This window comes from Chiloscyllium plagiosum, unplaced genomic scaffold (assembly GCF_037043375.1).
Source record: "Chiloscyllium plagiosum isolate Xiang-an unplaced genomic scaffold, Cpla_swu_hap1 HiC_scaffold_27, whole genome shotgun sequence".
Taxonomy (NCBI): Eukaryota; Metazoa; Chordata; class Chondrichthyes; order Orectolobiformes; family Hemiscylliidae; genus Chiloscyllium; species Chiloscyllium plagiosum.
The window spans coordinates 24,055,143-24,127,231 of NW_028270165.1; the positions used below are offsets into that span (position 1 = coordinate 24,055,143).

The 72,089-nt window shown below is 43.9% G+C and overlaps 1 protein-coding gene across 1 annotated transcript; it reads right to left on the reverse strand.

The window, feature by feature from the left end:
- Positions 1–17,261: 17,261 nt before the first annotated feature.
- LOC148143455 (putative G protein-coupled receptor 139) lies at positions 17,262–26,628 on the reverse strand. The gene is made up of 2 exons (XM_087975193.1): positions 26,493–26,628; positions 17,262–18,169 (listed from the first exon to the last, which is right to left on the reverse strand). Exons 1-2 carry the CDS (start codon positions 26,626–26,628, stop codon positions 17,262–17,264), a joined length of 1,044 nt encoding a protein of 347 aa, XP_087831319.1.
- Positions 26,629–72,089: the final 45,461 nt, after the last annotated feature.

Genomic DNA, 72,089 nt, shown 5'->3' on the forward strand with positions numbered 1-72,089 from the left:
CCTCGATGTTGCGCCGCCTTGTCATACTAATCTGAAGCCCATCTAACCTACACTATTCCATGTACGTCCATATGCTTGTCCAATGACGACTTAAATGTATTTAAAATTGACGAATCTACTACCGTTGCAGGCAAAGCATTCCATACCCTTACTATTCTCTGAGTGAAGAAACTACCTCTGGCATCTGTCCTATATCCATCATCCCTCAATTTAAAGGTATGTCCCCTCGTGCTCGCCGTCACCATACTTGGAAAAAGGCTCTCCCTGTCCACCCTATCTAACCCTCTGATTATCGTTTATGTTTCCATTATGTCACCGTTCAACCTTTTTCGCTCTAACGAAAACAGCCTCAGGTCCCTCAGCCTTTCCTCTTAAAACCTTCCCTCCATACCAGGCATAATCCCAGTAAATCTCCTCTGCACTCTTTCCAAAGCTTCCACAGCCTTCTTAAAATATGGTGACCAGAACTGTACACAATAATCCAACTGCGGCTGCACCAGAGTTTTGTACAGCTGTACCATAACCTCATGGTTCTGGAACTCAATCCCTCGATCAATTAAAAGCTAAAACACTGTATGCCTTCTAAACAACACTGTCAACCTGGGTGGCAACTTTCAAGGATCTGTGTACTTGGACATTGAGATCTGTCTGCTCATCTACACTACCAAGAATCTTACCATTAGCCCAGTAATTTGCATTCCTGTTACTCCGACCAAAGTGAATCACCTCACACTTGTCCGCATTAAACACCATTTGCCACTTCTCAGTCCAGCTTTGCAGCTTATCTATGTCTCTCTGTAACCTATAAGATCCTTCGTCACTATCCACAACTCCACCGACCTAAGTGTCGTCTGCAAATTTACTAACCCGCCCTTTTACGCCCTCATCCAGGTCGTTTAAAAAATGATGAACAGCAGTGGACCCAACACCGACCCCTGCGGTATACGACGAGTAACTGGACTCCAGGATAAAAGGTTCCCATCAACAATCACGCTCTGTCTTCTTTCAGCAAGCCAATTACTGATCCAAACTGCTATATCTCCCACAATTGCATTCCTCCGCATTTTGTACAATAGCCTACTGTGGTGAACCTTATCGAACGCCTTGCTGAAATCCATATACACAACATCAACCGGTTTACTCTCATCTACCTGTTTGGTCACCTTCGCAAAGAACTCAATAAGGTTTGTGAGGCACGAAATACCCTTCACAAAACCGTGCTGACTATTCCTAATCAAATTATTCTTTTCTAGACGATTATAAATCCGATCCATTGTAAACTTTTCAAAACGTTACCAACAACTGAAATGAGGCTCACTGGTCTATAATTACCAGGGTTGTCTCTACTCCCCTTCTTGAACGGGGGAACCACATTTGCTATCCTCCAGTCTTCTGGTACTATTCCTGTAGACAATGACGATTTAAAGATCAATGCCAAAGGCTCAGCAATCTCCTCCCTGGCTTTCAAGTGGATCCTAGGATAAATACCATCTGGCCCAGCGGACTTATCTATTTTCATACCCTGCAGGATTTCTAATACCTATTTCTTGTGAACCTAAATCACACCCAGTCTAGTAGCCTGTATCTCAGTTATCTCCTCGACAACATTGTCGTTTTCTAGTGTGAATACTGTTGAAAAATATTCATTTAGTGCTTCCACTATCTACCCTGACTCCACACACGACGTCCCGCTACTAATCTTGATTGGCTCTAATCTTACTCTTGTCATTCTTTTATTCCTTAAATACATTTAGAAAGTGTTAGAGTTTACCCTGACACTATGCGCCAACAACTTCGCATGTCTCCACCTGGCTCTTCTGAGCTCTCTCTTTAGATCTTTCCAGGCTACCTTTTAAACCTCAAGCGCCCTAACTGAGCCTTCACATCTCATCCTAACGTAAGACTCCTTCCTCCTCTTGACCAGAGATTCCACGTCCTTCGTAAACCATTGCTCCAGTGCTCTACAGCTTCCTCCCTGCCTGACAAGTATATACTTATCTAGGACTCACAGTAGCTTTTCCTTGAATAAGCTCCACGTTTCTAATGTGCCTATCTCTTGCAGTTTCCTTCCTCATTCTATACTTCCTATTTCTTGCCTCATCGCATCGTAATTGCCTTTCCCTCAGCTATGACTCTTGCCCAGTCGTATACACCTATCCCTTTCTATCACTAAAGTAAACATAACAGAATTGTGATCGCTATCGCCAAAGTGCTCACCCTACTTCCAAGTCTAACACCTGGCCAGGCTCATTACCCAGTACCAAATCTAATGTGGCTTCGCCCCTGTTTGGCCTGTCTACACACTGTGTAGATGATCAGAGGAATAGATAGAGTTATAAGATGATCAGAGGAATAGATAGAGTTATAAGATGATCAGAGGAATAGATAGAGTAGACAGTCAGAAACTTTTTCCCCGGGTACAACAGAGTGTTACAAAGGGACATAAATTTAAGGTGAAGGGTGGAAGGTATAGGGGAGATGTCAGGGGTGGGTTCTTTACCCAGAGAGTGGTGGGGGCATGGAATGCGCTGCCCGTGGGAGTGGTAGAGTCAGAATCATTGGCGACCTTTAAGCGGCATTTGGATAGGTACATGGATGGGTACTTAATCTAGGTTAGACGTTCGGCACAACATCGTGGGCTGAAGGGCCTGTTCTGTGCTGTATTGTTCTATGTTCTATGTTCTATGTGTCAGGAAGCCCTCTTTCACACGCTGCACAAAAACTGATCCATCTATAGTGTTCGTACTATAGAGTTCGCAGTCAATATTTGGAAAGTTGAATTCCCCCATGGAAACTACCCTGTCTCTCTCACTCCTATCGATAATCATCTTTGCTATCCTTTCCTCTACATCTCTGGAACTATTCGAAGGCCTATAAAAAATCTCCCAACAGGGTGACCTCTCCTTTCCTGTTTATAACCTCAGCCCATACGACCTCAGTTGATGAGTCCCCAAACATCCTTTCTGCAACTGTAATACTGTCCTCGACCAACAACGCCACAACTCCCCCTCTTTTACCATATTCTCTGTCTTACTGAAACATCTAAATCCTGCATTCTGCAACAACTATTCCTATCACTGCTCTAATCATGTCTCCGAAATGAGCACAACATCAAAGTCCCAGGTACCAACCCATGCTGCAAGTTCACCCACCTCATTGCGGATGCTCCTGGCGTTGAAGTAGACACACGTCAAACCGACTTCTTGCTTGCCGGTGCCATCTTGCGTCCCTGAAACTTAATTTTGGAACTACCTACTCTCAACCTTTTCTATACTCGAACTACAATTTTGGTTCCCATTCCCCCTGCTGGATTAGTTTAAACCCACCCCAATAGCCTTAGCGATATCGCCCCCCCCACCCCCTGCATCAGGATATCGGTACCCCTCCGGTTCAGGTGAAGATGATCCTGCTTGTAGCGGTCGCACCTACCCCAGAAAGAGCCCCAATTATCCAAGAATCCAAAACCCTCCCTCCTGCACCATCCCTGTAGGCACGTGTTTCAACTCCTCTCTCTCTCCCTCTTCCTTGCCTCACTAGCATGTGGCACGGGCAACAAACCAGAGACAACAACTCTGTTCGTCCTAGCTCTAAGATTCCATCCTAGCTCCCCGAATTTCTACCTTAAATCCCCATCTGTCTTCCTAACTATGTCTTTGGTGCCGATGTGGACCACGATTTGGGGCTGCTCTCCCTCCCCTTAAGGATCCCAAAAACGCGATCAGAGACATCATGAACCCTGGCACCTGGGAGGCAACACACCGACCGTGAGTCTCTCTCGTCCCCTCAGAACTTCCTATCCGTCCCCCCAACTGTGGAGTCCCCAATGACTACTGCTCTGCTCCTCTTCCACTTTCCCTTTTGAGCAGCAGGGACAAACTCTGTGCCAGAGCCCTGTACCCCACTGCTTCCCCCTGGTAAGTCGACCCTCTCCAACAGTATCCAAAACGGTATACTTATTGTTGAGGGGAATGCCAAAAGGGGATCCCTGCACTGCCTGCCAGATGCCTTTCCGTCCCTTGACTGTAACCCATTTGCCATTTTCTTGAGCCTTAGGAGTGACTATCTCCCCGTAACTCCTCTCAATAACACCCTCTGCCTCCCGAATGATCCAAACTTCATCCAGATCAGCTCCAGTTCCCTAACGCGGTTTTCGAGGAGCTAGAGTTGGATGCACTTCCCGGAGATGTAGTCAGCAGTACGCCATTGGTGACCCTGACCTCCCACATTCTGCAGGAGGGACGTTCAACTGCCCTAACCGCCATTTCCACTATTCTACATTGCCAGACAGACTGTGCAAAAATTAAGTAATAAAAGAAAAATTCGTTACCTTACCATTCTGCGCACAGGTCCTTTTTTTTGGTTAGAGGAGGAGGATGGGTGGGAGACACTACCCGAGCAGTGTTTCAGGTAACGCAACCACACAAACATATGATTTCCCAGAAGTCCTTCGTTCCCCCCTCGCAACTCTCGGCAAATGGAGGCCTGACTCCCGAGGTAGATCCCTTTTAAAGCGGGAAAACTCACACATCCCGACAGCCCACGTGACACCTCCCCTTCTCTCCTCGCCACTCTGGCGAAATGGTCCCATGATTAAACATGACACCCATAGACTTGAAGCCACACCCACAGCACATCAAATCCCCCAACAGAAAAACCCTGAGTTTATCCAGCTTTTCTTCGTAGCTGAAATATGCCACGCAACCAAAATGATGGATAATCCATTTTGCACACATCCAGTCCAATCCCATTCGTCCCCTTGTGTGATCACCAGACAAGAGGAAGCATTCCACCTTTGATTGAAAGAAAGCTGTGTTCAGTTCTGATATTACCTCTGTAGTGTTCGACTCAAAAAAAGTTCCTGAAATCCAAAAAATAAGGATTAGTCGTCAAGGGTTATTTAAACATGATACAGAACAACTGACATTAAGTGAAAAAATACATATAAATAGCATGAGGGGTTGTCTGATTTGCCAGGGATGTAACTGCCTAACTTTGATCGTCTGTGGAAATCACTTTTATGTGATTAATACCGAGTCACTTGGATAACGTTTTAATATTGATTATTTAGACAAGTGCTGAATGTGCTCAGGAATGTTGAAACAGCAAATAAGGAACTCAGCATTCATACTTGCGATCCTATGGCACTCATTGGAGTTTCCCTATCATTCTGCTTTTCGAGAAACTGGGGTTCCAATACAATAGAAACTGTGACAGATCTGCAAGAGACATCCACCACCCAGAAATCCTCAACACCGTAAATCATTGACAGCCGCTTGGTGAATATAACTAACGTAGTTTAGACTATTGACTCACATATTAGTTTGCAGATATGTATGTAGGTACCAAAGACATAGTTAGAAAGAGAGATAGAGATGTAAGGCGGGATATCAGGGAGCTAGGATGGAAGCTGAGAGCTAGAACACACAGAGTTGTTATCTCTGGTTTGTTGCCCGTGCCATGTGTGAGCGAGACAAGGAATATGGAGAGAGAGCAGCTGAACACGTGTCTGCAAGGATGGTATAGGAGGGAGGGTTTCAGCTTCTTGGATAATTGGGGCTCAATCTGGGGAAGGTGGGACTTTTACAAACAGAGCGGTCTTCACTTAAACCAGAGGGGCAATAATATCCTGGGTGGGAAATTTGCTGGTGCTATTCGGATTGGCTTAAAATAGCTCAGCAGGGGGATGGGAACTGGAGGTGCAGTTGCAGTGCACGCGAGGATGAGAGTAGGAAGGACGGGGACAGGATTTCAGGGTCACAAGAATGTGCTGGCAGACAGTAATGTGGTTTGAAGTGCATCTCTTTCAACGCATAAGTATCCAAAATAAGGTAGGTGAGCTTGCAGCATGGAGAGGTACCTGGGACTTCGACTTTGTGGCCATTTCGGAGACATATATAGAGCAGAGTGAGGAATGGATGTTGCAGGTTCCAGGATTTAGAACTTTCATTAAGAACAGATAAGGCGACAAAAGAGGAGGAGGCGTGGCCTTATTAGTCAAGGATAGTATAACGGTGGCTGGGAGAACTTTAGATGAGGACTCGTGTACTGAGGTAGTGTGTGCTGAGGTTAGAAACATGAGAGGAGAGGTCACACCGCTTGGAGTTTTTTATAGGCCCCCGCAGAGTTCCAGGGAGGTGGAAGAGAGGAGTAGCAAAATTATTCTCGGTCGGAGTGAAAGGAACAGGACGGTCATTATGGGGGACTTTAACTTCCCCAACATTGTCTGGAAATGCTATAACTCTAGTACGTCGGATGGATCAGTTTTCGTCCAATGTGTACAGGAGGGTTTCCTGACACAGTATGTCGAAGGTCTGACAAGAGGGGAGGCCACATTGGATCTGGTGCTTGGTAATGAACCAGGCCAGGTGTTTGACTTAGTTGTATGTAAGCACTTTGATAAGATTGATCATAATTCAGTTACGTTTAGTTTAGTGATGGAAAGGGATATTTACATGCCACAGTTCAAGACTTGCCGATGGGGCAAGGGCAATTATATTGCGATTAGGCAGGAATTACATGCATAGAATGGGGTAGCAAAATGCAGGGGATTCCGACGATGTAAATGACGAGCTTTTTAAAGGTACAGATATTGCCTGCCCTTGATAGGTATGTCCCTGTCAGGCAGGGCAGAAACCATAAGGTAAGGGAACCGTGGTTTCCAACAGAAATTGCATCTCTTGTCACGAAGAAGAAGGAGGCTTATGTGTTGATGAGGCAATATGGTTCAGTTGAGGCGATGGAGAGTTACAGATCAGCGAGTAAGGATTTGAAGAGAGAGTTAAGAAGAGCAACGAGAGGACACGAGCAGTCATAAGCAAATTGAATAAAGCTGAACCCTAAAGCTTTCTATATGTATGTGAGGAATAAAATGATGATTAGGGTAGGAATAGGGCCAAACAAAGACAGAAGTGGGAAGTTGCGTGTGGACCCTGCGTGGATCGGAGAGGTGCTAACCCAACATTTCTCATAGGCTTTCACTCAGGAAAAGAAGAATAATGTAGAGGAGAAGAATGAGGTTCGAAATATTAGACTAGAAAGGATTCAGGTTAGTTATGCACAAGTGTTATTAATTCTAGAAGCCGTGAACGTAGACAAGTCCCCTGGGCCGGATGGGATATATCCGAGTATTCTCTGGGAAGATAGGGAGGAGATAGCAGAGCCTTTGGCTTTGATATTTGAGTCGTCATTGCCTACAGGTTTGGGACTAGAGGACTGGAGGATTGCAACTGTTGTACCTTTGTACAAGACGAGAAATAGAGATGACGCAGGTAATTATAGACCAGCGAGCCTTACTTGTGTTGTAGGAATGGTTTTGGAACGGATTATAAGAGATAAGATTTATAATCATCGAGCAAGCAACAATTTGATTTCAGATATTCAGCATGGTTTCATCAAGGGCAGGTCGTGTCTCACAAACCTCATTGAGTTTTTTGATAACGTAACCAAGCATGTAGATGAAGTTAGGTCAGTTGACGTGATATATGTGGACTTCAGTAAAACCATTGATAAGGTTCCACATAGTAAGCTGTTGGAGAAAATGCAGAGACATGGGATTGAGGGTGATTTAGCAGTTTGGATTAGAAACTGGCATTCTAAAAGAAGGCAGTGATTGGTGGTTGATGGAAAATATTCAGCCTAGAGTCCGGTTATTCGTGGTATGCCATAAGGATCTGATTTGGGACCACTGCTGATGGTCATTTTTATAAATGACTGAGACGCAGGCATAGGTGGATGGATTAGTAAATTTGCAGATGACACTAATGTCGGTGGAGTAGTGGACAGTGTGGAAAAATGTTACAGGTTGCGGGGGGCCTTGGATAAACTGCAGAAATAGGCTGAAAGATGGCAAATGGAGTGAAATGCAGCTAAATGTGAGGTGATGCACTTTTGGAGAATAACAGGAAGGCAGAGTACTGGGTCAATTGAAATATTCTCGGTCGTGTGGATGTGCAGAGGGATCTTGGAGTCAATATACATAGATCCCTGAAAGTTGCCACCCAATAAGAAGAAGGCATATGGTGAGTTAGATTTCATTCGTGGAGGGATTGATTTCCGGAGTTGCAATATCATACTGCAACTATAAAAAAATCTGGTGCGGCCACACTTGGAATATTGTGTACAGTTCTGGCCCCCATATTTCGCAACGAATATGGAAGCATTGGAAAAGGTGCAGAGGAGATTTACCCGGATGTTGCCTGGTCTGGAGGGAAGGTCTTATGAGGTAAGACTGAGATACTTGAACCTGTTCTCATTGGCAAGCGGAAAGTTAAGATGGGATTTGATATTGACATACAAGATGATCAAACGAATGGATAGGGTAGACAATGTAAGTATTTTTCCTAGGATGTTGACGTCAACTTGTACGGGGGGGGGGGGGGGGTCGGTGGGTGAGCAGAACTACAAATTAAGGGGTGGTAGATTTAAAGCAGATGTCATAGGCAGGTTCTTTACGCAGAGAGTAGTCAGCGCGTGGAAAGCAGTACCTGCTAATGTAGTCAACTCAGCCACATTAAGGAGTTATAAACGATCTTGATATAAAAACGTGGATGCTTTTGGGATAGTGTAGGGGGGCGAGCTGAGAATAGTTCACAGGTCGGCGCAGCATCGAGGGCCGAATGGCGTGCTCTGTGCTGTATTGTTCTATGTTCTATGTTCTAAAGTAGATTAAGAGAACAATTTTCCTTGCATCAATGCTCCCGTGTCATTTTTGTAAACATACCTTTAATATCCTGCTCGGTGTTTTCAGCAGATCAATATACTTGGTGAAGCAAGCTAGATTTGAGCAAAAAGTAAAAGATGGAAAAAAAAGAAAAAACACTATTGTTTCCATGCTGGGCATGAAGCAAAGCTCATGGGCTAAAACAAAAGTTACCAAATATTAAATAGACATGGCAATGACTCATTAAGGTGCATTTCCATAATTCATAGTTTTTAATCCTGGAGATATCTGATCTTCTGATTTTTTAAAAAATAATGAAACTGAATTGCATAATCCCGACGAGGGGACAAATGAAAAACGTTTCTGTAAGATCATTGAAACTGAAGAAAAAGCTGTAGAATATTTTAAGACCATGCATAACCTGTCACCACTTAGTCAATAGCCAATCTTAAACTTCATCAGATGTATATTCAACTTGTGATCTTTGGACAATATGTGCGTATATAGTTAAAGTCTTGGTCACCTGTTCTGATGGTGTCAAGGGCTTGGGTGCAGTGTTATGCTCAGAATTGCTCCAGAGATGTAACCAGTTTAGCCTGTGCAAATTGGATTTCATTCTGAGCACCGGATCTGCCAACACTGATAGTAATCATGATGACATATTCTTCATAGCTCTGAGGGTAAATGTCTGGACCCAAAGTCAATCTGTCCAGTCAAAATATTACCGAACTTAAATGTATTTGAACGTAATATATTTAACAATTCTGAGGACAACAAGCCCCTGAAATTTTAAAACGATGTTTGCATCAACTTGTAGCATTTTGACTGGCGATATGCTAATGCAGCATTGTGCACACAGTCGAATTATTTGATAAAATAGACCAATTCTCGCGAATTTACAAATAGTGAATAGGACCTGTGTACACTGAAAGTTATCCTTATGAATTACACGTGTAGTGTTTGGACTTTTGATTTGTTTCTCTGTTTTTTTTTTCCCAACTGTTTGAAGACTCTTCAGCTGTTTTACTTTGTTATGGACTCCATGTCTGAACATAATCCTAAAGTGCGCATTTTCCTCTTTCTTCATGTATCATGCACACTTCCTCATGCCAGGTAAACGTTTCTTTTCCCTGGAAACTGTGTGATTATATCCAACCGTTTGTACCTCCCTCAGTTCCAGGAATATGCATAGCCTTTTTTGTCACTTAGGAGAAATACTTCAATTGAAACAGGCATCAGCCAAAATTTATTCTTTCAAACTTTTATAAATGCTTCCTTTCGTTTCGTTTTATGAAATTTGTGATTTCTTTGAGGAATTTGTTTTTGTTTTTAAAATTGAAGGTGTTCTGCTTTCATGGCTAATTGGAGCAACGACGCGTTCATCTCACACAAGCTGAGTAAGTAATATGACTCCTGCAATTCACTGAATATGTTTCTATTCCAAATGAATACTTTCACAGCACCAATTTACAACAATACCTTGTATCTTTGTGATCAGTAATTAAACTGACAACCCACAATTTCTGGAAACGGTGGGGGGTGGGGGGTGGGGTGTGTGTGTGTGGGGGAAAGTCAAACAACTGAAGAACTAAAACAACTGTTTTCACATTCCGTATTCACTCTTAATAGTAGTGCCAAATCCCATTGTATTTGGTAGCATGCAGATTCCGAATTTTCCTGTTGCCTTGCAAATTATTTCCATGAAACCATTGAAACTCAAAGTTGATTATTCTTTTCTGCGAAGTCAACACAATGTTTTACCAAAACTACTGGAAAATAACGTGGTGCAATATTATGTAAGTATTGCTTTCCCAACCACTTATGAAAGAAGAATGCCGTTATTCATTTGGTCCTTTTGGAATGAATGTTAAAGATTGATACAGGTTAGAACACAGAACATAGAAAAGTCCATCAGAAAACAGACCCTTCGGCCACGACATTGTGCCGAGGATTATTCGTAATTTAAAATATAATAAAATAAAATGGTGGGCGGCACGGTGGCACAGTGGTTAGCACTGCTGCTTCACTGCGCCAGAGACCTGGGTTCAATTCCCGCCTCAGGCGACTGACTGTTTGGAGTTTGCACGTTCTCCCCGTGTCTGCGTGGGTTTCCTTCGGGTACTCCGGTTTCCTCCCACAGTCCAAAGATGTGCAGGTTAGGTGAATTGGCCATGCTAAATTACTCCTAGTGTTAGGTAAGGGGTACATGTAGGGGTATGGGTGGGTTGCGCTTCGGAGGGGCGGTGCGGACTTGTTGGGCCGAAGGGCCTGTTTCCACACTGTAAGGAATCTAATCTAATCTAAAACCTTACCTACGCACCCCTCAATTCGCTGCTGTCCATGTACATGTCCAGCAGCCGCTTAAGTGTCCCGAGGGACTCTGCTTCCACCACCGCCACTGGCAGCGCATTCCATGTACTCACAACTCTCTGTGTAAAGAACCTACCTCTGAAGTATTCTCTAAATCTTCCTCCTAACACCTTAAATCTATCACGCCTCGTGCTATTCAATCCTGCCCTGGGGAGAATTCTCTGGCCATCGACTCCATCCCTGTCTCTCGTTACTTTGAATACCTCGATCACCTCGCTTCCTCCTTCTCTCCATGAGGAAAGGTCCGAGCTTAGTCAAACTTCCTTCGTAAGACACATCTTCCAGCCCAGGCAGCATCCTGGCAAACCTTCTTTGTACCCTCGTCAAAGCCTCCGTATATTTCCAATAATGGGGCGACCAGACCTTAACACAATATTCCAATTGTGGTCTCACCAGAGACTTGTAGAGCTGCAGCAAAAACCTCGTGGCTCTGAAACATGACCCCAGCCCCCCGTAAATGCAAGCCACAACATCATATGCTTTCTTAACAACTTTATCCACTTTTGTGGCAAATTTGAGGGATCTATGCACTTGAACACCAAGAAACTTCTGTTCCTCCACATTGCCAGGAATCCTGTCTTTTCTCCTAGATGCAGCATTCAAGTTCGACCTTCCAAAATGTATCACTTCACATTTAGGCAAAAATGAGGACTGCAGATGCTGGAAACCAGAGTTTAGATCAGAGTGGTTCTGGAAAAGCACAGCAGGCCAGGCAGCTTCTGAGGTACACGAAAATCGATGTTTCGGGCAAATTCACTTCATCAGGAATATTCCTGATAAATGGCTTTTGCCCGAAATATCGATTTTCCTGCACCTCAGACGCACTCACTTCACATTTACCCAGGTTGAACTCCATCTGCCAATTCTCAGCCCAATTCTGAATCCTGTCTATATCGTGCTGCAGCCTGCAGTAGCCCTTAATACTTTGAATGTTACCTCCAACCTTTGTGTCATCGGCAAATTTCCTAACCCACACCTCAACCTCTCATCCAACTCATTTATAAAACCTCCAAAGCGCAGAGGCCCAAGAACACTGCCCTGCGGGCCAACTCACCCACCACTGACCTCCAGGCAGAATACTTCACATGTAAAACCACTCTCTCAATTCTGAATCTGGACAGGCAAATTTCCCTGCATCCCATCCCTCCCGACTTCACGATTGAGCATACTGTGTGGAACCTTGTCAAATGCCTTACTGAAGACCATATACATCGAATCCACCTGCACATCTTTGGACGGTGGGAAGAAACCAGAGCACATCAGCGAAACTCCCACAGGCAAGACGAGAATGTGCAAACTCCACACAGACATTAAATCAAGGGTGGAATGGAACTTGGATGCTATGGGTAGGGAGATGTCATTTTTAACCATTGTCCCAGCATGCCGCCATAACAGCACAGATCATTTCGTTTTAAACAAACTCGAAAGTGTAGTATCATTTTTGCTTTTCAGTTTTAGTAGACTTTGGCCCAGAATGAACGATATTTGCACTAAGTTAATGTGAATTTCATTAAGCCACACCGCAATGAAAAGGCAGAATCACTTGTTACTGTGAACACATAATTTGTTTTTGACAATCTGAACAGCAGGGAAGCAAAGCGCTGGCTCCGATCCCAGAATAACCATCGAGTCTTGACAATCTTGACGACCAATTTTCAAAAGAAGCTGATGACCCTTTCGCCTTTCTCTTAGAATACTTTTTCTCCAGTTTTGAACTTTTCTTTGCAGCCATTTTTGAATAAGGGAACAATATTCACGACCGTCCAGTCTCGTGGGACCTCGACTATGGCGAGCAATGACACAAAAATATCATCTGAGATCCCGTAATTTGATCCCTAGCCTCTCCGAGTGTTCTTGGATATTTCAGGTCAGGAACTGGAGATTTATCCAACTTCATACATTCTCATACACCCAACACCTCCTCTACTCTTATATCAACTCTCTGCAAGATATTACTTCTATATTCCCGATGGTTTCAAGTCTTCATTTCATTCTTTACGGTAAACACCGAGGAAAAACATTCATTGAGTACCTTGCTCTCTCCTAAGCCTCCACGCAGACACCTCCAATTTGGTCCTTGAGAGGTCCTATTCACTCTATAAGTTTTCTGTTTCCTTTAACACACTGAAATAACCTATTTGGATACACCCAAATCTTCTGAGACAACGCTATCCCATGCCCCCTTTTTGCCCTCAAGAACATCAAGAAAAACGACTAGTTCCATTCACTTGTAGCAGTAAGCAGAGACAACTCCGTTTTCCCGGAGGGCGAGGTAGCACAGCGATTTAAAACCTTTTATAAACTGGGACATTTTGATTTTTTGATAAAGATGGCAACCAATGCACAAAAGAGGTATGACGCCTGAAGTTAACCCATCGTTCTTCCTACATCTTTCAAAACTGTTGCTGCTATTGCTTCATATCTTTATTTGTTCAATAGATCGACATTATCCTCAGTTATTGGCAGTATTTTATATTTACACGTGCTAACGTCCAAATCCAACAAGTTGGATCGAATGGTGATTTGCGCTATTGTAATCTTCTTTCAATACCATTTGAGCAGCATTAACAGGCTATGTAGTCGAGTGGTTAAGTTAATTGAGTTGAAATCTACTGGTGTCTTCAGCGTATACTGAACCCATCTACCAACTACGTTTACTATCTTTTGACTCTTCACTTTCCGTTGTGCAAGAGTTCCCAAACAAGTGCTTCTGTTTAACAACCGGACTTGTTGACATCAGTGTCAGGAGAAATTGTTTCTCACTGGACATGTGACTTTGCTTTTTTTAAATCCCTGCAGTTTGAAAAAAAAAATCGTTCTACAAAACAAGAAGGGCTAACACATACTGGCACACGAAAGCGGGGAGGTGCTTAATAATTGCATTTTCATTCAGCAGCCAGATTAACAATTCATTCACTCATGCACAAAACTTAGTGAACAGATAACACATGACGATTACAAGGTGCGAAACAGAGCACCACCAGGAAAACGTATCAGTGGGGATAGAGTGCCACCATTGCAGGTAAGAGATAAAGCTGCAGCGGTGGAGCATAACGTAGTGCTGAGGGATCGAGTTCATGAGAAACATGGGAAAGCATAAGAATGGTACTCAGTGAGTTACTCATTCAAAAAGATGGTTCAGGCGTGATGGGTTGAATGGTTAGTGATGCACCTATTTGGCATTTCAGCGAATTTACTCAATACTTTAAACATCAATGTCATTTAACGCTATTAGAGGAGGAGGAGGTATTCTGGAAAAAGGTCATGGAAACTGAACCTTCCCCCCCCCCCCCCCCCCCACACTCCACAATCCTCTGACGCTGCGGTGTCAGGTAAAACAGAAACAGCTCTTTGAGGTGAGAGTTTGAAGGTTTTCAGAATCAAACCATGCAAATGGAAAGGAGTATATAATGTACTTATGAATGTGCCTGGATCGACCTCACGTTCTGGAATTCATTGCATATCTCCCTCCAGAATCTATTTTTAGACCATTCTTAGAACTGAAAGCTCTGGACTGTCAGTTGACCGCCATTTCCACAACTTCATTCAAATTTAAAACATCATTCTCAATTATTTCCCTACATTTTGAGGAAGATGCATAGGCCCTGGATAGCAAAGTGTCTGACGCCAGAGATGTTTGTTGTGTATTTCAGTCACTTGTTGTGTCTCAGCAAACTTTACCTCCGATCACATACTTTTCATCATGAGATGGCTATCAATCTTACAATCTTGGTCGATGTTAATTCTCATTACTGTTACGTTGCTTTTGTAGGCAAAGTTTTAATAACACTTTTAAATCAACATCGCGTTTCAAATAAGCAGCCTGGTCGCCTCATTCATGAAGAAGGGCTTATGCCCGAAATGTGGATTCTCCTGTTCCTTGGATGCTGCCTGACCTGCTGCGCTTTTCCAGCAACACATTTTCAGCGCTGATTATCAATTTGCACTCTGACCAGTGAGAGCAATCGTCATTAAAACAAGTGTGGTCTTCTGCTATATAGTTTCGAAAGTGTAAGCTTGGTCTTAACATTACATCCAAATTTTAATGCTTCAATTAAAATCGCTGTAATGCATGTGGAGACTCTATCTTGCGATACTATAGCATAATGAGCATGAGCACGATATCAGTGTGTTAATGCTTCGAGCAGTAACTGTCTTCAATGAGTTTTATACTTCAAATGCAAATGCCCTGACATGTCCTTGTGGAGACATGGAGACTGTCTGCATGAAAAGCAATATTTTCCAAGCGGCCATGATTTCTGAAGAAGGGTCATTAAAGTGAAACATAAACTCTGATTTTTCCCAAAAGTACAAACAGACCGGTTGAAGTATTCCCCATAATTTTTTGTCCTTGATTCCCAGCATCCTCAGTTCTTTCGGGTTTTCTCTTTAGATTTCTAGTAAGTACATGGCGAGTCCGTTTGTTTGATAGTTACTTTAAGAATGATCAAAGATCCATTTCTGAGCGGCATTGAACCACAAACCCTATGCAAAATCAAACTGTGGTCATCCATAAACCCTTAAACCACGCTGTCAGTGGACCACTCATTGTTTTCAACACATATCGCCAATTCTAATTCTTCTCTAACAGAGAGTGTCAGAGCGCTAAAGAGCGTCGTAAACTCATAAGAATTTAAATGTTCTACGGAAAGCATTTTCTGAATTCTGGGACTTTATACCTTTTCACACTTCAGAATGAACAAAAAAGATAAAATGTGATCTTCATTTTTTAAAAGTCTGGTCTTTGAAATTGTTCTGTCTCTGGAGGAATCCAGGTTTCGATACATTTGCAGCATTGTTCTTCGATGTTCTGTGAAAGGAAGAGTTCAAGTCTTCGATTCGTCTACAGTATTGTCACTTGGTGGTTTGCTGTATGACATTATTCATGATTCCACAGAATTGTTCACCCGCAACACTGACCAGTCTCTTGCATACCTCAGTTTTGTAACTTGCCTTCAAAGTTAACTAATAAAATGACCACTGACAGAAAGAGTCCACCTGCCAAATTTGAGAAGAAAAAAAGAGAAACTGTGCTCGGGTTGGTCTTTTACACATTGGCTCTGGGACATGGATACTGAAAATTAATGAAATGTTGGAAAGCTTGAATTTTTTTTATTTTCAAACAAAAAGAACGTATTTAACATCACATACATAATTGATCATTAGAATGTGTAAGCGGTAATTCACTTCAAACAGTGCCAAAAATCATGGAAAAAACAAAATAAAACCGCGCCTTGTGGAAGTGGAGGCCCTCAGGTTTCCGGGATCAAAAGCCGACACTTTATGCTCTCAAATGAAATGGCACCTCTGATCGTCAGTCCATTGATTATAATCTCCAAGATTCCTCGACTTCGGAAGAGTTTCAGCGGATTTAAACATAACAAATGTGCTAGCATAATGACAAGGAGAAAGTGGGCAGAAAGGAGGAAAATATGCCAATGAAAGTAACATTGGTCAAAGGGATAATCACCATCACAACTTTTAAGAACTTTGTGGCAGAATAGATGTGAAGAAAGGTACTAATGTGACTTTGTTAAAAGTGAAATCTACTTGACTTACTTTTGCTTATGCAACATTCATGGAAATTAAATATTGCCAGTTGATATGATACACTTCCATTTTCAAAATGCCACAACGCTGGTTTGTATTGCTATTGACTGTCTGCACCAATGCGATGTGAGTGTTTGCAGAGATTACTGTACGCCATGGCTTGTATTCACAGACCCTTAGAGCTTCAGATACAGTCGACAAGTGTGATGGAAGGTGGTACTGATAATAAATAATCATGAGGTAAAGATGATAGAAAGGTCAATGGCAATCTCAAATTCTGAGATGCAGGATTGAGATCATATTCTGTCGAATCGGAGTGAGGGCGAAGTTTGATGGACAGGCTTCGGTTCCTTTTATATACGAGTGTCTCTGTGAGATTATGGTCAGTATTGGAGTTGATTTCGAAGCAGATGGTAATTGAGCCAGGCCATTGGAATCAACACAAATAAGGGAAACAACCATATAGCTATCTATTGGGGGAAAAAAAAAACAAGACAACATCAGGATTGATCCGACTTCTGTTCCTTGGCGACAAATCACGCCACAAATATCGCCAAACAACAGTATCAAGCACATTGCAATTTCATCACAAAAGGCATCTTCCTCGGTCTGTTAATGTAGCAAGGAGGACCCTGAACTGCTGAAATTATAAAATGAAATTTTTAAACTTCTGACCAGTTGATCAATGAATGAATTTTATCGTTTTGTTAATTTGAGCGAAGGGATATTTCAGCACGTTCTTTAGCTGATGTCTGAACTTAGTCTGTGTCACAGCATAAATTGCGGTGTTTGTGCAGCAACTGATGAGCTGCAGCATGAAGCCTAATTCCTGAACAAACCAATGTAGATATATAGATTCATATCCAAAATTATACATCCGATTCCAGATGGAATAAATCATTAACATTGACCATAAGACAATGAAATTTGACGAGATAACGAACAGTAAAATTATAGATTTCTTTCGATTGTCCATCTCTGGGTCTCTGGATCGCACACTGTTGTCATGATGGCGGAGTCTTCCGCGAACTCTACTGGTCACAAAAATATGTCTGACTGTGAAAATATTAAGCAACAGAATGAGGAGAAAAGGGAGGCCGGGGGTTGCAATGTGGTGGATGAACTCGACAGTGATCCAGACCCGAGAGCCAAAAACACCACTTGATACATTACAAAACCAGGGGTTGTTCACCAGCGAATACCAAGGTGTGAGCATAAAGTACCAGAAAACGTTCTTTAAGCAGCTCAGCACAGTCACTGTTCCCAAAATCACAGCCGCCATTTTCTCAGTGCAATAATTACTCTTCAATTTCTGGCAACAAATGGCCACAAATCGATCAAAGGTGAAAGTGACGGTGAACCAGACAGAACAGTCAGTGACTGCATAAAGCAGGACGGCGTGGATATTACATATGGGGATGAATATCAAGAAATAAAACTGTTCCTGATAAACAATCGGAATGTGTCTCATGATCAGATCGAGGATAATGACCAGTAGATCTGCCACTGCCATGGCCACCAGATAACAACTAACACATGGAGACAATCCACAATTTGTATTAAGCAGGATGAAGATCGTGATTGCATTAACTGTGAGAAAGATAAACAAATACATTATATACATCAGCCTGGGGACAACAATATCAGTTTGATTAAGGACCTATATTTTTAAAAGTTTCCGTGTATTCAATGATTAATTGAAGCAGTTCGAGCTGAAATAACAAACGTGAAGAACTTAATTATTTCAATAAAAATAATGGAAAACCAAAGATCACTCCCTTCGTAATAAAAGACACGTATCAAAAATAAGGCATAATTTCTCGATCACTCGAGAACCAACAGGGTTCATTGCTTTACATTTACAAATATAGAAAGTAAAACCAGACTTTTGCTGCCCTGAATTATTCTGGCGTAGTTCACTGAAGATGTTGGAGATTTATGTCATTTGGACCAAATAGTCATCAATGCGCGACAGGTAACGATATAAACATACACACGCGAGGTGTTTTGCAAAGACCTCTTAATCACGTGTTCACATTATGAAGGAATGTCTACTCCTCACTGGACGGGACCTCTTTACAGTGCAGCTTGTCACTTAGCTTGTTTAACTGACTTATGGGTATTCAAATATATTGCAATCATGGAATGTTAAGGATAATTTCGGTTACGTTTTTGTTCGACCTATTCCATGATTTTTCAGAAACATAGGTAAAATTATTTAAATGTGACACTCTGCACGTTCCAAACTTTTGATTCTCAACAGAATATTTTTTCACTATTCTGTGCGATTGTTTTATGCCTGGTAGTCTGTGTGTGTGTTTACAATATGTAGTTTTGTATACATAATGTTTATGTGTTTCGAGAAGTAAGCGGCAGTATGTGTGTGCGAATGTGACAGTTTGTGTGGATATCTATGCCTGAATCCATGTATGCACGAGAATGCCTTGTGTGTGCCTTGTGCGACTGTCCTTTTCTGAATGTTTGTCTGTACTTTTATGCGTTTATGCATGTGAATGTTTATCCATTTGTGTGTGTCTTTGTCCGTTGTGTTTATTTTCCCTTTGTGAGTGTCTGTGTATGTGAGTGAGTGGGATATGTTTGTATCTCAGTGTGAATGCGTACACGCGTGTCTGTCATTTGTGTCCGTGCATATGAACGTGTCCATATGAATGTTTATCCATGTATACGTATCAATTGCGTCTGCGTGTGGGTGCTTCTGTGTGAGCATATACGTGAGTCTGAGTGCGTGTCTGTGCGAATATGAATGTGTGTGTGTGCGCACGCACACGCATGCATGTGTTTCTCAAAATAAAAATATTAATGCACATGTCGTAAATCTAACCACCTTGCCCCTTATCTTTGGTTCTGTGTTACTGTTTTTTGTTTTGGTAATAAAACAACTTACTTTTAGTTTGGTTAAAAAGAAAACTGACTCATTTGTTCTGAAATCTGAACCTAAGACAAGCTGATACCCAATTATTTGCCCACATTGCCAACATACCTAAAATTACAATTTGTTGAGACCACAGATGGAGTATCACGCAGGTGATGAGAAGCAGAAAAGAAACTAACTTTGGAAAGTGGAATTTACAATTCCAAGTCAAACAACTGATGCGAATATATTGATGAAACCTGAGATGGCTGTAAAACCTTTAATCGTTTTGAATGGAGAATGATTAATATGGAAATCAGAGAGTTTCTTTCAACTCACTGTCATGAGATACGTTTTACCAGTATAGAAGAAGTGACATCTCAAGTCTGACAATGCATTTCAGGTGTGAGGCATTTTTAGAATCAGCCTGTGTCTTAACCTGGATTGAAGCTCGATTTATTTCCAAAGGAGGAATTTGAAAAAAATGCCACATTGACTGGCAGGAAGATCATAAGTCCATTCAGTCCCTCTGGGTCGTTTCATGACGCAACAGGGGTTGTTCACTGCCTCACGACTGCGACATAGAAGCAGGAAGAATATAATTACCACTTCTCGACTACTGTTTTGAAAGAAGAGAAAAAACATATTTCATATTCAAACGTCTTTCCCATAAAGAGCAGGATATATGCAACAAAAATCAAGGATTGCTGGAAAATCTCAGAAGGTTAGGAATACTTCTGATGAAAAATCAGTGAATCCTTCTTGAGCATAAGAATGTTCAAATGTTGATTCATATTGTCAGGGGAATATCGTATAAGGGGAGTGAGATGCTACACAAGATCCTGGTGAGAACGCATTGCATACTGTGCATCATTTACGACGGGATACCCCATTCATCTAAATTCTAATGTGTATGCTCCACGTTTAATCAATTCCTCACCATAAGACGACCCCATCTATTCTGGAATCAATCTCGTGTACATTCTCCGCACCTCCTCCAATTCCAAGATATGACTTCACAAGTAAGGAACCCAAAACCTTATTTTTCATCTCCGTCCCTTTCGGATTGAACAACCATATTCGGTTTGCCTTCGTAATTACGTGCAGCACCAGCAAAACAAATTTTTGTGATTCATACACATGGACACCCAGGTCCCTCTGCATGTCAGCATGCTGCAATTGTTAACTGCAACAATAATAGTTCATTTTGCTGCTATTTTCTACCCCAGAATGGATTACGTCGCATTTCCTAAGTTTGTGTTTCAACTGCCAGACGTTTGTGCGCTGAGTTAATCTATCTAAAACCTCTGCATACTTTCAGAGTACTCTGCACACTTTGATATACTCCTCATGTTAGTGTCATCTGCGAACATGGACACACCCGCATTTGGTCGCAACTCGACATCACCCATGTGAATTGTAGTCAATTGTGTTACGAATGCTCACCACTGAGACACACCAGCAAACCAGAAAATCAACCGTTTGGCCCTTTTCATAGCTTTCTGTGAGATAACCAGTCTTCTGTCCACGCTAATACATTACTTGTAATGCTCTGCATAAATATCTTATGTAGCAGACAATGACCAAGTTTTATTCATGCAGTGGAGTCAAGTGTTGTTGCAAATGCTGATAGGCAATTAAGTCAATAATTGGAGTCGACAGCTGCTCAAAGAAAACTCGATTGAGAATTCATGAACTCAGCATATCAGTACAAGCAATGAAGTAAATTTATGTACGTACATTTCCACATGAGAGGTTGTGTGGACTCTCCATCATTAACCTTACTAAATTCCCCAATGTCATGAATTGCCTTCACCTTACACGGTACAAAGATAATAACATTTAGAAGCAATTCAAGGCATTGAACACAGATTCTAACAACATCTGAACAATAACACTGCATGATTGTGACATTTACCATCCACGCTCTAACCGAGCAGTTTCGTGACATCTACACTATGACTTAGAGCTAATATCGTAGAAGGTTAACTGGTTCTGTCTTGTTTGCAATAAGTAGAAATATCAAACCCCATTGAATGTCTTACTGTTCCTAAATTAATGTTTCCAATAGGTGTAGAATGACACGAGGAGAAAGTGAGGTCTGCAGATGCTGGAGATCAAAGTTGAAACTTTATTGCTGGAACAGCACAGCAGGTCAGGCAGCATCCAGGGAACAGGAGATTCGACGTTTCGGGCACAGGCCCTTCTTCAGGAATGACACAATGATATGAAGTCTTGGGGTCGTGGGTACAGTCTACATAACAGGAGGCCTTGGATTTATTTGTAAAAATGAAGATATAAAGATCTCCTGGTCCTAATCAGATATGTTTCCGAACCCAGCAAGAGCCTGGAGACGACAGTTCAGGGGCCTGGCCTGATATGTCTGCATCATAATCAGTTATGGGTGAGGTACCAGAAAACATGAGGGTAGCGAATGTTGTGTTTTAATACAAGAAAGGCTATATGCAAAATCCTGGGAATGATAGATCAGTACGTTAAGTGAGAAGATTCTGAGAGGTAAGGTATACATGCATTTGGAAACATAGGGGTTGAAAATGAATTTTCAACATGGCTTTGGACGTGGGAGATAATGACTCACAAATTTGTCAGTGTTCTTTCACGAAGTCACTAAGTAGGTTCTGAAGATGTGGGTGTACCTTAAGAGTTAAAAGCAGCAGAAGTACCTGGCAAAGCCCCCAGTGTTCTCAATAAGACAACAATGCATGTAACACTTCGTCAATCAACGTGATTAGCTCGTTTCCTTTGGGTCAGACAGAAATTCCAATTCGTCCAATCAGTTTCAATTATACCCCGAAGAAAGTAACAACTTCCAATCAAGTTTGATTTGAGTATATTGACAACCTTAAAGGCTAATGGCACAATCCAATGCTCTGGGGTATAAGACCGGGGGAACATTGGACAGCTGACAGGAGAAATGTTACATCCTAGCATCCTAGTTTGAAAAATGTCTCTCTTTAAACTACCTTTTCGATTAGTAACCTGTAACGCAGAAAGTCCTGATAAGGAGAAACAAAGACACAGTTAGATCCGAAGACAAAAACCTACGGCTGTTTTGAGTTTGTGATTAGAATTATTGTTTTGTATATCTTAATTGTGAGTTTTATTCGACTAGTATTAGAGAATGGAACGTAAAAATAGGTCAGAGAAAGAAATTGTAAATAGTGGTAAGTAATTTTTTTTCGATTATGCTTTCAGAAATAAAGTTGTGAATTTTACTTTACATACTTCTTGGCAACTCGATATTTTTAACAGATTGCAGCACGGGATAAATCTCTTCTGTGTTGCTGGTTTTAAAGTAATCAGGACAGTTTAAATCGTGCATAACGGCGCAGGGCGGCAGACGGAGTCTATATTGAATTCAGCAAGTTCTTTGATTAGATTGCACACGACAGGCTTCTCCGGAAGGTTCGATGGCAAGTCATTCCGGGGAGCTGGCAACTTGGATACACAATTGTCTTGATTGTAGAAAACAGAGGGAAATATTGGAAAGATTCTTGTCGGACTATTCGAATGCCTCAGGGATTGGTGCTTCCCCAATGGTCTTTGGTAATTCTATCAATAATTTGTATGACAATGTACAAGGTATAATTAGCAAATTTGCAGATGACAATAAAATAGACGTTATCATGGACAGTGCAGGTTGTCAGAAAGTATATCAGGATCAGGATCATTTGGGCTGAAACATGACAAATGGAGTATAATATTGGTAAGCATGAGGTCTTGCGTTTTGGAAAGTCGAATCAAGATAGGAGTTCATGGTGAAAGGAAGTGCCTTACAGAGAGTAATTCAACAGAGGGACCCTCGAATTCAGGTTCACAGTTCTCTGTAAGTGGAGTCACAGGTAGACAGGGCAGTGAAAAAGGCTATTGGCACACTGGACTTCATCAGTCAGGACACGGACATAGAAGTTCTGACGTTATTTTGCAGTTGTACAGGACGTCATTCAATCCCAACTTGCAGCATTGTGTTCCGTTTTGATCACCTTGCAATCGGAAAGATGTCATTAAACTGGAAACAGTGTAGAAAAAATGTACAAGGATATTTTCCGGACTCAGGCATGAGTTATAGGGAGACAAGCCAGGAGATTTTTTATTTAGCGTACCGGAGACGAGGGGATATCTGACATAACAGAGCATGAAAAGCCAGGGTTGGGACTAGAGAACATCAGTTTAAGGTTAGAGGGGAATGAATAAAAGTGAACCTGCGGGACAACATTTTTGCACAAAGGCTGGTATGCATATAAAATGAGTTGCCATTGGAAGTTTTTGAGGTGGGTACATTAACAGCTTTTAAATTCTTTTGAACAAATGCAAGGAAAGGAAAGGAATAGGAGGATACAGGCCAAGTGCATAGATATGAGGTTAGCATCAATGGCCATTTTGATTAGCATGAACCAGTTTGTGCAAACGGGCCGTCTCCGGGGTGTCAGACTCGGTAAAATAATTTAAATTAATCCTATAGACTCAACCACATGAGTTTTATAATGACCTTAATTCGAGGGGAGCATCAGAGAGGGAATACTTCTTGTGGTATTACAGAACCCAAAGCTTCCATAACTACTCATGAATTGAATAACTGAACCAAAGATAAATTGTCACAGACAGAATGTGTCAGCAATACATCAGTACGAAATAAGCTTTTAAGCGGGAAATACACATTCTGATAGAGTGATTGATCGCAATTAATTATGTCTTGGAAAAAAGTCGGAATTGCGTAAATGAAACTGACTTGCCAACTGCTTCATGAGTGGCTGATTTGCTGCATTAAAGAACAACTGATTGCCCTTCAGCAACATTCAAGAAGTTAAATAGAGTAAAACTGTATCTTCAAACAATTAGTTGAGGACAAATGCAACAACGAACGAATAAGCTTCTTCTGACAATGAAACATGTTGCAGTTTCAAAGACCCCAAAAGAATAATAAATACTTTGGATAGAAGGACTCTAAAGAATCATCAATATATTGCATCGTAGACTTGAAGGGTGAAACTCTGAGATTTGAAAACCAGAACTCTCTTTTAGCAGAACTCTACAGAACGACATTTTATTAAGATTCAACGCTGACAATATCCAGAGACATCACTGGAAGAATCGGGGACAAGTTCCATCATGAACCTGATAATATTGAAGGTACCAATATTGAACTTGGCTGGACAATGTTAAAATTCCCGCAACACCAGGTTAGAATCGAACAGATTTATTTGGAAGTACAAGCTTTCAGACCTAAAGCTTCTGCATCCAAATAAACCTGTTCAACTATAACCTTGTGTTATGTGATTTTTAACTTTGTCAGACAATAGCCAAGTTGAGTTGTGAAGCTTACCGGGTTCATTTGAAGGGTCTGATTTTGGTTGCTTCATGCAATAAAGATGAAATCATTTTTGCAATTCTTGATTGACTATGAGATTTCTTCAGACATAGCTCCTGTAGACCACAAAACAATGGTGATCGCTGAGCAGAGTCCTGAAGGATGAACTGTATTTCATCTGAGTTTGAATACTAGTGGAAATATTAAGGCTACCTTCTGGTTTAGGAAGAAACGATCTGAAAGATGGCCTGGATAACATGGAAGAGTCAAGTCTGGATTTAATAATAAAACAAGAGTTATTGAACAAAATGCGGAGGCATGGAGTTGAGTGCGATTTTGCCGTTTTGATCAGAAATTGGCTAGCTGAAAGAAGACAGAGGGTGTGGTTGATAGGAAATCTTCCTTCAGTTCAGTTACGAGTGGTGTATCGCAAATATCTGTTGTAGGCCACTGCTGATTGTCAATTTTAAAATTTACCGAGATGAGGGTGTAGAAGGATGAATCAGTAAATTTGCAGATGATACGAAGATCGGTAGAGTTATGAATAGTACTGAATAATGTTGCTGGTTAGAGAGGGGCAGAGTTAAGCTGCAGAGGTGGGCTGAGATGTGGCAAATGGATTTTAATGCGGAAAAGAGTGAGCTGATTTTCTTTGGAAAGAGCAACAAGAATAAAGAGCGCTGGGCTAATGGTAGGGTTCTTGGTAGTACAGATTAGCAGAGAGATATCTGCGTCCAAATGCATAGGTCTGTAAAAGTTACAACACAGGTTGATAAAGTTGTTAAGATGGCATACGATGTGTTACCTTTTAATGGTAGATGATTGAGTTTCGGAGCACAAGATCATGATGCAGCTGTACAAAACTTTGTACGGCCGCACTTGGAGTAAAGATTAAAGTTCTGGTCACCGCATTACAAAAAGGATGTGGAAGCTTTGGAAAGGGTTTAGAATATATTTACTGGCATGTTGCCTTGTATGGCTGAAAGGTCTTATGAGGAAAGGCTGAGGGACCTGAGGCAGTTTTCAGTTGAACAAGTTTGAGAGGCAGAAAATGAACACATCAGATAATCAGAGGGTTAGAGAAGGTGCACAGTGAAAACCATTTCCCTCGAATGACGATGCCTAGTAAAGGGGGCTTAGCTTTAAATTGAGTTTTGATAAACATAAGAAAGATGTCAGAGGTAGTGTCTTTAGATGTCAGAGTAATAAGGGCGCGGAACGCACTGTTTGCAACTTAAGGGCATTTAAATGTTCGCTGGGTAAACGTAACGATGAAAATGGAATGGTATGGTCTGGCTGGGCGTCAGATTTGTTCCACAGGTCGGCTCAACATCAAGGGCCGAAGGGCCTGTCCTGCGCTGTCGTATTCTGTGTTCTAGTCTCTAGTTGCATTGAGGAATATTTGGGAATAAGTAATATAAAGTGCAATAGGTCAGTGTTTTGAATTTAGATACGAGAGTGTTTTAAATTTTGAATGACCCAAAAAAGGCAATGTCACTCTGCTCAGCTCAGAAATAAGCAAACGGAGTGAGCAACATGCGAACACATTAACTCAGTATCTGGGATTGGCAAGGTAGAGCAATGTAATTAATCGTTAGAGAATGCAGAACGTGACTCAATGTGAAAATAAATATGTGCGTAGTTTTCTAGTCATAGGCAATTAATGAATGAACCATGTTATACAGAATTAATAATGATATAAAGAAACCTACCGGGAACTCCAACGATAGCGAGGATAGGATAGTAACCTGCTTGAATTACTTCAAGTACATATTGAACCCGCTGTTCGAATTTCAGCCAGTTATAATATGTAAGATAGAAAAGTGACCAATAATAACTCTTCTCCATTGTTGTAGCGTTCAAATCTCGGGTCCTCAGATGCAGATCCATCGTTGTCATACAAATGCTTGTCAATATCAGATTCTCTTCGTTATCTATCTGTTTTCGTATGTGATGCTCCCATTGGCCGTGTTGAATAACAGGTTGAGAGCAGTGCCTTATTAATAGAAGAGTGTAATCCTCTAGACTCCCAATAAGCATCCATGGAGTATGCCATTAATTATAGTCTCTGAACAAACAGGATGAAATCATTTACATTTCAATATTGCGCTTCTTTTCCTCTCACTGTGGAAAATGCATCGATTTTGGATGGGATTTATGAGCGTCGTTAGTCAATGCAATGATGGAAAGTGTCGAGAACTTGAGCAAAATCATTTTTCCTTGGATACGAAATATTACAGGGGACATGAGGGTTTGAAAGTTTTCAAGCTATGAATAAAAAAGGCGTGTCGACCACCTTGGAACAGCAGACAACTCAGCACAATGCCAGAGGATAGAACATAGAACAATACAGCACGCAACAGGTCCTTCGGCCATCAATGTTGCACCGACCTGTGAACAATTCACAGCTCGTCTCCCTACACTATCCCATCATCATCCATGTGCTTATCCAAGGATTGTTTAAATCTCCCTAATGTGGCTGAGTTTATTACAATGGCAGGTAGGGCATTCCACGACCTTAACGCTCTCTGAGTAAAGAACCTGTCTCTGACATCTGGCAAATGGAACTCGATTAATTTGGGATAACTAGATGGCATGAACGAGTTGCACTGAAGGGTGTGTTTCCGTGCTGTACATTGCTACCACTGTATAAAGGCTAGGATAATTCAGATTATCCTAGCCTTTATACAGGGCCTGGAGTGTAGGGAGGTGAGGAACATGGCATCAATTTCCAAGGAGGGTGCCTGTAAACAGGGAAGTTGTTTGAAGTGTGTATACTTCAATGCAAGAAGTATACGAAATAAGGTAGGTGAACTTGCAGCGTGGGTTGGTACCTGGGACTTCGATGTTGTGGCTATTACGGAGACATGGCTAGAACAGGGACAGGATTGGCTGTTGCAGGTTCCGGGATTTAAATGTTTTAGTAGGTTTAGAGGTGGGGGTAAAAGAGGGGGAGGTGTGGCATTGCTTGTCAAAGACAGTATTACAGCGGTGGAAAGGACGATGGATGAGGACTTGCCATCTGAGGTAGTTTGGGCTGAGGTTAGGAATAGGAAAGGTGAGGTCACCCTGTTGGGAGTCTTTTACAGGCCTCCTAATAGTCCTAGAATCGTTGAAGAAAGGATTGGGAAGGAGATTCAGGAGATGAGTGAGAGTAATAGGGTGGTTGTTATGGGGGACTTTAACTTTCCTGATATTGATTGGGGAAGCTATAGCTCAAGTTCGTTAGATGGGTCAGTGTTTGTTCAATGTGTGCAGGAGAGTTTCCTGACACAATATGTAGACAGGCCAACAAGAGGTGAGGCCATACTGGATTTGGTTCTGGGTAACGAACCAGGCCAGGTGTTAGAATTAGAGGTAGGTGAGCACTTTGGGGATAGTGACCATAATTCGGTGATTTTTACACTCGTGATGGAGAGGGATAAGTGTGTACTACAGGGCAAGAATTATAGCTGGGGTAAGGGAAATTATGATGCGGTGAGGCATGACTTAGGATGTGTGGCTTGGAAAAGTAGACTCCAAGGCAAGAGTGTAAATGATATGTGGAACTTGTTCAAGGGGCAACTATTGAGTGTCCTTGATAATTATGTACCTGTCAGGCAGGTAGGAAAGGGTCGTGCGAGGGAGCCGTGGTTTAATAAGGAATTGGAATCCCTTGTTAAATGGAAGAGGGCGGCCTATCTCAAGATGAGACGTGAAGGTTCAATTGGGGCGATTGAGAGTTATAGGGTAGCCAGGAAGGACCTGAAGAGAGAGCTAAAAGCAGCAAGGAGGGGACACGAAAGGTCCTTAGTAGATAGGATTAGGGAAAACCCTAAGGCTTTCTATAGGTATGTTAGGAATAAAAGAATGACTAGGGTAGGAATAGGTCCAGTCAAGGATAGTAGGGGGAAGTTGCGTGTGGAGGCGGAAGAGATTGGGGAGACACTGAATGAATACTTTTCTTCAGTATTCACTCAGGAACAGGGCATTGTTGTCGATGAGAATACTGAGGCACAAATAAGTAGAATGGATGGCTTTGAGGTATGTAGAGAAGAGGTGTTGGAAATCCTGGAAAAGGTGAAAATAGATAAGTCCCCTGGGCCTGATGGCATTTATCCTAGGATTCTCTGGGAAGCAAGGGAGGAGATTGCAGAGCCATTGGCCTCGATTTTTATGTCCTCTTTGTCTACAGGAGTAGTCCCAGAAGACTGGAGGATAGCAAATGTGGTTCCCTTGTTCAAAAAGGGGAGTAGGGATAGCCCTAGTAACTATAGGCCGGTGAGTCTCACTTCTGTTGTGGGCAAAGTCTTAGAGAGAATTGTAAGGGATAGGATTTATGCACATCTAGATAGGAATAATGTGATCAAGGATAGTCAGCATGGTTTTGTGAAGGGCAAGTCGTGCCTCACAAACCTTATTGAATTCTTTGAAAAGGTGACGAAGGAGGTTGATGAGGGGAAAGCGGTAGATGTGGTATATATGGATTTTAGTAAGGCGTTCGATAAGGTTCCCCATGGTAGGCTACTGCAGAAAATACGGAGATATGGCATTGAGGGTGAGTTGGAGGTTTGGATTAGGAATTGGCTGGATGGAAGAAGACAGAGGGTAGTAGTTGATGGCAAAGTTTCTTCATGGAGTGCCGTCACTAGCGGTGTTCCGCAAGGATCTGTTTTGGGACCATTGCTGTTTGTCATTTTTATAAATGACCTGGAAGAGGGGTTAGAAGGTTGGGTGAGCAAGTTTGCGGATGACACGAAAGTCGGAGGAGTTGTTGACAGTGAGGAAGCATGTGGCAGGTTACAGCAGGATATAGAGAAGCTGCAGAGCTGGGCAGAAAGGTGGCAGATGGAATTCAATGTAGCTAAGTGCGAGGTGATTCACTTTGGGAAGAATAACAAAAAGATGGGGTACTGGGCTAATGGTCGGATACTTGGTAGTGTGGATGAGCAGAGGGATCTTGGTGTCCATGTACACAGATCTCTGAAAGTTGCCACCCAGGTAAATAGTGCGGTGAGGAAGGCATATGGCGTACTGGCTTTTATTGGTAGAGGAATTGAGTTCCGGAGTCCTGAGGTCATGATGCAGTTGTATAAGACTCTGGTACGGCCGCATCTGGAATATTGTGTGCAGTTTTGGTCGCCATACTATAGGAAGGATGTGGAGGCATTGGAACGGGTGCAGAGGAGGTTTACCAGGATGTTGCCTGGTATGAAAGGAAAATCGTATGAGGAAAGACTGAGGCACTTGGGGCTGTTTTCACTAGAGAAAAGAAGGTTTAGGGGTGACTTGATTGAGGTGTACAAGATGATTAGGGGGTTAGATAGGGTCGACAGTATGAACCTTTTCCCGCGTATTGAGTCGGGTATTACAAGGGGGCATAGCTTTAAATTAAGGGGGGGTAGATATAGGACTGATGTTAGGGGTAGGTTCTTCACTCAGCGAGTCGTTAGTTCATGGAATGCCCTGCCAGTAACAGTGGTGGACTCTCCCTCTTTATGGGCATTTAAGAGGGCATTGGATAGGTATATGGAGGATAGTGGGTTAGTGTAGTTTAGGTGGGCTTGGATCGGCGCAACATCGAGGGCCCAAGGGCCTGTACTGCGCTGTATTCTTCTATGTTCTATGTTCTACAAAAATAAACACATTATCTTATTATCTAAACCTTGATCACAAAATATCTTTTCTCTTCTCATAACTAGTTTATAAATAACCGAATTGTACTTCAGGTGCAAGCTTATTTCCACTTCTTGACTATATTTTGTGCATAAATTAATAAAATCATTGGTACTGTTAATGACAATTTTGAATTGAGTACGAGCTTTAAACTGACATGCTCAACTACTGAATCTGTCTGACATGGTACTAGAGCAGAGTCCCTTGCTGTTCATGTTCTTCTTCTGTTTCTTTGATTGACAGGTCGTTTTAAACCAGAATTTTGTTTGCAGTTTTCAAGTCCTGTCATGGATTGTGCTGAGATTCAAACACAAAGGAGGAATTTGGTGGGCAAATTGAGAAATGGCTTCAAGTTTCCCTTTTCCTGAAAGTTCATTCAGAGTGTACGGGCGTCTTTGGATCGGCCAGCATTCACTGCTCATCTCTAAATATCCAGAATACAGTTGAGAGCTAACCAGAGTGTTGAGGGTCTGGACTTAACATGTCGGCCAATCAAGTTTTCTTCCCTACAGAATATTAGTGAATCAGATATTTTTAATTCTATCGCTGACAATCAACGTCAGTTTCATTGTTGTCATTAGATTTTTAAATCCACATTTATATTGAATTCAAAGTCCACTATCTGCCATAGCCAGATCTGAGCGCAATAACAGCAAACATTTCCTGAGCCTTGAATAATGCCACTAGGCCATCGCATGCAGCTCCTCTGCATTGAGATGCATACGTCAGCACTGTCGTGTTATTTATTTAAGGTCTGTGTAAATATTTGTAGCTGGGGTGCTGGTTGCAGTTGCTATGGGCATGTCCGTCCAGCTAGGAAGGTGGTTTCCAGATGTTTTGTCCCATTTGTAAGTGACATCTTCAGTGTTGCAATTGTTCCATAGAAAGTGCACAGCATAACTGTGGAGACTATTTAAGGAGCAGTTGCGCGAGTGTTGCACGATTTTTTTCCTCTGAAACAAGTAAGAAAGGCCAAGATTAAGGAACCTTGCATGACGAGAAAAGAGGAGCTTCTCATCGAAAGGAAGAAGGCAGCTTGCGTAAGTTGCAGGAAGCAAGTATCGAGCACAGCTTTAGAGGATTACAAGCTTACTAGAATGGAGCTGAGAAATGCACTGATAAAAGCCAGGAGGGGCACAGAAAAGGCTTGGCAAGAGAATTAGGGAGAATTCCAAGGCATTTTACTCATACATGAGGAATAAGAGAATGATCAGGGAGAATGAAGGGACGATCAGGGATAGCGGAGGGAGTTGAAGCTTTGAGTCTGAGCAGATAGTGGAAGCCCTAAATTAGTTTGTTTTTGTTTCGGTGGTCACTAAGGAAAGGGATTTTGTTGCGAATGAAAACATTGAACAGCTGGGATGCAGGCTTGACCAGATCAAGATTGATGAAGTTGGTGTGCTGGTAATTTTGGCCAACATTAAGAAAGATAAGTGGAAGCTTAGATTAGATCACATTACAGTGTGGAAACAGGCTCTTCGGCCCAACAAGTCCACACAGACCTGCCGAAGGGCAACCCTCCCATTCCCCTACATTTACCCCTTACCTAACACTAGGGGCAATTAAGCAAGGCTAATTCACCTGACCTGCACATCTTTGGATTGTGGGAGGAAACCGGAGCACCCGGAGGAAACCCACGCAGACACGGGGAGAACGTGCAAACTCCACACAGTCAGTCGCCTGAGGCGGGAATTGAACCCGGGTCTCCGGCGCTATGAGGCAGCAGTGCTAACCGTGCCGTCCCTAGGGCCAGACAAGAATTATCCTAAGCTGCTCTGGAAAGCACGAAATGAGGTTGCTAAACACCTGGCGAAGACTTTTGCCTCCTCACTCCAGTCGTACTGGAGGATTGGAAGGAGGCGAATAGAAAAACGAAAGAACAACGAAGATTTGCAGCCCACGAACAGACCCTTCCACCCTACAAGCCCGGGATGATCCCAACGTACAGTCTAAACCGGTCAGTTCATTTCTAAGCATCTGTATCCCTCTGCTCCCCACCAACTTATGCATTTGTTCAGACGCATCTTAAATGAATCTACCATGCCTGCTTCTACCACCTTTGCTGGCAAAGCATTCCAAACATCCACCACCCTCTGTGTGAAGTACTTGCCCTGTGAATGCCCCTTAAACCTCTAGTTATTGAATCCTTCTCCCTCGAAAAATGATCTTATCTTTCTCCATTTTGTCTATACCCTTCATGAATTTGTAAAGCTCAATCAGGTTTCCCCTCAATCTCCGTTTTTCTATTGAAAATAAACCTAACCTACTCAACTTCTCTTTATAGCTAGCACCTTCCACACCACGCAACATCCTCGTAAACCTTCGTTGCACCCTCTCCAAAGTGTCCACATCCTTTTGGTAATTTGGCGATTAGAACTATGCACAGTATTCTAAATGCGGCTGAACCAATGCCTTGTACAATTATAACATGACTTGTAAGCTCTTGAACTCAATACCCCGTCCAATAAAGCAAGCATACGATATGTCGTCTGGACCACTCTATCCATCTATGCAGCAAACCTCGGGGTACAATGGATCTGCACTTCTCGATCTCTCTGCCCATCAACTTTTCCCAAGGTTCTTCCATTCATTGTATAATTCGCTCGAGAAGTAGTCTTGCCTAAATGCATCACCTCACATTTGTTTGGATTTAAACCCACCTGCCACTTTTGTGCCTAACTCACCAGTCTATGTATATCCTCCTGTATTCTCTGACAGTCCCTTATGCATTCTGCTACTCCACCACTCTTCGTGTCATCTGTAAACTTGCTGATCATACCAAAAGTGCCCACTTCCTGATCATTTATATACATTATGAAAACAGTGGCCCAACACTGATCCCTGTCGACCACCACTGGTAACCTTTCTCTATTTCGAGAAACTCCCTTCAACTACTACTCTCTGTCTCCTGTTGCTCAAACAGTTCTTTATCCATCTCGCTGGAACACCCTGCATTACTCCATTACTCTAAAAATGGGAACCATATCAAACCCCTTACTTAAGTCCATGTCTATGACATCAACAGCCCTTCCTTCATCTGGTCACTTCCTCGAAGTACTTGAATAGGTTGGTAAGGCACGATCTCCCCCGCAATAAACATGTTGCCTATCACTGATAAGCTCATTATTTCCTAAATATAAATATATCCTATCACGTAGTACCTTCTCTATCAACTTTCCCACCACTGACGTCAAGCTCACTGGTCTGTAGTTGCCTGGGTTATCTCTACTACCCTTCTTGTACAGAGGGACAACATAAGCAACCCTACAGTTCTCTGGAACCTCACCTGTATTTAAGGATGCCACAAAGATATGTGTCAGGGCCCCAGCAATTTCCTCTCTCGCCTCCCTCAACAACCTGGGATATATCCCATCCGGTCCTGTGGATTTGCCCACTTTAACAACCTCTAACCTACCCAAAACATATTCCCTTCTTATGTAAACGTGATCCAGGTTCATCAAGCTACTATCTCTAATCTCAACATTCATTATGTTCCTCTCCTCAGTGAACACTGATGCCAAGTAATCATTCAAAATTTCACCAATTCTCTCAGGTTCGACACACAGCTTTCCTTAATTATCCTTTAGTGGATCTATCATTTCTCAATTTAACCGCTTGCATCTTATATAAGAATACTATCCTTTGGGATTTTCCTTAATTCTTCTCGCGAAAGCTATTTCATGATCCCTCTTAGCCGATATTGCTCCTGGGCCCGTTCTATTCTTAGCTGCCACGACCTTATGTACGCTTTCCTTTTCCACTGGCTCGTCGTACAGTTTCTCCTGTCATCCACGTTTCACAAATCTTGCCCTTTCTATCCTTTGCCTTCAACGGGACATTTCTATCCATGACTACCTTTAGCTTGTCTTTGAAAGCCTCCCACATCTTAAATGTGGACTTCTCTTCAAATACCTGTGTCCAATCACATTTCCGAGCTCCTGCCTAATTTTGATATAATTCACCTTGGCCCAGTTTCGTACACTTTCCTGATGACCACTCTCTTCTTTATCTATGAGTATTCTAAAACTTCCAGAATTATGGTCACTGTTCCCAAAGAATTCCCCCCCCCCCCCCCCCCGCAACTTCTGTCAACTACCCTTCCTCGTTCCCCAGTATCAGGTCCAATATGGCCTTTTCCCTCGTCGGACTATCCCGTACTGATCTAGAAAACTCTCCTGGGCACTTCTTACAAATTCTACCTCATCCAGACCTCTGACGTTCAGTGTATCCCAGTCAACGTTGGGAAAATTAAAATTTCCCATCAGCACCAACCTGTGCTTCTACATCTTTCCATAATCTGTTTATCTGTTTGTTCTTGTGGGCGGCACAGTGGGTAACGCTGCTGCCTCACAGCGCTGGAGATTCGCGTTCCATTCCCAACTCAGGCAAAAGTCTGTGTGCAGTTTGTACGTTATCCTCGTGTCTGCGTGGGTTTCCTTTTGGTGCTCCGGTTTCCTCCCACAGTCCAAAAATGTGAAGTTTAGGTGAATTGGCCATGCGAAATTGCCTGTAGTGTTCAGTGAACGGGTAAGTGCAGGGGAATGGGTCTGGGTGGATTGCTCTTCGAAGGGTCGGTGTGGACTTGTTCGGCCGAAGGGCCTCTTTCTACACTGTAAGTAAGCTAATAAATCTTCTTCTACCTCATGCTCACTGTTGGGAGTCCAGTAATGCAGATCCAAAAATGCAACTGCGAGTCCACAGGCCGTCACTGAGGAGCTGTTTGTTCTGAAATATGAATCCAGAGATGTCAGTGTCTGGAGTCTGATTGCTTACTGTGGGTTACGTCAGTCTCTCGTGTCTAAAACCTGTTGATAGCTGAGCTTTCCTTGGAAACACACCCTCCATTCGCCACCATCTGTCTCCCTCTCCCACTCTCCCCTTTCTCTCCCACCCCTTCCTCTCCCTTTCTGTCTCCCGCTCCCTCTCACCCACTCTCTGCAACCCTCCTCCTCTACCCTCTCTCCCTCACTCTCTCTCCCTCTCCCACACTCTACCTCCCTCTCCCTCTCGCTTTCTCTCTCACTCTGTCACTTTCCCTCTCTCCCTCTCTCTGCTTCCTGGAAACCTAAAGTTGCTGTTTTCCTTTAAGTCAAAATCGATGAGAACCACACATCGCTGTGCTCCACATCTCCAGCATCTGCACTCCCTTAGGTTGGTGTGAGAAATCAGATCACCGTTTGAAACCAACCAAGGACAAATAGTTGTTATAGGGGATTCTATATTTAGGGGGGCAGATAGTTTCCTTTGCAAGCCAGATCGGGAGTCTCGCATGGTGTGTTGCCTACCCGGTGCCAGGGTGCGGGGCATCTCTGACCGACTTGAAAGGATATTGGAGCGGGAGGGGGAGGATCCAGTTGTTGTGGTCCACGTTGGGACTAACAACATAGGCAAAGCTAGGGTGGAGGATCTGCTTGGGGATTATCGAGCACCAGGAAGGAAATTGAAGTACAGGTCCTCAAGGGTCATAATTTCCGAATTACTGCCCGAGCCACGTGCCAATTGGCATAGGGATAAGAAAATTAGGGAAGTAAACACGTGGCTAAGGGATTGGTGCGTGAAAGAGGGATTCCACTTCATGGGGGATTGGCATCAGTTTTGGAACCGGGGAGATCTGTACCGTTGGGACGGTCTCCACCTGAACCGATCAGATACCAATGTTCTAGCGAAGAGGATAAATAGGATGGTCAGTAGAACTTTTAAAGTTCTGAGTTGGGGGGAAGGGAAAGGGGAAGCGACAGGGAGTATGGAGGAAAATGGAAAGATAAGCGGCAGGATAGCATATGTGCAGGCAGATTTAAACTTGAGACAGACTGGGAATGCAGCAAAAAGGAAGGGTAACTTAGGACATCTTATGACTTCCAATATCTCTAATGATAAGAAAGCTAGGATTAAGGCACTTTACCTGAATGCTCGGAGCATTCATAGAACATAGAACATAGAAGAATACAGCGCAGTACAGGCCCTTTGGCCCTCGATGTTGCGCCGATCCAAGCCCACCTAACCTATACTAACCCACTATCCTCCATATACCTATCCAATGCCCGCTTAAATGCCCATAAAGAGGGAGAGTCCACCACTGCTACTGGCAGGGCATTCCATGAATTTACGAATCGCTGAGTGAAGAACCTACCCCTAACTTCAGTCCTATATCTACCCCCCCTTAATTTAAAGCTATGCCCCCTTGTAATACCCGACTCCATACGCGGGAAAAGGTTCACACTGTCAACCCTATCTAACCCCCTAATCATCTTGTACACCTCAATCAAGTCACCCCTAAACCTTCTTTTCTCTAATGAAAACAGCCCCATATGTCTCAGTCTTTCCTCATACGATCTTCCTTCCATACCAGGCAACATCCTGGTAAACCTCCTCTGCACCCGTTCCAGTGCCTCCACATCCTTCCTATAGTATGGCGACCAAAACTGCACACAATATTCCAGATGCGGCCGCACCAGAGTCTTATACAACTGCATCATGACCTCAGGACTCCGGAACTCAATTCCTCTACCAATAAAAGCCAGTACTCCATATGCCTTCCTCACTGCACTATTTACCTGGGTGGCAACTTTCAGAGATCTGTGTACATGGACACCAAGATCCCTCTGCTCATCCACACTACCAAGTATCCGACCATTAGCCCAGTACCCCATCTTTTTGTTATTCTTCCCAAAGTGAATCACCTCACACTTAGCTACATTGAATTCCATTTGCCACCTTTCTGCCCAGCTCTGCAGCTTCTCTATATCCTGCTGTAACCTGCCACATCCTTCCTCACTGTCATCAACTCCACCGACTTTCGTATCATCCGCAAACTTGCTCACCCAACCTTCTAACCCCTCTTCCAGGTCATTTATAAAAATGACAAACAGCAATGGTCCCAAAACAGATCCTTGCGGAACACCGCTAGTGACGGCACTCCATGAAGAAACTTTGCCATCAACTACTACCCTCTGTCTTCTTCCATCCAGCCAATTCCTAATCCAAACCTCCAACTCACCCTCAATGCCATATCTCCGTATTTTCTGCAGTAGCCTACCATGGGGAACCTTATCAAACGCCTTACTAAAATCCATATATACCACATCTACCGCTTTCCCCTCATCAACCTCCTTCGTCACCTCTTCAAAGAATTCAATAAGGTTTGTGAGGCACGACCTGCCCTTCACAAAACCATGCTGACTATCCTTGATCACATTATTCCTATCCAGATGTGCATAAATCCTATCCCTTACAATTCTCTCTAAGACTTTGCCCACAACAGAAGTGAGACTCACCGGCCTATAGTTACTAGAGTTATCCCTACTCCCCTTTTTGAACAAGGGAACCACATTTGCTATCCTCCAGTATTCTGGCACTACTCCAGTAGACAAAGAGGACATAAAAATCAAGGCCAATGGCTCTGCAATCTCCTCCCTTGCTTCCCAGAGAATCCTAGGATAAATGCAATCAGGCCCAGGGGACTTATCTATTTTCACCCTCAAAGCCATCCATTCTACTTATTTGTGACTCAGTATTCACATCGACGACAATGCCCTGTTCCTGAGTAAATACTGAAGAAAAGTATTCATTCAGTGTCTCCCCAATCTCTTCCGCCTCCACACGCAACTTCCCACTACTATCCTTGACTGGACCTATTCCTACCCTAGTCATTCTTTTATTCCTAACATACCTATAGAAAGCCTTAGGGTTTTCCCTAATCCTACCGACTAAGGACCTTTCATGTCCCCTCCTTGCTGCTCTTAGCTCTCTCTTCAGGTCCTTCCTGGCTACCCTATAACTCTCAATCGCCCCAATTGAACCTTCACGTCTCAACTTGAGATAGGCCGCCCTCTTCCATTTAACAAGGGATTCCAATTCCTTATTAAACCACGGCTCCCTCGCACGACCCTTTCCTCCCTGCCTGACAGGTACATAATTATCAAGGACACTCAATAGTTGCTCCTTGAACAAGCTCCACATATCATTTACACTCTTGCCTTGGAGTCTACTTTTCCAAGCCACACATCCTAAGTCATGCCTCACCGCATCATAATTTCCCTGACCCCAGCTATAACTCTTGCCCTGTAGTACACACTTATCCCTCTCCATCACGAGAGTAAAAATCACCGAATTATGGTCACTATCCCCAAAGTGCTCACCTACCTCTAATTCTAACACCTGGCCTGGTTCGTTACCCAGAACCAAATCCAGTATGGCCTCACCTCTTGTTGGCCTGTCTGCATATTGGGTCAGGAAACTCTCCTGCACACATTGAACAAACACTGACCCATCTAACGAACTTGAGCTATAGCTTTCCCAATCAATATCAGGAAAGTTAAAGTCCCCCATAACAACCACCCTATTACTGTCACTCATCTCCTGAATCACCTTCCCTATCCTTTCTTCAATGATTCTAGGACTATTAGGAGGCCTGTAAAAGACACCTAACAGGGTGACCTCACCTTTCCTATTCCTAACCTCAGCCCAAACTACCTCAGATGGCAAGTCCTCATCCACCGTCCTTTCCACCACTGTAATACTATCTTTGACAAGCAATGCCACACCTCCCCCTCTTTTACCCCCACCTCTGACCCTACTAAAACATTTAAATCCTGGAACCTGCAACAGCCAATCCTGTCCCTGTTCTAGCCATGTCTCCGTAATAGCCACAACATCGAAGTCCTAGGTACCAACCCACGCTGCAAGTTCACCTACCTTATTTCGTATACTTCTTGCATTGAAGTATACACACTTCAAGCCACTTTCCTGTTTACAGACACCCTCCTTGGAAATTGATGCCATGTTCCTAACCTCCCTACACTCCAGGCCCTGCACCCTGAAGCTACAATCTGGGTTCCCATGCCCCTGCAGAGTTAGTTTAAACCCCCCCAAGAGCACTAGCAAACCTCCCCCCAAGGATACTGGTGCCCCTCAGGTTCAGGTGTAGACCATCCTGTTTATAGAGGTCCCACCGTCCCCAGAAAGAACCCCAGTTATCCAAAAACCGGAATCCCTCCCTCCTGCACCATCCCTGTAGCCACGCATTTAAGTGTTCTCTTTCCCTATTCCTCGAATCTCTATCACGTGGCATGGGTAACAAACCAGAGACAACAACTCTGCTCGTTCTAACTCTGAGCTTCCAACCTAGCTCCCTGAAAGCCTGTCTAACATCCTCGGCACTCCTCCTACCTATGTCGTTGGTGCCAATATGGACCACGACTTCGGGCTGCTCCCCCTCCCCCTCCAGGACCCGGAAAACACGATCAGAGACATCACGTACCCTTTCACCTGGGAGGCAACATACCAAACGTGAGTCTCTCTCGTTCCCACAAAACCGCCTATCTGTGCCCCTAACTATCGAGTCCACAATTACTACTGCTCTGCTCTTCTTCACCCTTCCCTTCTGAGTAACGGGGACAGGCTCCGTGCCAGAGACCTGAGCCCCGTTACTTACCCCTGGTAAGTCATCCCCCCCACAAGTATCCAAAACGGTATACTTGTTCTTGAGGGGAACGGCCGCAGGGGATCCCTGCACTGGCTGCTTCCTCCCTGTCCCCCTCACTGTCACCCATCTATCTGCCATCTTTGGAGTTACTACCTCCCTATAACTCTGATCTATGACCCCCTCTGCCTCCCGAATGATCCGAAGTTCATCCAACTCCAGCTCCAGTTCCCTAACACGGTCTTGGAGGAGCTGGAGATGGGTGCACTTCCTGCAAGTGTAATCGGCAGGGACGTCGATGGCATCCCTCACCTCATACATGTTGCAGGAGGAACATTGCACTGCCTTCACTGCCATCCCTCTAAAGCTAACTTTTATTTTAAAAAAAAACTGGGTCTAAAGAATACAACAAGCAAAATTCAGCACTTACCTACTTACCACAACAGATGTTATTATTAGGTTAGAGGAGGAGGGCGGGTGGGAGGCACTACCCGTGTAGTGCCTCGGGTTCTTCTCCTTCGCGCTTTTAAAGGGGGAAAAAACCTACCCAGGTAAGCTTACACTAACTGCTTCCGGGTCTCGGCTGCCCCTCTGGTCGTCGTCACTTCCCCCTGGTGCTCCCGCTCTTTCTGTGAAGAGAGAGTGAAAGAGAAAAAAAAACACCGCTGCCCGCGACCGGTAAGCACTTTTAAAACCAAACGGTCTTACCTTCGCTGCTGCTCGCACTGGAAATGACCGACCGCCTCGAAGGGTGAGTATAAATACTCACCGCTTTCCTTCCCGGCTGCCCCTCTGGTCGTCGTCACTTCCCCCTGGTGCTCCCGCTCTTTCTGTGAAGAGAGAGTGAAAGAGAAAAAAAAACACCGCTGCCCGCTACCGGTAAGCACTTTTAAAACCAAACGGTCTTACCTTCGCTGCTGCTCGCACTGGACATCGTTGTATTATCTGCAGACAAAGGTCGGCTCACAGTTATCCTGAACAGAAGGGACGACAAAGAGAAAGCCAATGTACGACTACTCGCAGACTCCAACGCCTACCAAGAGGGGGCGCTAGACCCGACCCCACAACTTGGAAACAAAATTACATATCTCTAAGAAAATTACACAATTCCGGACAATGAAACCAGACAGGACCAACACCCCACGATTCTACGGACTACCAAAAATCCATAAACCAGGAGCCCCCCTCAGACCCATAGTCGCACTACCCGAAACACCAACTTACAGACTGGCCAAAGAACTACACGCAAGATTGAAATACCTAGTAGAAGAGTCACAGAACTCCATCCACTCCACCCAGGAATTCCTAAAAATCATCAAAAACACCAAAATAGAGGAAGACGAAGCAATGATCTCATTCGACGTAACAGCACTGTTCACCTCCATCAACATCGACCTGGCAAAGGAAACACTCACCTTACTTTTAGAAGAGACCATCACACACACACCAACCACCATCAATCACATTTCCAACGAAAACATCATGAAGCTAGTGCACCTGTGCCTCACCACCCACTTCAATTTCTACAACATGGCCTACAAACAAATCAACGGCACACCCATGGGATCTCCGCTATCAGGATTCATAGCAGAATCAGTAATGCAAAGACTAGAACAAACAGCCCTACCAACCATCAAACCAAAAATCTGGATCCGCTACGTAGATGACACATTTGTCATCACAAAACGCAACAAGATAGAAGAGACATTTAACATGATCACTAACACCCTCCAGGCATAAAGTTCACCAAGGAGGAAGAAGCCGACAACAAACTCGCATTCCTGGACGTCACAGTCGAAAGAAAGGACAATGGAGAACTACAAACCTGCGTATACAGAAAACCGACAAATACTGACCAAATACTTAACTACACCAGTAAACATCCCAACACACACAAACAAAGCTGTATGAGAACACTATTCTAACGAGCCACCACACACTATAGCACAGACGAACTTCGGAAAACAGAGGAGAAACGCCTATACAACGTATTCAAGAAGAACGGATACTCGAAAAATACAGTGCGCAGATTCCTCAAGAACAAGCCACGACAAGCAGACCAAACACAGCCAGAAACCCTAACCACCTTACCATACATCAAAGAAGTTTCGGAAATGACAGCCAGACCACTAAGACCCCTCGGAAACCTCGTAGCACACAAACCCACCAACACTCTCAAACAAAAACTAACAAACTTAAAAGACTCAGTATAACCCATGGACAAAACCAACACCATTTCGACTGGGAAAACACATCTATCCTGGGACAGGCGAAGCAAAGACATGTCAGAGAATTCCTGGAGGCCTGGCACTCCAACCACAACGCCATAAACAAACACATAGGTCTAGATGCCATCTATCAACCCCAAAGTAAACGAACAGGAAATGACATCACCACAAACCCCAGGAACCCCATCCAGGAGAAAGATATAAATAGAAAGCAGGAGACAACAGCTTCGCTTCACTTGGAGGTCGCCACTGATGATGTTACCTCGCCAGGTAATGAATCGTCTGGGTATCTAACCTGCAGCTCAGCGAGCAAACCTACACCATAAACCTCAACCTGAGCTACAAACCTTCACAAACCTTGCAATTCCCTCTGACTGTTAGGGGGTCTATAATACAATCCCAATAAGGTTATCATCCCTTTCTTATTTCTCAGTTGCACCCAAATAACTTCCCTGCATGTATTTCCAGAAATATCCTCCCCCAGCAGAGCTGTCATGCTATCTCTTATCAAAATGGCACTCCTTCCCGTTTCTTGCCTCCATTTCTATCCTTCCTGTAGCATTTGCATCCTGGAACATTAAGCTGCCAGTCTTGCCCATTCCTGAGCCATGTTTCTGCAATTGCTATGATGCCCCAGTCCCATGTTCCTGACCATGCCCTGAGTTCATCTGCCTTCCCTGTTAGACCCCTTGCATTGAAATAAGTGCAGTTAAATTTATTGTGCCTGCCTGCCCTGACTGTTTGACTTGCTTCTTGTTCTCAACTGTATCAGTCTCAAATTGATCTCTTTCTTCACTATCTCCCTGGGTCCCACCAGCAGCCTCCCCCCCCCACCCACCCCACTTCACCTTAGTAGTTTAAATCATCCCGTGCAGCTCTAGCAAATTTCCTTGCCAGTTTATTAGTTCCCTTCCAACTTTGGTTCAATCCGTCCTTCTTGTGCAGGTCACTTCTACCCCAAAACAGATTCCAATGATCCGAAAATGTGTAGTTTTCACCCATACACCAGCTCCTCAGCCATGCATTCATCTGCTCTATCCTCCTATTCCTTCCCTCACTAGCTCGTAGCAATGGGAGGAATTCAGATATTACTACTCCCGAGGATCTCCTTTTTAAATTCCTGCCTAATCTGTGTAATCTCCCTTCAGAATCTGAACCTTTTCCCTTCATATGTCCTTGTTTCCTATGTGAACAATGACCTCTTGCTGGTCCCTCTCCCCCGTGAGAACATCTTGCGTCCTCTCTCAGACATCGTTGATCCTGACACCAGATAAGCAACGCACCAGATAAGCAGCACACCATTCTGCTTTTTCGCTGCTGGCTACGGAAACGTCTGTGTGTACTTTGGACTGGAAAATCCCCAAACACAATTGATCTCTTGGAATCCGACGTACCCCATTACATTAGCGTCAGTCTCAATAATAGAAACTTGGCTGTTCGTGCTGCGTTCTCCTGAGAATCCACCACCCCCTACATTTTCCAATACAACAAACCTGTTTGAAATGGGTATATCCACAAAAGACTCCTGTACTAGCTGCCTCTCTCTCTTACATTTCCTGGAGTTAACCCATCTATGTGACTGTATCTGAGACTTTCCCCCTTCCTTTAACTGCCATCCATCACATACTGTTGCTGTTGCAAATTCATCATTGCTTCTAACAGTCTCTCCAACCGATCAATTCAATCTGATAAGATTCACAGCCAATAGCATTTATCGCAGATATAATCTGCAAGAAATAGATATTAGACGATAGACATTAGTCAATAGCTGCAGGAGTTGGCCATTCTGCCCTTCGAGCCAGCACCACCATTCATTATGATCATGGCTGATCATCCTCAATCAGTATCCTGTTCCTGCCTTATCTCTATAACCCTTGATTCCGCTATCCTTAAGAGCTCTATCCAACTCTTTCTTGAAATTATCCAGAGAGTTGGCCTCCACAGCCTTCTGGCGCAGAGCATTCCACACACTCACCACTCTCTGGATGAAGAACATAGAACATATAGCATAGAACAGTACAGCACAGAACAGGCCCTTCAGCCCACGATGTTGTGCCGACCACTTATCCTCATGTGTGCACCCTCAAATTTCTGTGACCGTATGCATGTCGAGGTGTCTCTTAAATGTCTCCAATGACCCTGCCTCCACAACTGCTGCTGGTAACGCATTCCATGCTCTCACAACTCTCTGTGTAAAGGACCCGCCTCTGACATCCCCTCTATACTTTCCTACAACCAGCTTAAAACTATGACCCCTCGTGTTGGTCATTTCTGCCCTGGGAAATAGTCTCTGGCTATCAACTCTATCTATGCCTCTCATTATCTTGTATACCTCAATTAGGTCCCCTCTTCTCCTCCTTTTCTCCAATGAAAAATTTCCAAGCTCACTCAACCTCTCCTTATAAGATAAGCCCTCCAGTCCAGGCAGCATCCTGGTAAACCTCCTCTGAACCCGCTCCAAAGTATCCACATCTTTCTTATAATAGGGCAACCAGTACTGGACGCAGTATTCCAAGTGCGGTCTAACCAAAGTTTTATCGAGCTGCAACAAGATCTCACAACTCTTAAACTCAATATCACTGTTAATGAAAGCCAAAACACCATATGTTTTCTTAACAACCCTGTCCACTTGGGTGGCCATTTTAAGGGATCTATGTACTTGCACCCCAAGATCCCGCTGCTCCTCCACACTACCAAGATTCATATCCTTAATCCTGTACTCAGCTTTCAAATTCGGCCTGCCAAAATGCATCACCTCGCATTTATCCAGGTTGAACTCCATCTGCCAACTCTCAGCCCATCTCTGCATACCGTCAATGTCCCGCTGCAGCCTACAACAGCCCTCTATACTGTTAACGACAACTCCAACCTTTGTGTCATCTGCAAACGTGCTGACCCATCCTTCAAGCCCCTCATCCAATTCATTAATAAAAATTACAAACAATAGAGGCCCAAGGAAAGAACCCTGTGGAACACCACTCACCACAGACTTCCAGGCAGAATATTTTCCTTCTACTACCACTCGCTGTCTTCTGCTGGTCAGCCAACTCTGTATCCAGACAGCTATGTTCCCCAGAATCCCATTCCCCCTGAACTTCGGAATGAGCCTACCATGGGGATCCTTATCAAAAGCCTTGCTGAAGTCCATTTTCCCCACACCCACAGCTCCACCCTCATCAACTTTTCCAGTCATATCCTCAAAGAACTCGATAAGGTTTGTGAGGCATGACCTGCCCCTCACAAAGCCGTGTTGACTGCATTTTATCAAGCCATGCTCTTCCAGATGGTCATAAATCCTATCCCTCAGAATCGTTTCTAACACCTTGCAGACGACAGACGTGAGACCTACTGGTCTGTAATTGCCGGGGATTTCGCTATTTCCTTTCTTGAACAGAGGAATTACATTTGCCTCTCTCCAGTCCTCAGGTACGACTCCAGTGGATAGGGAGGATGAAAACATCTTCGCAAGTGGCGAAGCAATTGAATTTCTCGTTTCCCAAAGCAGCCGAGGACATATCTGGTCCGGGCCTGGCGACTTGTCAATCTTAATGTTTGACAAAATGTTCAGCACATCAGCTTCCTCTATCTCTATCCATTCCAGCATGCACATTTCTGTTCAAAGGTTTCAGTCACTACAAAGTTCGTTTCTTACGTAAAGACAGAAGCAAGAAACTCATTTAGGGCTTCCCCTACCTCCTCAGACTCCACACACAAATTCCCTATGCTCTCCAGAATCGGCCCTCCTCTTTCTTTGACCATTCTCTTATTCCTCAGGTAAGTATAAAATGATTTTGTGTTCTCCCTAATCCGTTCTGCCAAGCCTTTCTCATGCCCCCTCCTGACTCTCCTCAGACCATTTTAAAGCTCCTTCCTCGCCTGCCTGTAATCCTGTAGAGCTGAGCTTGACACTAGCTTCCTCCACCTTATGTAAGCTACCTTTTTCATTTTGACAAGAAGCTCCACTGCTCTTGTCATCCAAGGTTCTTTTATCTTACCACTTCTTGCCTGTCTCAGAGGGACATATTTATTCCTCACTTGCAACAACTGTTCCTTAAACAGTCTCCACATGTCTATAGTAACTTTACCATGGAACAATTTCTCCCAATCCATGCTTCTTAACTCATGTCTAATCGCATCATAGTTTCCTCTTCCCCAATTAAATATCCTCCCATTCGCCAGAGCTATGTAGAATGTGAGGCAGTTGTGGTCACTATCACCGAAATGCTCTCCCACCACAAGATCGGATACCTGCCCTGGCTCGTTTCCGAGCACTCAGTCTAGAATGGCCTCTCCCCTCGTCGGCCTGTCAACGTACTGAGTTAGGAACACACCTAACAAAAGCAGCTCCATTCAAATCTTCTGCTCGAAGGAAGTTCCAATCAATATTGGGAAAGTTAAAGTCACCCATTACAACAACCCTACTACATCCACACTTCCAAAATCTGCCAACCTATGCTTTCTTCCCTCTCCCTGCTGCTGTTGGGGGGCCTTTCATAAACCCTTAAAGAGTGACTGCTCCCTTGCTGTTCCTAATTTCCACCCATACTGACTCGGTAGCCAGATCTTCCTCGACAATGGAAGCTTCTGTAGCTGTGATACTCTCTCTGATTAGTAGTGCTACACCCCTCCTCTTTTTCGCCCCTCCCTATTCTTTTTAAATGGTCTAAACCCTGGAACATCCAGCAAACCCTGAGAAACCCATGTCTCTGTTATGGCCACAACATCATAGCACCAGGTACTGATTCATGCTCTAAGTTCGTCACTTTTATTCCTGATACTCCTTGCGTTAAAGCAAACACACTTTAACTGATATCTTGGTTCCTTGCCAGGAAACCCTTCCCACGAGCTGGTCTGCCTCTTGCTATTGCCTCATCTGCATCAACTCTCACCTCCGGTATACAGCTCAGGTTCCCACCCCCCTGCCATACTAGTTTAAACCCTCTCCTCAAGAATCTTCTCCTCAACTCTGTTCTAAATGGCCTACCCCTTAGTTTTAAACTGTGTCCTCTGATTCGGGACTCACCCATCAGCGGAAACATGCTTCCTTCCTCAAGTGTGTCCAATCCTTTAATAATCTTATACATCTCAATCAGATCCTCTCTCAGTCTTCTAAATTCAAGGGTATACAAGCCAAGTCGCTTCAATCTTTCAACGTAAGATAGTCCCGCCATTCCTGTAATTGACCTCGTGAAACTACGCTGCACTCCCTCAATAGTCAGAATGTCTTTCCTCAAATTTGGAGACTCAAACTTCACAAATATTCCAGGTGCGGTCTCACCAGGGCCCTGTACAGCTTCAGAAGAGCCTCTTTGCTTCTATATTATATTGTTCCTCTACAAACACTGCCCGAGTTTAAATTAATAGTTATGGCTTATATTTTAAGGTAAATCAAGAGACATATCTCAAAAAAAACTCCAAGAAAGAACCCACTCTACTCACTTCTGCAGATTCTCTGTAGGCCACACTTAAACCAACGATTAGCTAATCTGATTCTGTGCTGTGAAATTCGCCCAACAGTTCCTTCATGATCAGTTGTGAATTTCACTGTTTGTTAATTTTCCAAGATGCACTCCGATGTCCAGCGATACTTGAATTCAAACATCAAAGGAAGTAACTGTACAGGTTCTCTCTGTCTCTCTCTTCTGCACTGACCTCACCATGTGCTTCCTTTGTCTGTTCTTCTCCACTTTAAAACTGCTGTTGTTTTGAATTTTTTTCCAAAGTTGCAATACAATACAACAGCATATAAAACAGTAATTGCTAATCCTAGAATTCGAGGAAATCACCTCCAGCTCCTAAAATACTTCAAGAAAGCTCAATCAAGTTTGTGAGAGATAATTTCCCACGATACTTAATCAGACCTTTCCTTTCCAAATACATGTACATCCTATCACTCAGGCTGACTGGTCTATAATACCACCTTTCTTGAACAGTGGCACCACGTTAGCCAATGTCCAGTCTTCTGGCACCTCACCTGTGATTATCGATTTTGCTAATTTGATCCAATTACAAAAAAAAGCTAATTGCTCTGTTTTTTATTGACCAGACAACTCGGTAGCAGGGTTACAACATTTGTTTTCAGACGAACGATGACAGAACAAATTCTCATTAAATGGAACATTTGGCGTTCACTCCATCACGAAGGCTAGAGGCAAAATCAATCAACAGACCCAATAAAGAAAGAAACGCGTTGCTGATGGAAAGCGGGATAAAGTGTGTTGGGGAGCAGGTAGTAAAATGAAATTGAAACCAGGATAAGATGAGCCATGATCGTGATATATGGTGAAGCGCAATTACCCACACCTGCTCCTAAGTCCTATGCGCCTATGTCCATAATGGTGTGTGTACCATTGAGAGAGAGCAAGAGACTGGGATAAAATAATGATTTATAAAGGTTTCCCAGCAGTTCCATGGTTTTCTAATCTGCATTTCTATTTATGAACCTCGATACTATGATTTATATTTTAGCAGACATACCTCTTTCTATTATCAGAAATATATTATTGTGCAGTTTTGGTCGCCACTCTATAGGAAGGATGTGGAGGCACTGGAACTGGTGCAGAGGAGGTTTACCAGGATGTTGCCTGGTATGGTAGGAAGATCGTATGAGGAAAGGCTGAGGCACTTGGGGCTGTTTTCATTGGAGAAAAGAAGGTTTAGGGGTGACTTGATAGAGGTGTACAAGATGATTAGGGGTTTAGATAGGGCTGAGCATGAGAATCTTTTTCCACGTATGGAGTCAGCAATAAGAGGGGGCATAGCTTTAAATGAAGGGGTGGTAGGTATAGGACAGATGTTCGGGGTAGATTCTTTACTCAGCGAGTCGTGAGTTCGTGGAATGCCCTGCCAGTAGCTGTGGTGGACTCTCCCTCTTTATGGGCATTTAAACGGGCATATAGAGGATAGTGGGCTAGTGTAGGTTAGGTGGGCTTGGATCGGCGCAACATCGAGGGCCAAAGGGCCTGTACAGCGTTGTACTTTTCTATGTTCTATGTTCTATGTTCTATTAGTTTGCCCAGAATGTCATTTTCTCCCTGCATTCTGTGTGGAATTGCCCCAATTACTTAATATTACCTCTTTTCATTCTTCATAGCAGATGTGTTGTTGAATCTGCTTTTTGTAGGAGTCGTCTTCCAATCCTGATGGCTGGACCATTTCATTATCCTCCTGAACAGTCTGAACAGCCATTTCCCCATTCCTCTCTGCATTCTGTATTGTCACCATGAGTCATATTCACACTTCCATTGCAGTCCAGTCTACGTTAATAGATCACATTGACATAGATAACATTAAAATTACCGTCCTCAGAGATCAGTGTTCATCAGGTATCTTTCTCTATTAACCGTTTGTCTGTTGTAAACATTGATTTATTTTCCCTCGTGTATGAACGTTGAAATTTCCCTTAATATTACGCTATCACTACAATTACTGACCAGAATTTACAGAATGTTTCTCGCCCGTTATGGACAGAGATGCACATCTATGTCCCAAAGTCATTTGGATTCACTGCAATGAATGACTATACGCAATCGTTGCACTATTTTCAATGTTCCTTCTGTCAGTGATCCTTATATATTCCACCTAACATTTTTGCACTATTTCGCATTTGAAAAAAAAGTGTTGAATTGAAAGGAGTTGACTGAAAATGTTTGTTTCGTCACCATGATTAATATTGGGCCTCCACGGATCCTAGTTATGTCACTAATTGCTTTCGTTCTTCTATTAATAAAGGTCCCTTTCAACGTATTATCTGACAACCTCAGAGGTAGCATCACCTCCGACAGTAACAGGGCTCAGCAGATCGAGAGAGAGGGGCAGAGAGATCAGAATTGAGAAACGTAGAATCCGAATTTTCCAAAAATGGAATGGATTTACAGAATAATCGACTGCAATGTTCCTACAAAAAATCAGAAGTTGAGAACAGCAGACCGGAATGGTGCAGTTTATCACCGGAGTTTATCTGAAGGCCTTTCCTGGCTTTCTCAGGATCAGATATCATTATCATGGCGGATCTATTATTTACTTTTTGTTATTCAAAGTGGTTACTACCGAATCCTTGCTATTGTTGGTGTTCCTGGTAAGTCAATTTGTCTGTCTATTAAAACAAGTTGAATTGATTGCTGTTCCTGACATTTACATTTTGTAAAGATGGGAGATAATATCGTCAGTTCCAATTACAAGTGTCATTCATTCCAAATTAAAAAAAAAATTGCCATTACTAATGACTAGCATATATTTATAAACCCCTCCATCACCAATATCTGAGGAACCAGACGGCTCGCAGAGTTCTTGATTGTATTCGGCCTGCTCTGCTTTATGTCTCCAGATCCTTTCCAGCAGCACCAGCAGAACATAGCGCTCTCCACCTCAGCCTCATTGCAGGTTCTGTGCCTTTGACAAACCTGACTCAACTCTTCCAAGTCTCTTCTGGCTGCGTTTCTACTTACAATGAAAATACTGTGGCGAAAATGTTCATTTAACAATTGGATTTTGCCTTTGGTTTATTTTCGAGAGGGGTCATAAAGGAAGAGGTGCTGAAAGGTCTGAACTGGCTACTTTAATAATGGCTAAGAGGTGCTGCCTAACGGAACAATTAGCGAAAGCATTCAGGGCTTTTTTAACACTTGTACAATGAAGGAGAAGCGGCCAGTTCTCACAGTTCAGAGATTTTAAAGTTTTGTGTTAGCTTTTGCTGAGCACCCAAAGAAACAGCTCCATGCTAAAACTCTCCCTCTCTCTGTTATTTTCTTTTCCATAAGAACCTATGTTTGAGTTTACTTTATTCTAAGGGGTGCGTTTATGGGATTTTGCAGGAAATATTAACAGCTCTTTCTGAAGTTGGGTTTTCGTGTCAGTTGGGTTTTCAGATATTTATATTATTCTAAATTCAGATTTCATTTGTTCGTATGCAAATAAATTCTGTTTTGTTTAATATCAAATTTTTTGACACGCCATGTCGCTCCCGGAATATTAACTTTCCATCTGCTTAAAACAACTGGAGAATTTAGGTTCTGGGTTACCTTCTTAAATGTCTGGCCTTGTCCACAACAATTACACTTGAAACATGAACGTTTCTTCCTGCAGATGGGGAGACATTTTCATGGTGGGCAGGATTTTGATATTAACATGGACGCCCAGGTTAATAATGTAGGGTTTTCGTCCCCACCGGATTGAGGAAATTGGAGAAATCTAAGAAGAGCCAATGAAACTGACATCAACCTTTGAAAAAAAATGACATCTGCCTGAGTCATTCCCTTCACTGAATGTTATGCAACCTCCTTTCCCTGGTATGGTCTGCTTGTGAATGCAGGCACACAGCAAAGGTGTCTTCCCTGTTATTGTCCCGTGGAAGAGCCGAACAAGGAACCCAGTTCCTGGGAAAGTCAAGGGGGTCCAAATCGCAGTTTTTACAGGAATACACACATACCATGGAAAGAGGACAAAATAAAAACTACTCCCCTTACACTACCTGTTTCCCTCTTATTACAAATGCATTCCTTTCAGTGATTAGATTAGATTCGATTCTGTACAGTGCGGAAACAAGCCCTTCGGCCAACAAGTCCACACCGACCCTCCGAGGAGTAGCCACCCAGACCCACTATCCTCTAATTAATGCATCTAACACTATGGGTCATTGAGGTAAAAAGGATGACTGCAGATGCTGGAAACCAGATTTTGAATTAGTGGTGCTGGAAGAGCACAGCAGTTCAGGCAGCATCCGTACAGCAGCAAAAAGCCGTTCATCAGGAAAAAAGGCAGAGAGCCTGAGGCGTGGAGAGATAAACTAGAGGAGGGTGGTAGTGCGTAGAAAGTAGCATAGAGTACAATAGGTGAGTGGGGGAGGGGATGAAGGTGATAGACAATAAGACCATAAGACATAGGAGTGGAAGTAAGGCCATTCGGCCCATCGAGTCCACTCCGCCATTCAATCATGGCTGATGCGCATTTCAGCTCCACTTACCAGCGTTCTCCCCGTAGCCCTTAATTCCTCGAGACAACAAGAATCTATCAATCTCGGCCTTGAAGACATTTAGCGTCCCGGCTTCCACTGCACTCCGTGGTAATGAATTCCACAGGCCCACCACTCTCTGGCTGAAGAAATGTCTCCGCATTTCTGTTCTGAAATGACCCCCTCTAATTCTAAGTCTGTGTCCACGGGTCCTAGTCTCCTTGTTTAACTGAAACAATTTTCTAGCATCCACCTTTTCCAAGCCATGTATTATTTTGTACGTCTCTATTAAGTCTCCCCTTAATCTTCTAAACTCCAACGAATACAATCCCAGTATCCTCAGCCGTTCCTCATATGTGAGACCTGTCATTCCAGGGATCATCCGTGTGAATCTCCGCTGGACACGTTCCAGTGCCAGTATGTCCTTCCTGAGGTGTGGGGACCAAAACTGGACACAGTACTCCAAATGGGGCCTAACCAGAGCTTTATAAAGTCTTAGTAGTACATCTCTGCTTTTATATTCCAACCCTCTTGAGATAAGAGACAACATTGCATTCGCTTTCTTAATCACGGACTCAACCTGCATGTTTACCTTTAGAGAATCCTCGACTAGCACTCCCAGATCCCTTTGTGCTTTGGCTTTATTAATTTTCTCACCATTTAGAAAATAGTCTATGCTTTTATTCGTTTTGCCAAAGTGCAAGACCTCGCACTTGCTCACGTTAAATTCCATCAGCCATTTCCTGGACCACTCTCCCAACCTGTCAAGATCCTTCTGTAGCCTCCCCACTTCCTCAGTACTACCTGCCTGTCCACCTAACTTCGTATCATCGGCAAACTTCGCTAGAATGCCCCCGGTTCCCTCATCCAAATCGTTAATATATAATGCGAACAGCTGTGGCCCCAGCACCGAACCCTGCGGGACACCGCTCGTCACCGGCTGCCATTCTGAAAAAGAACCTTTTATCCCAACTCTCTGCCTTCTGTTAGACAGCCAATCCTCAATCCATCCCAGCAGCTCACCTCGAACACCATGGGCCCTCACCTTGCTCGGCAGCCTCCCGTGTGGCACCTTATCAAAGGCCTTTTGAAAGTCTAGATAGACCACATCCACTGGGTTTCCCTGGTCTAACCTACTTGTTACCTCTTCAAAAAATTCCAACAGGTTTGTCAGGCATGACCTCCCTTTACTAAATCCATGTTGACTTGTTCTAATCAGACTCTGCTCTTCCAAGAATTTAGAAACCTCATCCTTTATGATGGATTCTAGAATTTTACCAACAACCGAGGTTAAGCTGATTGGCCTATAATTTTCCATCTTTTGCCTTGATCCTTTCTTGAACAAGGGGGTTACAACAGCCATCTTCCAATCATCCGGGACCTTTCCTGACTCCAGTGACTCTTGAAAGATCTCAACCAATGCCTCTGCTATTTCCTCAGCCACCTCTCTCAGAACTCTAGGGTGTATCCCATCGGGGCCAGGAGATTTATCAATTTTAAGACTTTTTAACTTTTCTAGCACTATCTCTTTCGTAATGGCAACCATACTCAACTCAGTCCCGTGACACCCTTTAATTTTTGGGATATTACTCATGTCTTCCACTGTGAAGACTGACGCAAAGTACTTGTTAAGTTCTCCTGCTATTTCCTTATCTCCCATCACTAGGCTTCCTGCATCAGTTTGAAGTGGCCCAATGTCTACTTTTGCCTGTCGTTTGTTTCTCATGTACTGAAAGAAACTTTTACTATTATTTTTAATATTACTGGCTAGCCTACCTTCATATTTGATCCTCTCCTTTCTTATTACACTCTTTGTTATCCTCTGTTTGCTTTTGTATCCTTCCCAATCTTCTGATTTCCCACTGTTCTTAGCCACTTTATAGGATCTCTCTTTTTCTTTAATACATTTCCTGACTTCCTTTGTCAGCCAAGGTTGTCTAATCCCTCCCCGGTTAATCTTTCTTTTCTTGGGAATAAACCTCTGTACAGTGTCCTCAATTATACCTACAAACGCCTGCCATTTTTGCTCTACTGTCTTCCCGGTTAGCCTCTGCTTCCAGTCTATTTTAGTCAGTTCCTCTCTCATGCCCTCATAATTACCTTTATTCAACTGTAACACCATTACATCCGATTTTGCCTTCTCCCTTTCAAACTCCAGACTGAACTCTATCATATTATGGTCGCTACTTCCTAAGGGTTCCCTTACTTTAAGATCTTTTATAGAGTCTGGTTCATTGCAAAGCACTAGGTCCAGAATAGCCTGCTCTCTTGTGGGCTCCATGACAAGCTGTTCCAAAAAGCCATCCTGTAAGCATTCCATGAATTCCCTTTCTTTAGATCCACTAACAACATTATTTACCCAGTCCACCTGCATATTGAAGTCTCCCATGATCAATGTAACCTTGCCTTTCTGACATGCCTTCTCTATTTCCCGGTACATGTTGCGTGCCTGGTCCTGACCACTGTTAGGAGGTCTATACACAAATCCAATTATGTTTTTTTTGCCTTTGTGGTTCCTCAATTCCACCCACACAGACTCCACATCATCCGACACTATGTCATTCAATACCATAGATTTAATTTTGTTCTTAACTAACAAGGCAACCCCACCCCCTCTGCCCACCTCTCTGTCTTTTCGATAAATTGAAAAACCATGGAGGTTTAACTGCCAGTCCTGACCCCCCTGTAACCAAGTCTCTGTGATGCCTACTACATCATAATCATTCACTATTATCTGTGCCATTAGTTCATCGGCTTTGTTATGTATGCTACGAGCATTCAGGTAAAGTGCCTTAATGCTAACTTCCTTATCATTAGAGATGTTGGAAGTCATATGTCCTAAGTTATCCTTGCTTTTTACTGCATTCTCAGTCTGCCTCAATTTTAAATCCGCCTGGAAACATTCTATCCTGCTGCTTATCTTGCCATTTACCTCCATACTCCCTGTCGCTTTCACTTTCCCTTCCCCCCAACTCAGAAGTTTAAAGTCCTACTGACCACCCTATTTATCCTCTTCGCTAGAACATTGGTACCTGATCGGTTCAGGTGGAGACCGTCCCAACGGGACAGATCCCCCCTGTTCCAAAACTGATGCCAATGCCCCATGAAGTGGAATCCCTTTTTCCCACACCAATCCCTTAGCCACGTGTTTACTTGCCTAATTTTCTTGTCCCTATGCCAATTGGCACGTGGCTCGGGCAGTAATCCGGAGATTATGACCCTTGAGGACCTGTGCTTCAATTTCCTGCCTAGTGCTTCATAATGCCCAAACAGGTCCTCCACCCTAGTCTTTCCTATGTTGTTGGTACCAACGTGGACCACAACAACTGGATCCTCCCCCTCCCGCTCCAATATCCTTTCAAGACGGTCGGAGATGTCTCGCACCCTGGCACCGGGCAGGCAACACACCATGCGAGACTCCCGATCCGGCTTGCAAAGGATACTATCTGTCCCCCTAATTATAGAATCCCCTATAACCACTACTTGTCTATTAGCTCCCCCCTCTTGAATGGCCTTCTGGACCATGGTGCCTTGGTCAGTTGGCTCATCCTGTCCAGAGCCCTTTTCCTCACCCGAACAGGGAGCAAGAATCTCGTACCTGTTGGACAAGATCAAGGGCTGAGGCTCCTCCACTCCTGAACTCCGGTTCCCCCTACCTGCCTCACTTACAGTCACACTCTTTTGTGCCTGATCACTAGCTGAATGTGAATTACTTAACCTCCCAGGTGTGACTGCCTCCTGAAACAAACATCCAGGTAACTCTCCCCCTCCCGGATGTGCCGCAGTGTTTGAAGCTCAGATTCCAGATCATCAACTCTGATCCGGAGTTCTTCCAGCAACCAACACTTGCTGCAGATGTGGTCACTGCCGTTCACAATGGGATCAGCCAGCTCCCACATCATACAGCAACAACACATCACCTGCCCAGCCATCTCTGCTTAGTTAGTTAATTAGTTACTTTGTACAAGTATGAATTAGAATACCTTCTGATACCTCTCTGCTATAGTTTTTTTTGCCCTAAATAAGGACTTGATGTATACACACAAAAAAAAACAGAGTAAATTTTTAACTAGTCCCTGGTAAAGAAATAAAAATCCTTACCTTAAAAGAAAAAGCAGAGTAGTTAAGAAGGTTAGAGGAGGTCAGGGAGGAGGGTGGAGTGGATAGGTGGAAAAGAAGATAGGCAGGTAGGACTTGTCACGGGGACAGTGCTGAGCTGGAAGTTTGGTACTATGGTAAGTTGGGGGAAGGGGAAACGAGGAAACTGTTGTAGTCCACATTGATGCCCTGGGGTTGAAGTGTTCCGAGGCAGAAGATGAGGCGTTTTTCCTCCAGGCGTTTGGTGGTGAGGGAGCGGAGGTGAAGGAGGCCCAGGACATCCATGTCCTCGGCAGAGTGGGAGGGGGTGGGGTTGAAATGTTGAGCCACAGGGCGGTGTGGTTGATTGGTGCGGGTGTTCCGGAGATCATCCCTAAAGCGCTCTGCTAGGAGCCGTCCAGTCTCCCCAATGTAGAGGAGACCGCATCGGGAGCAATCAATGCAATAAATGATATTAGTGTATATGCAGGTAAAACTTTGATGGATGTGGGAAGGCACCTTTAGGGCCTTGGACGGAGGTGAGGGAGGAGGTGTGGGCGCAGGTTTTGCAGTTCCTTCGGCGGCAGGGGAAGGTGCCAGGATGGGAGGGTGGGTTGTAGGGGGGTTAATGGTGAGGACCAGTTCGGCCAAACGAATGAGAGTGTCGGTGGAAGGGTACTGCTGGGGACGTCGGGAGAGGAAAACACGAAGGGCCTGGAGGCCCTGGTCATGGCGGATGGAGGTATAGAGGGATTAGATATCCATGGTGAAGATGTGGCATTGGGGACCGGGGAAACGGAAGTCTTGGAGGAGGTGGAGGGCGTGGGTGGTGTCTCGAACGTATGTGGGGAGTTCCTGGACTCGGGGAGAAGGACAGTGTCAAAATAGGTAGAGATGAGTTCACTGGGGCAGGAGCATGCTGAGACAATGGGTCGGCCAGGGTGGCCAGGCGTTTGGATCTTGTGAAGGAGGTAGAACCAGGCAGTGCGGGGTTCCCAGACAATGAGATTGGAAGCTGTGGGTGCGAGATCTCCTGAGGTGATGAGTATCTGTATGGTCTGTGAGATGATGGTTTGGTGATGGGGGTGGGATCATGGTCGAGGGTGCGATAGCAAGAGGTGTCCTCAAATTGGCGTTTGGCTGCAGCGGTGTAGAGGTCAGTGCGCCAGACTACCACTGCGCCCCCTTTATCTGCTGGCTTGATGGTGAGGTTGGGATTGGAGCAGAGGGATTGGAGGGCTGTCCGTTGTGAGGGTGAGTGGTTGGAGTGGGGGAGGGGAGTAGACAGGTTGAGGCGGTTAATGTCCTGGTGGCAGTTGGAAATGAAGATGGCGAGGGCGGGTAATAGGCCAGTGCGGGGTGTCCAGGTGGATGCAGTGTGTTGGGGTTGGGCGAAGGGATCCTCGGAAGGTGGGTGGGATTCCTGATTGTGAAAGTAAGCTCGGAGGCGGAGGCGGCAGAAGAAGTGTTCGACGTCACGGCGTGTATTAAATTCATTGATGTGTGGACGTAGGTGGATGAAGGTGAATCCTTTGCTGAGGACTGATCGTTCGTCCTCAATGAGGGGAAGGTCTGTAGGGATGCTGAAAACTCGGCAGGGCTGTGAGTTGGGATCTGGTGTGGGTATGGAGCTGGGAGTGGGGGCGGAGTTAGTAACTGGAGTGGGTGTGATGGTGGGGGGAATGGGGGTGGAATCATGAGCAGGGTTCGTGCTCCCCTCAGGATTCTGCGGTCAGGGAATGGTGACAGTGGGATATGTGGGGGGGCAGTCAGTAGAATGCAGGCGAGTGGCTTTGGTGGTGGCGGAAGTGGTGGCAGACACGGCAGTTATGGTGGCGGACGTCACTGAGTGTGTGACATCAGCGATGATGTGAGGGGCGGAAGTGATGTCACGTGAGATGTATGATTAATTGTGAAGGGCGGAAGTGGTTGTGGGAGTGGCCATGATAGGGCGGAAGTGATTTCATCAATCAGCGTGGGGGTGGCAGCTGCACCAGCCGCATGGCTAATGGAGTCTAAATAGTTCCAGAGGCCGGGGGAATCTTCTGGAATTTTTGAGTAGCGCTGGTTATGGAGGTGGGTATATAAAAGTTTGTTGTACTTACAATTTTTGATGTTTGAGAAGGAGTTGAAATACTGTTTGTTGAGAGTATGAATTCTCCTGAGGATATAGTACAGACTGGGTCCTTTGCAGTCTGAGAGAGTGTAGCCCTCAGCTGAGGCAGGGCTGACTTTAGAGAGGTTAGGTGCCGGCGCATTGCTGCAAGCGTGGAGCGGAGGATCTTGAAGGAGAACTGTTGCCGGTGTTTTTGAATCTGTAGTCTGTACTGTTTGTCCTGTTCGGGTCCAAACTCTGCTGGTTTAAAGCTGGTCTGGAGTCCGTATGGGATGAGTTGGTTACAGAGATAGCCAATTCACCTGACCTGCACATCTTTGGACTGTGGAAGGAAACCGGACTACCTGGAGAAAACCCACACAGACACGTGGAGAAGGTGCCAACTCCACATAGACAGTCGCCCGAGGCTGGAATCGACCCTGGGAACCAGGAGGCGTGAGTCAACAGTGCTAACAACCGTGCCATCGCGCCGTAATGTGGCAATTCCATATTTAATGCGGTTTTCTTTCCCTCTGTGTAACTCCCAGGAATATATTTATCTCGAGATCTCCACTCTGGTGTTTGATTTATGATGCTGAGATACAGAGAATTGTGAAATGAACTTTTACATTGTATTCTGCAACAGACCAAACCCTTGCAAATGACATGAAGTACATATGCCCGAGAGCACCATTTTTCTATTTTGGAGGTAGTTGCTAAGTGTCGATTTCCGATGTAATTAGTTTTGTCAAAATACCAGACCTTGAAATAAACGCATTTCAGCTGGAAATTATACTTAAAATGCAACAAAATAAAGGATTAATGAAATAAATTGATTCAATGGGAAAACGTATTAGCCTAATAGATTATCTAACTACTAAACAGCAACAGTTAGAACATAGTGACATCCCATAATTACACCATTGGCAACTACAAATGCAGGAAGATAGATCGTCTGTCATACAGGTCTCCACTCGAGGAGAAAGAACACCAAACGAACATCGAAATAATATTCTGAGAGTGAGAATGTCAGCTGTCATTTGGAGCAAAGTGAAGGATATGTGGCAGCTTTTCATAACCCCAATTGCTTGAAGACTCCAGCTATCAGTTGCCGCTGCTGAAAGATAAAGACAAAAATGTAAGATCTGGTTTTGTGGAGGTTGTTTACAACCATTCAGCTGCTCCTATTTTTCCAACATTAAAAAAAACAGAACCCAAGCCTTCACAATTCGTTTACCTTCTTAAATACTCGTCCTATCCCCTGTTTCAATCTCTGTTTCGTCAAAATACATCTTTTATAGACATAGTATCATCACAACTCCAGATCAGTCTCAGTCACTCGAGATGTAATGAAGTTTTAAACAAAGTAAAGGATCTGGAGACGGGATAATTGACGAAAATCGAAACGTCATGATAAACACTGAGAATATTTGTTTGTAGAGTATTTAGGCAAAGTTTGGGAGAAGATTTTTAGCTCGGGGGCTCATTGTTGTTGTTCTGTTCGCCGAGCTGGGAATTTGTGTTTCAGACGTTTCGTCCCCTGTCTAGGTGACATCCTCAGTGCTTGGGAGCCTCCTGTGAAGCGCTTCTGTGATATTTCATCCGGAACTGACAACCGCAAGCAGCAGATACAAATCACCATAAATGCGGGAGGAAACATCACAGAAGCGCTTCACAGGAGGCTCCCAAGCACTGAGGATGTCACCTAGACAGGGGACGAAACGTCTGCAACACAAATTCCCAGCTCGGTGAAGAGAACCACAACAGCAATTAGGCAATTGTGTACAGATTTAGTTTGTGTTATAAGGAATCATCTCCTTGCTAAGGGGAGAGCGAAAAGGAGTTTTAGCAGCCTTTGTCTGAATTCGATAAAGGAGAGCCATCAGGTGTAATCTATCTTTGATGAGATGCTGCAAAGGAGGAGCTGAACAAGATAAGGGCCCTTGGTGTGACAGGAAAGTCACTAGCATGGATGAAAAGTTTACTATCTGGCAGAAGGGGGATAAAGCTTTCCTTCCTTCTAGGAAGCTATTGACGAGCGATGATCCACAAGGATCGGTGTTATGACCACAATTTTTCACTTTATTCATTAATTACCTGGCTGAAGGAAATGACGGCATTCAGGCTACGTTTTCAATTGATGCAAAGCAAGTTGTAGGGGAAGGCAGTATTCAACGGGCAGGGAAGTTGCAGGAATATATAGACAGGTGAGGAGAGTGGTCCAAGAAGAGTAGATGAAAAACAAGGTGGGAAAGTGGAATGTTATGTATTTTGATCGGAAGAATACAGACATGGCCTATTTTCTAAATGGTGAGAAAATTCAGAAATCGGAATGCAAAGGGACTTGCAGTACTAGTCCAGGATACTATTCAGGTAAACTTGAATGCAAATTTGGTAATGAGGAACGCAAATACAATGTTGGCATTCATCTTAAGATTACAAGAATATTCAAAGTTTGTGCGAAGATTTGTAGCTCGGGTGCTCGTTGTTGTGGTTCTGTTCGCCGAGCTGGAAGTTTTTGTTGCAAACGTTTCGTCCCCTGGCTAGGCGACATCATCAGTGCTTGGGAGCCTCCTGCGAAGCGCTTCTTTGATGTTTCCTCCGGTGTTTATAGTGGTCTGTCCCTGCCGCTTCCGGTTGTCAGTTTCAGCTGTCCGCTGTAGTGGTTGGTATATTGGGTCCAGGTCGACGCGTTTGTTGATGGAGTTTGTGGATGAATGCCATGCCTCTAGGAATTCCCTGGCTGTTCTCTGTCTGGCTTGCCCTATGATGGTAGTGTTGTCCCAGTCGAATTCATGTTGCTTGTTGTCTGCGTGTGTGGCTACTAAGATAGCTGGTCGTGTCGTTTCGTGGCTAGTTGATGTTCATGTATGCGGATTGTTAGCTGTCTTCCTGTTTGTCCTATATAGTGTTTTGTGCAGTCCTTGCATGGTATTTTGTACACTACATTAGTTTTGCTCATGTTGGGTATCGGGTCCTTCGTTCTGGTGAGTTGTTGTCTGAGCGTGGCTGTTGGTTTGTGTGCCGTTATGAGTCCTAGTGGTCGCAGTAGTCTGGCTGTCAGTTCTGAGATGCTCCTGATGTATGGTAGTGTGGCTAGTCCTTTTGGTTGTGGTATGTCCTAGTTCCGTGGTCTTTCTCTTAGGCATCTGTTGATGAAGTTGCGCGGGTATCCGTTTTTGGCGAATACCTTGTATAGGTGTTCCTCTTCTTCTTTTTGCAGTTCTGATGTACTTCAGTGTGTTGTGGCCCTTTTGAATAGTGTCCTGATGCAGCTTCGTTTGTGTGTGTTGGGGTGGTTACTTTCATAGTTCAGGACTTGGTCTGTGTGTGTGGCTTTCCTGTATACCCTTGTAGCGAATTCTCCGTTCGGTGTTCTCTGTACCATCACGTCTAGGAATGGGAGTTGGCTATCCTTTTCTTCTTCTCTCGTGAATCGGATTCCTGTGAGTGTGGCGTTGATGATCCGGTGTGTTTTTTCTGTTTCCGTGTTTTTAATGATTACAAACGTGTCATCGACATATCTGACCCAGAGTTTGGGTTGAATTTGTGGTAGGACTGTTTGTTCTAACCTTTGCATAACTGCCTCTGCTCTGAGTCCCGAGATTGGTGATCCCATGGGTGTTCCGTTGATTTGTTCGTATATCTGTTTGTTGAATGTGAAGTGTGTTGTGAGGCACAAGTCCAGTAGTTTAAGTATGCCGTCTTTGTTGATAGGTTCAGCGTCCTGTTTTCTGTTCTGTCTGTCCAGTAGGTTGGCTGTTGTTTCTCTGGCCAGGGTTTTGTCAATCGAAGTGAACAGTGCCGTCACGTCGAATGTATCATGGTTTCTTCTTTGTCTATGTGTATATTTCTGATGATGTCCAAGAATTCCTGTGTTGATTGTATAGAGTGTTTGTATCCGCTGACCAGGTGTTTCAGTTCCTGTTGTAGTTCTTTGGCCAGTTTGTATGATGGTGTCCCTGGCAGGAATACTATGGGTCTGAGTGGGATGTCTGGTTTGTGCACTTTAGGTAGTCCATAGAATCTGGGGGTGTTGTTGCTTTCAGGTTTCATTCTTTGTAGGTCCGACCTGGTTATCTGTCCGTTTTTTTTGTAGATTCCTCAGTGTGTTGTTTATCCTATTGGTGAGCTGTGGGGTGGAGTCAAACTCCCTCTTTTGGTAGGTGTTGGTATCTGCAAGTAGTTGTTGTGCTTTTTGGGTGTACTCAGCTTTGTCCAGGATGATCGTAATTCTGCCTTTATCTGCTGGTAGTATGATTATGTTGTTATCGTTTCTTAGTGATTTCAGTGCTTCCCTCTCCTTGGTGTTGAGGTTATGTGTTTGTCTTTTCCTTATTATCATAGGAACGACAGTTTGTCTCACTGTTTGTTGTGTCTCTTCTGTCAGTCCATTGTTCCTGAGTGTGCATTCTAGTGCTGCTAGGAAGTCTGCTGTCTTGGCGTCCCTGTGGTTGGAGTTGAGTCCCTTGGCCAGTATTGTTCTTTCCGTGTCTGTGAGCTGTCTGTGGGAGAGGTTTTTAATCCAGGTGTGTGTTGTAGTGTCCTCATTGTTGTGTGTTAGTTTGGCCATTTTTTCTTTTAGTGCCGTTTTTTTACGGTGTGTTGTCCTGTTCTGTCCTATGGTGACAGCCTGTTCTATGGTCCGGGTCCATTCACGATTAGTGGTTTTTCAAATTAACGACTTTTGGCGCTCAATTTCTTGTTTGTACTTGTGGAGTCGGTTGTGCGCGTCTGTGATCATTACCAGGATCATCCTGAATCCGTTCTGCTTAGCTGTTTCCCTGGCTTGTGGGTTGTTGACTGGCGGTCTGTATCTGACACATTGTGGAAGGATTCGATTCTTTTGGCATTCATGCACAAAACACTATATAGGACAAACAGGAAGACAGCTAAAAATCCGCATACATGAACATCAACTAGCCACGAAACGACACGACCAGCTATCTTTAGTAGCCACACACGCAGACAACAAGCAACATGAATTCGACTGGGACAACACTACTATCATAGGGCAAGCCAGGCAGAGAACAGCCAGATTTTTCCGAGAGGCATGGCATTCATCCACAAACTCCATCAACAAACACGTCGACCTGGACCCAATATACCAACCACTACAGCGGACAGCTGAAACTGACAACCGGAAGCGGCAGGGACAGACCAATATAAACACCGGAGGAAACACCAAAGAAGCGCTTCGCAGGAGGCTCCCAAGCATTGATGATGTCGCCTAGCCAGGGGACGAAACGTTTGCAACAAAAACTTCCAGCTCGGCGAACAGAACCACAACAATTACAAGAATATTAACGCAGGGACGTTTTATATCCCCAAGTGTATTGAAAGAGAGGTACAAGCTCTGCCTGAACTCTCAGCAGAGTAATGTGCAGTTGGTGTGTGGCTCTGCAATGAAGTTCACATTACTCATAATCCTGTGTCATGGCACAATACCTTCAGTAGCCATTTCCAACAGCGTCTTACCTCCATAAAGAAAAAAAAAACCTTCATCTTGGAGATGAAAAATTCCTCCGAGATATGTCATGCTAAAAATCTTTATCTTTGCTGCTCACGACGAGAAAAGCATGTTGAAGTGCAATCTGTCTATAATGGGTAATGGAGCTTTGAGGAACTACGTGAATCAGTCTATCTGTGCAACGTTTGCTCGATTTGTCACGTTGGAGCATCAAGGACCACCACTTGCCACTGTACAAGTGACTTGCGGGTTTGAATGTCCTCCTCCTGTTCCGGTCTAAATGTCTTTGAAAGACATCCCGCTATTTCTGTGTAAGGGACAACAGGTGCAGACCGACCACACCCCCTTCTCCACCCCATCGATCTTCCAGGAGTTTCTGTGGGGTAGTATGGCTTCTTTTTGGCCCGTGGGACAATTTCAGTTATCTAATTGCCCTATGCTGCCTCTTCCTGTTAAACAGCTCGGTGAGCTGTCCAGACTCCTTCTCTTTCCAAATGGGTAGTAGGGACTGACTGGGCTATCCACTTTCTTGAGCAATCGTTTTCATTGGAAGAATAGCTTCCACGTGGTCCTGAGAAAGCAGATTGAAGCGCTCAATTAGCTCCTCTTCTTACTGTAGAAATTTTGGATGGATAGAATTCAATTTGGATGTATGTTACCAACACGTTAACAGCTCAAGGTTTAATGTTGTGCAGGTTTGGCTGCACATGGTCATAGATTGCCCCGATACGTAAGGTGTGACAAATTGATGAAAACATCATGTAATCGTCAATGACTATCCCAACTTCTGACTTTATGATGGGATGAAAAATATTGATGAAACAGTTGAAGATACTTTGTGGGTGGCACGGTGGCACAGTGGTTAGCCCTGCTGCCTCACAGCACCAGAGACCCAGGTTCAATTCCCGCCTCAGGCGACTGACTGTGTGTAGTTTGCACGTTCTCCCCGTGTCTGCGTGGGTTTCCTCCGGGTGGTCCGGTTTCCTCCCATAGTCCAAAGATGTGCAGGTTAGGTGAATTGGCCATACTAAATTGCCCGTTGTGTTAGGTAAGGGGAAAATGTCGGGATATGGTTGGGTTGCGCTTCAGCGGGTCGGTGTGCCTGTTTCCACACTGTAATGTAATGTAAAATCTATTGAGAATGCTGAGAATGCTGCACTGAGTAACTGCTGCAGTGATGTCCCGCGACTGAGATTGCGGAAGCCTGTAGGCCACAAACATCTTAGTGGAGACATTATCGTTAATTCCATTCAATTCAGCTTTGTTGAAGTTGTATGCTATTATACCAGTTAAACACATCTTGATACGAGGGCCAGTCACTCTTACTCGAATCCTTGTGTTCACCATGTCAGTCGTTCATGGTGTCTGTGCGAGTCATGTTGTCTTCTCACGTCGAAAATGATCATCACGAATTGTTTGTTCCACATAGTTAGGGATGTTCTTTAATTATTTTATCCTCTTAAACATTTTGACCCGTCAGAAGCTGAAACGCATTGGGCAGGAAAGATGAGTTGAAGGGTACAGCACATAAACTATGATCGTATTAAATAGGATGGCAGGTTTATGGGATAACTGGCAGCTTCCTTTTTTTAAAATAAGCTCCCATATTCAGTTTTTGGATTTAACGGATATTGTTTTCCTTGAATTTTTAAAAAGGAATGTAACAGTCAGGCAGAAAAGAGAATTTTGTGAGCGATCTCAGGGTGAGGAGTAAGGCTGCATTCACATTGAATTTGGATCTGCAATATGATCAAAAACAAAATGCAAGTTGCAGCTAAGTCAAGCTCTGTGAAGCGAATTGAGAGAGCTCTTTCATACCCAGCCTGGATTTTCCAAGAATATTTTCCAATCCGTAACATGCCATGTAAGATTGCATTGAGGGTTGAATATTCCTGTGCCTCTCTTCCTGTGTGTAACGCATTCGGAGCAACGGGCCTCCATCTGCTCCTATGTGGCAGATGTGAGAGGCAGAATTGAATGTGGCAACATCAGACTAATGTGTGGGTCTAATGGATCATTAGACACTTTGTCCCTGTGTCATTGGATACGAAGACCGTGGCTTCAAACAATTTTCCATTCTGTATCCCATTATGCTTGACTCACCTGTCTGTCAAATACCTTATTAACGGAATGCAAACACCCAAATGTTCAGGCACCACCAACTTATCAGAAGGAGAATTCTGACACGAATTACCTTTATTTGAATTTCTCCTCATTCCTGTTTTGAATGGGTTTGCGGACCAGTGTTTCTTTTCCTATTCCATCCCCTCCCCTGGAAGCAAAAGAATCGAATCATAAGCTGACTGGTGATATAGTTAATTTATATATGTCTCAGCTGGCGTCAGAGCCCCTGTTCAGAAAAGGTCAGGCACCTTAATTTAATCCATAAAAAAACTAGTGCATTCCCAAAACAAAGGTATTGAAAAACTCTGGACAAATGAATAATAAACAGTTTGGACATTGCAAATATGCAATTGAATATTTTCCTTCTAATTATTACTGAGACACAAAACCAGGTGCATGCATACAAACACCGATGTACTCAAATGGATAGACACACACACGTCTCAAGAGAAGCAAAACCAAATGGCAACTCTGCAGAACGTCCACTCGAAAGAACATTGACTAAGGAGTGGGGTTATTCCAACGAATCGTTGACAGCTTTCAGCTCTCACAATGCCGTGAGAGGTAATGAAGAACGAGACGGAGCAATTGGCCTTTGCTCTCAGATAGTTTACGTTTCCTCTCCCTCTGAGTTGAAATATACAGTGATGTTATCCGACCCCCACGGCTTTGAACATTCTCTGCTTTTAATTACTCCTTCGTATTTCCCTGCGATGTGTACTTGCATTGTTGCGGCTGTTGTACCCAGTTCCCAATGATGAGTAAAATTTGCATCCACTGCATAATTTGATAACAGTCTGATATATGCCATGCAATTTTTAAACAATTGCGTCACACTTTGAATGATCAGATTAGGCCGGAGGTAAAGGCCTTTCTGAAACATGAGCTGTCGAACCTAGGGACGTGACCTGTGGAAGACCAGGGCAAGACTTTCGGTAATATGCACTTCGAAGGTCAGATAATCTTACTGCATCATGCTAATGCTTGGAACAGAATGGGAAAATTCAACAAAGGCAAACAACATAAGTCAAATCAGAGTGTGGTTTCGAAAAATGATAGATATTGCAGAAATCTGAGATTATTGAGAAATTTCCGATTCAGAAATTTCTGTCCCACTGTACAAGAATGGTAATAGGGATATTCCGGGTAACTGCAGACCAGTGAGCCTGACGTCAGTGGTGGGGAAGTTGCTGGAGAGGATACTGAGGGATAAGATATGTTTATATGTGGAAAGGAATGAGCTTATCAGTGATGGGCAACATGATTTTGTGCGGGGGGAATCGTACCTTACCAACTTGATAGAGTTCTCTTAAGCAGTGACTAAGTTGTTAGATGAAGGAAGGGCTGTCGATGTCGCATACATGGAATTTAGCAAGGCGTTTGATAAGGTTCCCCATTGTAGACGAACGGAGAAAGTGAAGTCTCATGGGGTGCAGGGTGTTCTAGCTAGGTGGATAAAGAACTGATTGAGCAATAGGAGACAGAGAGCAGTGGTTTAATGGAGTTTCTCGAAATGGAGAAAGGTGACCAGCGGTTCATCCACAGGCGTCAGTATTGGGGCCACTGTTGTTTGTAATATACAAAAATGATCTAGAAGAGGGCACTGTTGGTATGATCAGCAAGTTTGCAGATGTCACAAAGTTTGGTGGAGAAGCAGAAAGCAAACGGGACTGTCAGAGAATACAGGAGGATATAAACATACTGGAGAGGGCGGCACGGTGGCACAGTGGTTAGCACTGCTGCCTCACTGCTCCAGAGACCTGGGTTCAATTCCCGACTCAGGCGACTGACTGTGTGGAGTTTGCACGTTCTCCCCGTGTCTGCGTGGGTTTCCTCCGGGTGCTCTGGTTTCCTCCCACAATCCAAAGATGTGCAGGGCAGGTTAGCACGGCATAGCCATGCTAAATTGCCAGTAGTGTTAGGTAAAGGGTAAATGTAGGGGGTATGGGTGGGTTGCGCTTCGCTGGGGCGGTGTGGACCTGTTGGACCGAAGGGCCTGTTTCCACACTGTAAGAAATCTAATCTAATCTAATTAGAGTTGGACGGAAAAGTGACAGATGGCTTTCAATCCAGACAAATATGAAGCGATGCATTTAGACAAGCTTAATTCGGGAGAGCCTTGAAAAACGTTGATGGCCAGATAGATCTGGGAATGCAGGTCCATTGTACCCTACAGTTTTCTGCACAGGTGGATAGAGTGGTCCAGAAGGCATATTGTTGGCTTGCCTTCATCGGACGGGGTAATGAGTATAAGAGCTGGGAAGTCATGTTAAAATTTTACAAGGCATTAGTTTGGCTGCATTTAGAATACTGTGAGCAGTTCTGGGCACCACGTTACCAAAAGGACGTGGACGCTTTGGAGAGGGTGCAGAGAAGGTTTACGAGAATGTTGCCTGGTGTGGAAGGTGCTGGCTATGAAGAGAGGGTGAGTAGGTTAGGTTTATTTTCACTAGAAAAATGGGATGGACAGTAGATCTGATTGAGGTTAACAAATTCATGAAGGGTATAGACAGGATGGATAGAGACAAGCTTATTCCCAGGGTAGGAATCAATAACGAGTGGTCATGCTTTCAAGGTGAGAGGTGGAATATTTAAGGGGATACCCGCGGTAAGTACTTTACACAGAGGGCGGTGGGCGTTTGGAGCACGATGCCAGCAGAGGTGGTAGAAGCAGGCACGGTAGATTCATTTAGCATACGTCTGTACAAATGCATGAGGGGGTGGGGATCAAATGGATACCGATGCTTAGGAATGGACTGACAGGTTTATACATTACACTTGGATCAGCTCAGGTTGGGAGGGCTGAAGGGTCTGTTCCTGGGCTGTAAATTTTCTTTGTTCTTTGTTCTAGAAAAGAAAGAAAAAGAAACTAATGAGGAAATCAAAGTGAGTACACGAATGGAAACCAAAAACACAAAAACTGACGAAACGCTTGTATGGATATTGAAATAAGTGGCAAGCAAAATCAGATGTGGAAACGTTATAGACAGGGGTAAGGAGGGATGCTGCAGAGACAGGACAATAGCAGTGAAACTAACCAGTTACTTTGTATCTGTCTTCATGTAGGTAGAATCAGAAAACTTCCCTGATAACCAAGTGTTCACATGATCTTTGTGTAATTAAACAGAGAAATTCAATGATATCCCCCTAGAACACACATCATCTATTGCATCCGCTGCACCCGATGTGGCCTCCTCTATATTGGGGAGACAGGCCGCCTACTTGCGGAGCGTTTCAGAGAACACCTCTGGGACACCGGACCAACCAACCCAACCACTCTGTGGCTCAACACTTCAACCCCCCCCCCCTCCTAATTCACCAAGGATATGCAGGTCTTTGGACTCGTCCATCGCCAGACCACAACGATACGACGGTTGGAGGAAGAGTGCCTCATCTTCCGCGTAGGAACCCTCCAACCACAAGGGATGAACTCGGATTTCACCAGTTTCCTCATTTCCCCTCCCCCCACCTTGTCTCAGTTAAATCCATCGAACTCAGCACCGCCTTCCCAACCTGCAATCTTCTTCCTGACCTCTCTGCCCCAACCCAGTCTGACCTATCACCCTCACATTGACCTCTTTCCACCTATCGCATTTCCAACGCCCCTCCCCCAAGTCCCTCCTCCCTACCTTTTATCTTAGCCTGCTGGACGCACTTTCCTCATTCCTGAAGAAGGGCTTATGCCCGAAACGTCGATTCTCCTGTTCCCTGGATGCTGCCTGACCTGCTGCTCTGTTCCACCAACACATTTTACAGCTCTTATCTCCAGCATCTGCATACCTCACTTTCTCCCCCTAGAACGTTAAAGGCAAACTAATTGAATAATTTGAGTTATACACAGCCAGGATGGCAAACACATTGGGACTAAGACTTGTGTTGGATTGATTTGGTATATGCAGTGCAGGGGCAACGGACAGTGGCACAAAATGCCAATGTGATTGACCAGAACTCCAAAAATACAATGGAAAAATAAATGATAAAACAGAGAAACCCGAGACTAAATGAACACAGTCATTACAGTGCCAGAGGACCATATGTTTCATTAGAAAGAGACCTCTCATGGTGGTTTAACCTGATGGTCATCAGGCCTCGGCTGCCGGGCTGGGTTGAGAAACCGGGGGCTTCATGGTAACCTCTGTCACTGTGGAAATAGAACCTGCCTTGTTGGCCGCCATCTACATCACAAAGCATCCGTGTAGCCAACCGAACAAGTACAGCGTGAAACTGCTAGTGGTAATAAATAAAAATAGACAAAGGGCAACAGAAACTTCGATGAGCAGGCCACAAGACAAATAACTTGGAAAGTAATAGCTGAATACAAAATAAGGGAATACCTAGAATTTATATGTTATAATTAAATGTAATATGCGAATGGTGTCATTGGTTCAATAAAAAAAAGTGGCACGTGTCTCACACACAGAACAACTATTACAATTGGATATTGATTTTCCGAAAATAATTACATGCATAAAAGTATGAAGCTGCTATAATGTGTTGTTTGGAGTATCCGTTTTTAACGTAGTGAAATGGCTTCCGAGAATGTGCTTGAAGAAAACCGTTGGAAAATGTGTCTGAGTGATATCTGTTCAGTGACAGGAACCCAGGAGGTTGAATGACTGAAATATTCCTATAACACGGAGGCAAGGACCCAATCAGATCAGCCACAATCTTATTGTGTGCTGGAGCAGGTTTGAGGGGCAGAATGGTCTTATGTTTGATTTGGATCGTAAGTCGCTCTGTTCTCTGAAAGAGAGAAAAATGACACTGGTCCTCGAGTTGCATACTCGAGTACTGGTCTTTTCCTGAACCTGTGAATTCTCTACAACATCTTTTGAATCAATTTAGAAATGACACTCTCTTAAACATTTTATAACTGAGAATTAGTAATCAACATCCTCTGGTACATTCTAACACTGACAATATTTTGGAAAGACCGGACGTCTGTTAAGTCTTCGAAAGTTAAGTTTGTGAGGGAAGACAGTCCGTTGAAGGCAGAAGGAAACATTGGTTCGAAGTCACCTCAGGCTGTATACGGAGTAATTAACATTTTTTAAACAGCATTCACATGTCTTCACAACAGATGATCGATCAGCATTTAGACCCTCAAACAGAAATTTGCAAATGTCGTGTTCTTCAAGTAACAGGGACAGAACACCTCAGGACTGTAATGCTTTCACCTTGCGTATGAGGATCTGTAAACAAGTGAAATGTGGCTGTTTTCACGTGATCAGATCTCTGAACGATTTCTGGAAATAGTCTGTTCTTGCACAGGAGTGTCTGGTTGTTTGGAGAGTGAATTTATCTCGTGTTTTACCTAACGTTTCTGTGAGTAATTCAGAACTGCAGCTCTAATTATTTCCACAACTCTCTGAACGCACTGTCTCATTTTAATATCTCACGAGATCCTCAATCAAACTGCTAATTCGACCTCCAAGCTGATGTTTAATTTGTTTGTTTTCCTTCCTCACAGTTAACGTAGTAACGATCTGTGTCCTGGTTTATAAAGATTGTGGATTGTCTCCATGCGTCAGCCGTTACCTCGTGGCCATGGCAGTGGCGGATCTACTGGTCATTATCATTGACCTGATATTGAGACAAATTCCAATTGTTTATTGGGAACAGTTTTATTTCCTGTGGTCAATCCGCGTGTGCAATATCCACGCTGTCCTGCTTTATGCAGCCACTGACTGTTCTGTCTGGTTCACTGTTACTTTCACATTCGATCGATTTGTGGCGATTTGTTGCCAGAAGCTGAAGAGTAAATATTGCAGTGACAAAACAGCACGTATGGTCCTCGGAACGGTGACCGTGATGAGCTTTTTGAAGAACATTTTCTGGTATTTTATGCTCTCAGATCATTATCGGCTTGTGAACCTCCCCTGGTTTTGTGATGTACCAAGCGATGTTTATGAGTCTCGGTTCTGGGTCACAGTCGAGTTCCTCCATCACATTCTCACCCCATCTCTCCCATTTCTCCTGATTCTGTTGTTCAATGTTTTCACGGTCAGGCACATTTTAGTGACCAGCAGAGCCCGCAGGAGACTCCGGGCTCACACCAATGGGGACGTTCAACGCGACACAGAAATGCAAAATCGAAAAAAATCTATCACATTATTGTTTGTGATCTCGGCCAACTTCATCCTATTATGGTTCTCATCAATGCTGTATACTCTATGGTACCGCATGTGGTACTTGGGATATATGTTTTTGTACCTACATTGGTTTGTTTTGGAATTGGGCTTCATGCTACAGCTTCTCAGTTGCAGCACAAACACTGCAATTTATGCCGT

What these genes read in the sequence shown, in the direction of transcription:
- LOC148143455 (XM_087975193.1), bottom strand. Translation starts at nt 26,628, where the DNA reads ATGGAGAAGAGTTATTATTGGTCACTTTTCTATCTTACATATTATAAC. An exon ending in CGCTATCGTTGGAGTTCCCG is followed by an intron (nt 18,170 to 26,492) that starts GTAGGTTTCTTT and finishes TCTTTCTCACAG; the next exon opens with TTAATGCAATCACGATCTTC.